Genomic DNA, 68,791 nt, shown 5'->3' with positions numbered 1-68,791 from the left:
ACAATGAGCATGCCCAATCCCACTACTCTTGTAGTCGGAGTTGACGACCAACTCCTTCACTCTTTATCTCGAGGAGTTTTAGAGCCACCGACTCCATCACACCAGCAGAAATGTCTCGCACTCGAGATAGCAGTTATCGTCCCTCATATTCGTCGACGACATCGAGATACTCATACTCTGCTCGTTCAAAGGATCTGAGAGATGTTTTAGAGGAGCAAGCGCGTCGGTGGGAAGTGCCAGCACTACAATAGCTGGTCCCCAGAGGGCATCCTAGTGAGGAGGTCATAATGCCGCCACCACTCTTGGTGACATATATGTCACTAGACAAAGACTTGGCAAGGCTGTGCGCCACTCTTTTTTACCTTGAGATCGAGAATACGTCGCTCTCCACTAGCTTCCACGAGCCAAAATTCACACTTTATGATGGAAAAATTGATTCGTACATACACGTGAACCACTTCCGGCAAGTCATAGCTAGCCATCGGCAGAACGATGCCTTAATGTGCCTTATTTTTCCATTGAGTTTAGGTGAATTGTGCCTGAAATGGTTTAAGAGGTTATTGGAGGAAAGTATCGATAGGTGGCAACAACTGGCGGAGGCATTCGTCACTAGATTCAAAACAAACACTAAAACGCCTAAGGAAGTTGGCCATCTTTTAGGAGTCAAGATGGAACTGGGTGACTCTTTGAAGGCGTACAACGCCAAGCATTAGGAAACTTTCAACGAGATCCTTGACTGCTTGGCCAACCTAGCAATCACCGAATATAAGTAGGGTCTTCTAGTCGAACATAGACTGTGAGACTCGCTTATAATGAATCAACCGTCAACCATGGAGTTGTTTATACAACGCATCAATAAGCACATTTGAGTTTAAGATGATGCAGCTACAACTACTGTGAAAGCAAATCCAATAGTGGTGGACAAGAAAGTAGCAGGCAAGGTTCACGCGGTTGGCGAAGGAAAAAATCATCTAAACAACCACAGAAAAGAGCAGAACCATGGGAATGACCGCAATAACAAGAGTCGCAAGGGCAAACTACCCTCGTGATGCCGCAGATGACACCAAGAGAAAGTTAAATGCCCGAACTAGCATCACCATGGTATTCAAAATCCTAATTTATTGCATCCTTAGTAAGATTCGTGATGGGGCATATGTCTGGTGGTCGGCTAAGTTGGGTGACACCCAGAGAGGTTTTAATTCAAGGTACCGCTGCACTTGTCACGATGAGTGAGGGCATTACACAGAAGATTTCGTCCATCTGAAATAACACCTAGAAGAGCTGGTGGCAATTGGACATTTAGACTGCTACATTGACGGAGGCGTCAAAACCATATCCCAAGGTCAAGCTGAGCCTAACGGCCTAGCCTCCTTAGATGCCACTCCCCAAGGTATCATTAATGTAATCCATGGGATCATCGAGCTAGCACGAGCATGCGAGCTCAGAGGGATAATCAAGAAAGTTGAACATATGAGGGAGGTTCTATCCATTCAACCTGCCATGAAAAAGATAAAGACCGAGGTGAAAGATGTCCCCACTTTCTCAAGTAAAGACTTGGAGCGAATCCAAACCCCACACAATGGCGCACTAGTCGTCACACTGTGTGTTAAGAACTTCGATATAATATGCATTCTGATCAACCAAGGTAGCTCGGTTGAGATAATATATTATGACGCTTTCAAGCGGCTCAAGTTGGAAGACAAAGATTTACCCCAGTGACCTCGCCTTTGGTTAGCTTCAACTCACAACCAGAATGGCTGATTGGAAAAATCATCCTATCGGTTAAAGCGGGGTCTGTCGTCAAGCAAGTGGAGTTTTGGATATTGAATGTACCCTCAACTTATTACCTGATCCTAGGCAGAGGATCGCTTCACACCATACAAGCGGTGACGTCAACTTACCACCAAGTAATGAAATTTCCCTCTGTGACTGGGACGATAGAGGAATTATGGGGTCACCAAGTGATGGCCAAGTAATGTTTTGTGGTCGTAAACGGAAGCAGAGCAGCCAAAAGCTTCGTGCAAATGATCAAAGGACCAGAAGATCAAAAGGTCCTAGATGATGTTGGTAAGAAAGCTGAAGATAAGGCCGTTGAAGACTTGGTAAAAATAAGAATCAACGAAAATAATCCGAGAAAGTTCTTTTTGCTCAGGTTATTTTTGTCCGCCCAAGAGCAATTAGAGATTGTGAATTTCTTAGTGGCTAACATTGAAGTGTTTGCATGGACACCTTACGATATGCTTGGCGTCGATCCAAGCTTCATTCGCTACCAACTCAATGTTTTCCCAAATACTTAATTAGTCATACAAAGAACACGGTGATTAGCACTTCATCATGCCAAAGTGGTGGCGGAAGAAGTTAAAAATTTACTGGAAGCAAGGGCAATCCAAGAAGTGCATTACCCTCAATGGATTTCCAACACGATGGTGGTACCCAAGAAGAATGGAAAATGGTGAGTCTACATCAACTACAAGACCGTCAATAGGGCTTGTCCCAAAGATAGCTTCACATTACCACAAATCGATCAATTGATGGACCTTACAGCCGGGAACAAGAGACTTAGTGTCTTAAAAGCTTATTGCAGCTATCACCAGTTTGCCATGTATCAGCCGGACCAAGAGATTATTTCTTTCACAACCCCAAGGGGGTTATTCTGCTATAAGGTAATGCCCTTCGGGCTGAAGAATGTTAGGGCCACATTCCAGAGAATGGTCACCAAGATGTTCACTCCTTTACTTGGCCGAACTATGGAGGCATACATAGACAACATGGTGGTCAAGAGCAAATGCGAGGCCAATCATTTGAGTAACCTAGCTGAGATGTTCAACATTCTTAAGGGGCATAAGTTACGCCTCAATGCGTCTAAGTGCTCTTTCAGCATGGGATCTAGAAAGATTTTGGGTTTCTTAGTGACCAACCGGGGAATTGAGGCAGACCCTTCCCAAACCAAGGCCATACAAGAGCTGGAAAGGCCAAACTCAGCAAAATAAGTGCAACATCTCACTGGAATGGCAGTCGCACTTAATAGATTCATAAGTTGGTCATCAGATCATTGCTGTTGTTTCTTTCAAGCTCTGAAGTCAAAGTTCTCATAGGACGAAGAATGCAACCAAGCATTGGTAGATCTGAAGACGTACTTGTCATCCTCCCTACTTCTCATAATGCCGAAACCAAGTGAAAAAATCTTCTTTATTCGGCCGTCTCTCAACACGCGATTAGTGCGGTGCTCGTTAGAGCCGAAGGCATATAGCACCTCCCAATCTTCTATGTGACCAAAACCTTGCTACTAGCAGATTCAAGATACTTGCCGCTGGAGAACGCTTTAGCACTCATGATGACTTCTAGGAAATTAGCGCACTATTTTCATGCCCACACAATCATTGTGCTAACGGAATTCCCATTGAAGGCCTTGTTCGAAAGGGCAGACTTCTCCGATCGGATTCTAAAGTGGGCAGTCAAATTGGGGTGGTTTGACATCAAGTTCCAGCCTAGAACCGCTCGTAAAGCCCAAGTGTTGGCCGACTTTGTTATAGAGTTCTCACCTGGGACTTACCTAGTTTGCCTGGTGGATCTTACCGACGCAATCGAACAAAGCGGAGTGGGCACCATGAAAATTAAAAAGCCTACTATCCCTTCAACCAATCCCACCAAATCAACCGAACAAAGTGGAGAAGGCACTGCGAAAATCACAAGGCCTACAACCTTTCTAATTGAACCCAACCTACCAGACGAACAAAGCAGGAGAGGCGTTGTGGAAGTTGCACGCCCAATCATAGAAAGACCGCAACTAGAACCCAACAATGCATTGATGAGTTTGGAAATATAAAGACAACCTGCTGGACCCAATGACACGTCGCCATTGGGAAATGTGGCTATATGAGTTGCAGTCTACGACATCACGCTCGAAATGGAAATAATTGAGCTGCTAAGCAAAGATCTAGCCGTGCAATCAGCTATGTCGAACAATACAAACAAAGAAAACTTGGATCTTAAAAATCTCAAGATCTCTCAAAATGCTAGAAGCTATTTGTTAGGGAAATGTGAAAACTTTTTGTCGATGCCGCTTCGAATAGACATGGTGCCGGACTGGGTATCGTTTTGATCTCGCTAGATGGCCTAACCATAGAACATGCAATCACACTTGGGTTTCCAACATCGAACAATGAGGTCGAGTATGAAGCACTGCTAGTTGGGCTAAAAAGTGCGGTTTAACTAAGAGCAATCAAGTTAATGGTCTACAGTGATTCAAAACTTGTTGTCAACCAGGTGTCTAGAGAATACGAGGCCAAGGAAGATAGAATGGCCAAATACTAGACCCTAGTAAGGAAAAAACTCAAGAAGTTTCAAGCAATTAGAGTCAAATAAATTGGTCATGAAGGAAACAGCTGAGCAGCCGAGCAGAGGAGCTAGCTGGTTTGGCTTATATAGCCGGCAAATCAATGCCTGGCCTTCTACTGATTGAATTCCTTCCAAGGCCTAGCATTGAAGAACCGAAAGTACCAGAAGTACTTTGTATCGAGTTAGGGCCCTCTTAGATAGACCCTATCATAATCTTTCTGAAGGACAGAGTTTACCCACTAACAAAAAAGAAGCAAACAAAATTTGGGCTAAGTCAGACCGGATTTGGCTTTCCCCGTCTGATGTTTTGTATAAGAAATCTTTCACTAGGCTATACCTTAAAGGCGTCCATCCAAACAAAGTCAAAGCCTTTCTCTTTGAGATCCATGAAGGCATATATAGAAGCCATATTGGGGGAAGGTCTCTAGCTTATCGCACTATTTCATAAGGGTATTGGTGGTCGTGCGTGCAGGCCAACGCACCAAAATATGTGAGAAAATATGAAAAGTGCTAGAAGTTTATACACCAGATTCATCAACCAGACAGAGAACTCCTTCCCCTAACGAGTCCTTGGCCATTCACAATGTGGGGGCTAAATATATTGGGACCACTATTAACTGCACCAGGCAACGACAAGTTCTTCATCGCTATGACAGATTACTTCACCAAGTGGGTGGAAACCGAACCTTTGGTGACCATCAAAGAAAAAGATGTAAAGAAGTTTGTCTGGAAAAATGTGATCACTCGATTCGGGGTTCCAAAGGCTTTAATCTCAGATATTGGCACTCAGTTTGATGAAAAACTCTTCAAGGGATTCTACGAAGAATGAAGATCGAATTTTATAATTCCATGTCGGCATACCCCCAGTCAAATGGCCAAGCTGAAAGGTCGAAGACCATTTTTGATGGATTAAAGAAAATGTTGTAGAAAGCAAAAGAGAAAATGGACCCAGGAACTTCCTAATGTCCTCTGGGCTTACCAAACAACGCCAAGATTTTCGACTGGGGATACACCTTTGCCTTGGCTTATGGCATAGAGGTAGCCATCCTACTTGCGATCGGTATGCCTACTATCCAGAGTGAAAATTTTGAACCAGACCTGAATGCAGAAGTTATTGCTCTAGAGTTGGACCTCGTGGAAGAGCAGAGAGAAAAGGCACTAATCTACATCGCGGCATATCAACAGGAGTTATCCAAGAATTATAACAAGACAGTTCATCCCAGATAATTCAAGATTGGGGATTGGGTCTTGCGCAAGATAATTGGTAATACCCTCGTACTGGGCGAAAGAAAATTAGGAGTAAACTACGAAGGACCTTACAAGATCACTGGTTTGGTACGAAAATGAGCATACTACTTGGAAGATTTGAATGGCCAAGCAATACCCTGGCCATGGAACATGGCCAACCTGAAGTTATTTTACTTCTAGTTCAAATCTTAATGTAATTTCTCATTTTTTGATGTAACTTCGACTTTCAACAATTGTTCGAAATAGTAGTTCGCTTTGTGTGCAAACTGTTGTATTTTCGTATCTTTTCATTTGATATAATACTGCGGTTGAGGGAGAATAAGTTGCCGAACCACTTCTTGCTAAGCTAATTTTGCTCAACTCTAAGTTTTTTGCCAAGCTAATTTTGCTTAGCAAGTTGTGTTGATGTTTTATTCAACTCAAAGCATTATACCGAGCTGATTTTTGCTCAGCAAGTCGAGCTAATATTTTGTTCAACTCAAAGCATTTTGCCGAGCTGATTTTGCTCAGCTAGTGGAGCTGATGTTTTGTTCAACTCAAAGCATTTTGCCGAACTGATTTTGCTCGGAAGTCGAGTTGATGTTTTGTTCAACTCAAAGCTTCTTGCCGAGCTAATTTTGTTCGGAAAGTTGAGTTGATGTTTTGTTCAACTCCAAGCTTCTTGCCGAGTTTATTTTTCTTAGCAAGTTGAGTTGATGCTTTGTTCAACTCTAAGCTTCTTGCTGAGCTGATTTTGCTCGGCAAGTTGAGTTGATGTTTTGTTCAACTCAAAGCATTGTGCCGAGCTGATTTTTCTCAGTAAGTCAAGTTGATTTTTTTTCAACTCCAAGCTTCTTGCTGAGATGATTTTGTTCGGCACGTTGAGTTGATGTTTTGTTCAACTCAAAGCATTTTGCCGACCTGATTTTTGCTCAACAAACTGAGTTGGTGTTTTGTTCAACTCAAAACTCCTGGGCGAGCTGATTTTTCTCAGCAAGATGAGTTGGAATTTTTTTCCTCAAACCCTTTTGTTGAGTTGATTTTGCTCGACGAGAACTAAAGTTGTTTTGTTCAAAGTTCCCTGTCAAGGTGTCACTGCTTGGCTCAAAGTAAAAGCATGTATCAAGTTGGAATCATAGATGGCAAAAGTTTACGAAATTTTCATTAATAGAAAAGTTAAGTACAAAAGTAGGGGCATTGAGCCCAGTTACATCCATTACCAAACACAAAACAAAAGGAAAAAAGGTGGAAACAAATAAGTCAAACTAAATGAGAAAGATCATCAGCAAAATCATCTCCAGCTGCAGCATTCTCCTGTTCAGCTGCAGAGGCCTCTTTGCCCTCACCAAGCTCCTTCTACGCGACATCATCCTTTTCTATGGTTTTCTCATCTTATAGTTCCTTGAAAACATCCTCGATATAGGAGGTCATGTAGTTTTGAAAGAAGTAAGGGGAGAAGTGGTAAACATTTTGGTCGTGGGCCCTTGTCTGAGCTTCTCACAAGTTGTCTTCTAACCAGACTTAAAGAAGATGTCCTTGGTGGTGTTGACCTACTTGATATAGCTCTCCTTGACCTTGAAGCCCTTATCTTCGGCTTTCCTTCTCGGCATCAGACTTCTCTTTTCTCAACTTCTCCAGCTTGGCCTTTGCTACATCTCTATCTTGCTTGGCGCTAGCAACTTGGCTGAAGAGCTTGGCATTATCAGCGTTAGCCATCTTCTAGGAGGCCTTGGATTGCCCTAGCTCGATCTCCAAATACTTTCCTTGCGTGGTCCTGTCAACCACCTTCTGCTAAATATTGACAACTCGCTCCATCACTAGATGAGTCCTCTGAATTGCCTCTAAGACAAAAGTGTAAGAAAGCAAAATAAAGCAAAAAGTTAGACAATTTTCGCAAAGCACTTATGTTGGCCATGGATTTCAACGCAGATTTGACCATCCGGGTGTCTGGAACGTGGTCGCTTTGTGTCATGTCAATTGGTAACAGCAATGCCTTTGACAGGTCAAAGGCAATTAGATGCTTTTTATCCCCACTAATGGAAACATTTGCAAGGATAGCCTTTCCCCAGTGCTTCAGCTCAGGCTACCAAGGGGGTGTAGGTTTAACTTCTTCAGCCACCTGTTTAGTACTCAACTTAACCACTAGTTCGGCCAGGGGATCAGTTGTGCGGGCCTTTTTACCAGCTTTGTGCGACTCTAAAATGATGGATTGGACGGCGGTAAAAGCCAAGGCCAGCACGGTTCTTGAACTTTGACCGGCAGCTAGTGCGAGCGGCGATGAACTGGTCAGTGGGTCGAAAGAGGTAGCAGTAATGAGGTTTTTGATCCTATTTCTTTTTGTCATTTCCTCTTCTTCGGTTAAGCATATTAGTGGCACGTCATGGAGATTTGGATCTGGCGGAGGAGAAGGTTCAATAAGGATATCAGTCACTTTACTTTTGCACTTTGTTTAATACTAATAGGTCGACAAGTAACCAAGGAGATTGTGGCTGCTACACTTTTTGTACCTTAGCGCGGCCCTCACCGCATCTTCGTTTGGATAAGGATACAAGGCTCGTAGCTCAAAAATACTTGTGAAAGAAGATTAGTTAGCTCGGAATAACAAATACTAGTTGAAACCATCATTTGTGTGGCCGAGCGTATATTGGCGTAATATCTCGACCAAACTTAGATTCAAGTCTAACCGGCGGTTTAGCTCAGCAACTCCATTTATTATTCAAAAAGTGTTGGTGGATCCTTGTGTGGGGCACAACCTGGCCCGTCTTAAGAACTCACAGATCAAGGGTTGTATCGGAAAGTAGAGTCGTCCTTCTGCTATGGACAACACGGTGAAGAGGCAAGCATTCTCTCTGCCCCAAGGAAGTGTCCCTTCCTTGCTGAGCTTAAGATGTATGTCGGTTGGAATGTTGTAGTCCTTGCAAAACTCGGCCAGTCCACCCGGCATGTTTACCAAGAAGCAATAGTGCTCCATGGAGCCCGGTTTTGAGAGTGCTTGTGCCTAGTCTCCTAGGACTCTGTATGGTAAAAAACCAAAGTTAAGTGCAAGTGGCAGCACGGTCGCGCAGGTGATCTTGGTTCTACCTCGATCGCGTAGATAAGTTGGGTATTAGCTTGGTCGTGCGTAACAGCTAGATGTTACCTTGATTGTGCAAAAGGCTGTAATCCAGCCTGGTCACCCAGCTACCTTTGAGAGCTACCTTTGCTTTTGTCTTTCTTCTCTCTAAAAGGGTGCTAACTTGATCATTGGATAGGTTTTTCGGCTACACACCCACCAGGCAGCTCACCGTCTTTGTTCTTTTAGGCTGAGCGACGTCATTCGGAGTAACTTGGAGTTTGGACGCAAGGAATGCGGAAGTAAAGAATATTTACCCCCCGTACATAATTTATAGAGATAATAAATTTAAGATAAATTCTCTTTCAAAAATATATTAGAGGAAATAAAATTAAAGGAAACTTGAACTAAGAATTGAATATTTGAGAGATTTAAGATAAAGATTTCAAAAAATGTATGAGAGATAATTAATGACAATCTATCTATCTATGGAAATGCAATTTACATTTTCAAGGGGTTGTTTGGGATGGTACTAAAATAGTAATTTTTTTTTTTGTATTTTTGTCTTTTTTGGATCATATTACCTTTTCACTTTTTTACATTTGTTTCCGTAAAAAATCAAAAAATTACTAAAATAGGTTATTCCCAAACAACCCCTACGATTGTTTCTTCTGTATTTGGAAAATTTATCTAGAAGTCACATTCTAAAAAAATATGTACTGAAAAATTTCATGAATTGTCTTGTAGTCTATTTAGTCCCATTGAATTTAAAAGAGGTACACCGTAAGGTTGTTTTACAATATTTCTTAGAGATTTCAAATGTGAGTATATTTCATTTCTATATTACTGTCGTATTAAGCTTTTATCTAAAGTTGTATTCACATAATTTGTTCAACTTCCCAATCATGAATTTGAGTCGCCACCCCACCAAGTGTTAGGGCATTTAATTCACACGCTAACTACTAGATTGTAATTTATAGAGATAACATATTTAATATAAATTCTCTTTAAAAAATATATTAAAAGGAAATAAAATTAAAGGAAAGTTGACTAAGAATTGAGTATTGGAGAGATTTAAGGTAAAGATTTCAAAAAATGTATGAGTGATAATTAATGACAATCTATCTATCTATGAAAATGCAATTTATATTTTCATAACACGATATATAGGTTTAAGATTGCTCTTCTTCTTTTTGTTTTTTGTTTTTTGTTTTTTGTTTTTTGTATTTGGGAAATTTACCTAGAAGTCCCCTCCTAAAAAAATATGTATCGGAAAGTCTCATAAATTTTCTTATAGTCTTTTTTTCTTTTTCTTTTTTTTTTTTTTTGATCAGATTTCTTGTAGTTTACATGTGCTAAAATAGCACATGTTATTTAACAAATTATGTAAAATAGGAAGGTATTACCGGCCCCGCTCTACATACAGAGAGAAAAAATTAAAATTTATGTAAAATAGGAAGGTATTAGCGGTTGAAGGGCAAAAGACGATGGGCCAAGAGGGGATGACATGGTTACCAATGGTAACGGCAACGAAGACCACGGATAGTGGCTAGGGTTAAAGTTAAATGTTTAAAATTGATGAAGCTAGACAATATTATTTAAAAATGAGTTATGTTAGGAAACTCAAATATTTTATTAAATATTATAACAAATCTCTTACATGGGTGTGTGGGACCTACACACATATGGATTTGTGTGAGTCCCATCTTATGTCATAGATTTGGTAGAATATTTAAGATACATAGCAATATTATTTAAAAATTATTAATATGAATTGAGAAAAAATAAAAAAAAAATTCAATTTGTATTTTGTGTGAACTTAGTAGTAGTAAGTGTGTACTAAGATATTCCAAGTGTTATATAAATCAAAGTTGCCCACACGATCGCTAAATCAAATTTTATTGGCAAATCTATCTCATAACTTTATTGTTCTTCCATTTTGTCATATCGGTGGGACAAAAAAAAAAAAAAAAAAAAAAACGGGCTTTGAACAATTGGCTTAGGATTCAAGAGGAACAAGAAAATTCGTTCTGTTTTCGAGTAAGTATTTAGTTTTTTCTATCATTTTATAGATTGAGACCCTTTACCTCATGTGTTGAGTTCGTGAATAAACATCTGTGTATTTTTTATTTTTTATTTTTAAATTGATCTGGTTATTTTATTAATCATTTTTTTTTTGATCTTGCTATTTTACATTTTTTTTAATCCGTGTATTTTTTTTTTAATTGATCTGGTTATTTTCCAATGGTTTTCATGGATATTTTTTCAAATTGATTGGTAGGTTTTTGGAACTGTTATAAACCCATTCTTCATCCCATCGGTTTCATCGTTTTAGGGGGTTGGGACTGAAAAGTAGTGAGAGACATGCCTCCTCAGTCTTCAGGTAATTTTTCTAAGATCCTGATTTCACTATTTTGGATTTGCTATTGTTTTATTTTCTAAATAGGGCAAATTACGATCCCTCTATTTTGATCCTTATAATTTCAATTGGCTTAATTTTTATCATTATTTTATGACTTTATCTCAATTTTATCCAATTATTACAATTCTTGACGTGTGTTATATTTTTAATGACAAAATTATAAATTTATTTAACTGAGTGAGTTAACATCAACCAATAATTCAGTATTAATTTTTTGTAAAATTGAACCAAATTGATAAAAAAAAAAATCTAAAATTATGGGTAAAAAGTGAGTCAATTAAAAGTGTAAGGATCAAAATGATAACAAAATGTAGAGACCATCGGTGTAATTTGCCCTTCTAAATGTTTTCTAATGCTTGGAAACAAGAGCAAATGCTTATATATCATCTTCCTCTTTTTTTTTTTTTTTTTGGTAATAAAATAGGTTTACTTCGAACTTTGGAAATTTTGATGGCATGAGTGTAGTCGGAAAAAAATAAATAAATAAAGGTATGATTTACTTGTCAATATTCTGTGTGAATTTTACTTATTCAATTAGATTTAATTTTTTATTTTTCATATTTTATATTTATGTTGTATTTAGCTAATCTTGATAGAAATTTGGATAGGCAAAGGAAAAGGGAAACGGAAAATTTTTTTAACTCATATTGTATTCACAAAAAATTCCAAAAGATTTAGTACTTGACACAAAGGGTCATGATAACAAATAAAAATATATTTTATACGTATGCATGAAAATAAAAACTGTTTCTTTATTTTTTTAGATTGGGAATACTTCACATTTTATCATATAAAAATGATAAGTAATTTTCCCCATTTTAAATATTGGGAAAGAAGTATGAACCCAAAAAAACATAATATCTATTTTAGAAAGTTATCCGAAGTCACAAATTTAAAATATGATGGGATAAGCTAGTCATAGGTTGTCCCCTTATCTCCGAATCAAATGTGACCCTACTCTATATCACTAGGCTACTTCTCATCTTTGATTTCGAAAAATTACCTTAACTCAAAAATTGTCATCTCACGATAAATGATGTCATAACACCATGGAGTAGTATAACATTGACTAAATTTTAAGGACATTTAGGTTTTGCAATATATTAATCATGGCCTTAAGTTGTTTCTTTTAAAGGTACTAAAGCACTAATTTGAATCACATTCTATCCTTAAATGCATTCTCTGACGGTGATAGGGCACCATGTGAATTAGACCAATTCTGGTCTTACTTGGATATGGTACTAATTTGCTTTTCTTTTTCTCACCTTAATTGATTCAAATTTGTTCAAGTATTATGTTATTGAATTGTTCTGTATGGAACTCATGCATTTAAGTCAGTCTATATATATGTACACACACATTGTTTTGTTTTATGAGTTTTGAACAGTCTGATTTGTGCAATGGAATCCATGTATTTCATACATAGAGGTCAGGGTTAGTAAAGATTAGCACGCGAAGGTATGTCTTTACGAATCTGGTCGAGATCTGGTTGGAATTTGGTTTGAATCTACTCTCTCTCTCTCTCTCTTTGGGTTTTGTTTGAGATGGAGGTGGCCGATTGTATTTTGAGTAGTGATGATGATGATGATGGTGGTGGTTGGGGATTATGCTTGTGGAGTTGGTTTGGTGGTGTTAGAGGGAAGTAGAGGTAGGGGATTGGGACTGGAGTTATTGAGGTACCTCAAGGGTACGGCAAAAATGTGTTTGTGCTTTAGAGATGCTAAACTAGTCTTAGAAGGCTATACGGATTCAGATATGGCAGGAGATCTTGATGGTAGAAGATCTACATTAGGATTTCTGTTCACTTTTGCAGGGAGACCTACGTCTTGGAAGTCCACACAGCAAAAGTGTGTTGGCACCATGCCCCTAGTTCAGAAGGTCCTTTCCAAGTGATTTCGACAATTACCCTAGCTGAGACTAAGATTCATCATTCCAACCACCAGTGCTGGCATCACTGCTTCATCAAGCTTGAACTCATCAAGATCGAGTAAACTTTCCATCCCTTCAAAGATTTTGTTAATTTTGCTCAGATCAGAATTAGAAGATTCGGGAATGAACACAATAGGTTTAGGCTCATTGGCAGGTACAATGTGTTGGCTAGGGTAATGGATGGTTGTTGGCAAGCTGTGGGTGGGTTTTATGTTATGGAATGACAATCTATTGCTGCCAGGGAGGGGGTTATTAACAGTTTTGGGATTTTAAGGTGAGGTGATGACTTTGTTGTCAATAATATCTTGAATTTCATGGCAAAGGCGAAAGCAACAGTCAGTATGGTGACCGTACTGTTGATGGAATGCGCAATATTGGGTAGGGTCGTGTGTAGGTGGGAGAGGATTAGGGAGAGGTCGAGGATTGAGCAGTTTGAGATACCCTTTCTCCATCAGTACGTTCAATGCACAGGTTAGGCTCATATGGAGTTGGGCGAAGGTTCATTTTTGGGAGGAGGAAGCATTCAGTTTAGAAATATTGGCAAATGAAGTGGCGGGTGTTGGTCGAGTATTCATAGGCTTGGGATTGGAATTAGGATTGGTGTTTCGGGTAAAGCATCCCTTTTTATTGTTTGCTCTCTAATTCAAAATGCTCTCATCCTGAGCGAAAAAAATGTAATCTACAGTTTTTGCAACAACTGTAAGCACTTGTTGTTTGTTCAACCCTTTGACCTTCAAAGTCTTAATAGCCCACCGGAATTGCGCACAAGGATCAATACTTGTCCCGGCTTTATTCATGCCACTTGCTTCTGCTTGGCTAAGGGATTGGGTGGCTATATCGAAGTGAGGCCCGTTTGTTGTTAATCTGTCATTACCTAGACTTGAGATAGTTTCTGGTTGGCCCTTTTCAACTGTAGCTCGCCCCAAGATTGGGAAGCTTTTTGATGGGATCGAAACCCCAAATGTCAAATCTGTCACCGTTCCTTGAAGGTTTTCAATCATTCCCAACATCTCAGCAGTAGTGGGTTCACCCATTTGGCACCCTTGGCATACCTGAACTGGATTAGGTGCATCTATCATGCATAAATCAATACTTTCTGGAATAAACACCTCAAGCTTGGGTAAATGGGCCGGGGTGATGTATATGCTGGGGTTGAAGGCAGATGGGAGGATATGGATGATGTTAAGGTGGCAAGAGATATTCGGTCATGGATGGGAAGTGGGTTGGTGGTAACATTGGGGTCTTGAGGTGGAGCTATTATCTGGTTGTCAATGAGATTCTGAATCTCATGACGAAGGCGGTAGCAACGATCAGTGCCATGACCGTGTCGCTGATGATACACGTAGTATTTGGTGGGGTTATGTCTGGCAGGGAGTGGATCAGGAAGAGGTTGGGGATCAAGGGCCTTGAGATACCCTTTTTCGATCAGGACTTTTAGTGCGTTGGTTAGGCTCATAAAGAGGGGGTGAAAGTTCTGCCTTGAGCTCGGGTTAGGCCGGCTGTTTGTGGGTTGGCATTGGCAAATGGGTCGGCAGTTTTGGGAGTGGCGACGGTGTTGATTTCAGTGGGTTTGGGAATAGCATTGGTACTCCCGGAAAACATCCTCCTTGTTGGTTCACTTGTTTAGGAAATAATCCCTCTGTTAAATGTACTCTCAATCTAAACCCCTAATTCATGCAAAGTTTTGAAAGTGAATAGTGGAGCAACTATTAACTTTTTTAGCATATCAGGCTCAAGATTCGGCACCACTATCCACACTTAGTCCCTCTCAGAAGGTCGATCTGTCATTTGTGCGGCCTTTGCTCTCCACAGTGCAACAAATTCCACAAAAGGTTCTTTAAGATTCTGGTGGGTTGTTTCAAGCTCTTGAATGGTCATTTCAAGTTGGGTATTGTAAGAGTACTGATTGACAAACGCCTTAGCCAACTCTTCCCAATTCTGCTTCACTTTATCCTCCAACTTGGCATACCAAAGTGGCTGCTATGCCTGACAGGGTTCTTCCATACAGAGAGAGTTTTTGAGGTTTAGTCAGACCCATTGGTTTCAGTTCGTCCAAGAAAAGCCAGATATGTACCATAGGATCTCCAGGCCCGTCGAAATGGTCAATGTGTGGGATTTTGAATCTGTCTGGGAGTCTTACGGCAGCCTCGGTGTACCTATCCTCAATGTCGGGAATGGAGGTAATTCCCTGTGCCTTTTTGAATTACTTCTCAAGGTCAGCAATTTTTAACAAGGTCGGATCGAGATCATTAGTATCAATGGGATAAAGCCCCTCATTAGGCTGCAACAGGGGTTTGAAAACTTGAGCTTGAGCCAACCCTTCTCGAGGATCCAGACCTTGCAAATCTTCAGTTGGCAGAGGTGGATCAAAGTTCGGCTGGGGGCCCGAGACTGAAAGTGTAGTAGATGCCCCAGATGGGCGTTGCATTTCAGCATTGGTCTCATCCTGCATGGCAATTCCCTGGTTTAACGTCGTTATCATGGCCACAACTTCTTTTGGACTATGTGTCATCACGGGTCTGCTGGGTTGGCAATCGGGGAAATGGATGGGTGTAAGCTAAGAGCTGACTAACAAGAATTTCGACCCGGTTATACTTGATGGGATCGGATCTTTTCTGAGCTGGCTTTTAGGGATCAGATAGACTAGACCTTTTGCTGAGTGGGTTTTTTTTTCTGGAATTAGATGGACTATTATGGGTGAAGGCTGGTACTGCTCCTTCCCTGGTTCAGACAAACCTAGCATTAAAAACAAATGCTCCATCAGATCGGGATACCGGATATGCTGGTTAAAGCAAAGCAAGATACAATTTTGGACCATGCTTCTGGTTTTGTTGAAAATTCACCCATATTGAACACAAACCCCTAGATTTTGACCCAAATCTGATTCTGATATGATCCTCAAGTTTGAAAGGAATCGCCTCAATATTAAGACTCTCCGAGGATTGCATTATACATTTCCAAAATTTTCACATTTGCACAAAAGCATTCAAAACACCCTTATGAGAGGTTTAGGGTTTCACTGTCCTAGTTTCGTCAGGAGCTAGGGTACACTATTCAAACAATGTGGTTTCACGCAATACCATATTCGGGTGAGCATCTTGTCTTAGTTTGGAACAGTCTCTACGGCTTTTCGATATGCAACTAGGCCAAATGGTCAAAAGGGTATCTCAGCAAGACTACCTAATATACCTCTCGCACCTAACACCGAGAAGTGAAAGGAGGATCAAACAGTACAGCGGTAGTCTAGATCCAAGGGTTGTGTTCCCATTGTGGTAGAGCCCATGACCGGTCAGCCTTTTAGAAAGCTTTTTAGGCAAGCCTCCGACAAACCGTCCAGGAATAGTAGATAGCAAACACAGTGACTTAGGCGCACCAATGCAAATGCAATGCAATGAAACATATAAATGCAGATAAAATTTCACATCATGAAGTTCGAGTCAAGTTCTCTAAATCCCTAGCAGAGTCGCCAGAAATTGTAGCTTGACTTTTTCGCGCCCCTTTTCAGAAGTTCGAAATAAGCCCTACAGTTCGGACTCTCGCAGCTCTGAATCTGATCTCACAAGTGCAATATGAAATAGATAATCACCAAAGAGTCCAAATTCAGAAAATCTTTTGGAAAATCAATTTTGAATCAAAAATGCCAAAAATAGACTGCTTTGCCAGACACAGAGTCGCTACCTAAATATTTTTGAAAAATTTAGGAAACCTATGACTTGTGCCAAAGGCCACGTGTTCATCATTACCAAGATTGTCTTGGCTCGGGAACTTGGGTACGAGAGGGGAAGGTCATGAATGAATTTGAGTACCCATGCTCGCCCGATCAAAGATCGGCCTCTACTAATCATGATATGAATGTTATCAACATTATATGCTTTTGTTCCGGTTTATTAGGCTAGCATTGCTATGTGATGTGCATAAACAAGTATAGACTAACTTTGCAAGAATTGGAATATTTCGAGTCATATTTGTTTGTAAAATTGTTTCGAATATGTACACTACAAGAATTTTCACTTTTGGCGACTAAATTTTTAGTCGCCAAAAGTCAATTTTTAGTCTCCGAAGGGCTTTAGCGACTAAATTTTTGGTCGCAAAATTAGTAGCCGAAGAGTAGTCGGGAAAGCTAATTGGCGACTAAATATTCATTTGCCGACTAAATATTTAGTGGCCAAAAGGTTGGACATTACATTAAATTAGACCATTTTCGGTGACCAAACTTTTAGTCGCCTAAAGTCCCACCTTTTTAGCTACTAAAATTTTAGTCGGCAAAGAGTTCTTTTTTGGCTACTAAAAATTTAGCCGCCGAAAGTCCACATCTTTGGCTACTAAATGTTTAGTCGGCAAAGAGTTTCTCTTTTGGCTACTAAATATTTGGTAGCCTAAAGTTCTACATTTTTGGCTTCTCAAATTTTACTCGCCAAAAGTGTGCTTATAATTTAGTTTTTTGGTGCTGTTTGGTGTAGCTGTTAAAACAGATTATAGATTATAGCTTAACAGATTATAGATTATGACTTTAATCAGAAGCTGTTAATCTGTTTGGTATAACTGTTAGATTATAGATTTAAGTTGCTGAGTAATGTTTATTAAATAAGCTGTGAAGTAACTTTTTCAATTAATTTTTATTTTTTATTATTCACTATTTGTCTACATTTCTCATAACAAATAATAATAATATTTTATAGTCCATTTGGGTCTTTTTCTATTTTTAAAAAAATAAAAAATAAAAAAATTTATGAGTATAACCGTAAATTAATATGTCCAAGCAGAAGCTGATAATCAGAAGCAAGGGGTGAGCAGCTTCTCAGAATCAACTTTTTTGACTTAAAATAGGTTATTAGAATCAGAAGCTGTTTGAAATAAGTTTAACCAAACAGTCCGAAATAACTTTTTAAAAGCCAGAAGCCATAAGTTGGCTCAAAAAAGCCCCACCAAACACCCCCTTTGTTTTTAGCTACGAAATATTTTAGTCGCCAAATGTTTGATTTTCTTTTGGCTACTAAAGTTTTAGTCGCCAAATGTCTATATTTTTTTTTTTTGGCTACAAAACTTTTAGTCGCCAAATATCTTTTTTTTTTTTGGCTACAAAACTTTTAGTCGCCAAATGTCTTTTCCCAATTTCTTTTTAGCTACTAATTGTTTAGTCGCCAAAAACATGATATTATGTTTTATCGTAAAATTATAATTTCTCCACAACCTGTCTATATACAATGTAACCTGTAATACGTATAAAAACAAAATGATACATACTATCAATCATTCCACAATCTGCATCCATTTATACCAAAAATAAATAAAATTAAATATTAAAGTCCATACAAATCAACTATTGTCCAAACTAAAATAATAATTTCACACAAAATATATCATACAAAAATCAAAGCCCTCCATATATAAAAAAATACATTTACTACCAAGAGAAATTACCATTTGGCATGGTACATATTACCATCGTAATCTGTACCACAACAAAAGGTGATATATGTACCATGACAAAAGTTTTCTATGGACCATGACAAAATGTCCTATATGTACGCCGACAAATGCTATATATGTACCACGACAGAAGGTGATCTATGTACCATGACAGTCATTATCTGTTGATTGCCAATCAGTAATAATGAACTACACAAAAGCTGAGGACGACAAAAGTATTATATTAGTTCTATACAAAAGTGAAAATTCTTCTTCATACACCAATATGGATTATTCACAAGTCCACGCAACAATATCTACAAAGAAAAACAAAAAACGAAACATTAGAATTGGTTACAAAATATCAATTTAGTCAGCCATATGGAACATGTTCTAACATGCATTTAAGGTAGAACAATCGAGAAATGTCTTCTTGGAAATAAAAGAAAGTATATATATATATATATATATATGTATCATGCAATATTTATTCTAACCAACTGCACGAACAATGTAATACGTAATTTCTTCGTCCTATAAATACATAAAGGCAATTATTAGAATGTGTAGATATTATTTTAAAAAAGTTGTTGCTTTTTTAACTAAAGTGTTGCACATTTTTCAACTAAGTGTAAGGCGTATTCGGGGGCTGTTTTGAATTTTTGCTTCCGAAACGTCCTTTTTCGACTAAGTTTAGGGCGTTTTCGGCTCTAACTCCCAACCTACGGTTCCGAATTACGTTCTGTCAGTTTTCACAAGTCCTATTTGTCATGGGGGAACTGTTTGTGTGAGCCACATGGTGGTTTGGGGGTTGTTTTGAATTTTCGTCCTCGAAACGCCCTTTTTTGACTAAGTTTAGGGCATTTTCGGCTCTAACTCCCTACTGGTCCGGATTACGTTTTGTCAGTTCTCACAAGTCCTATTTATCATGGGGGAACTGTCCGTGTGAGCCACATGGTGGTTTGGGGGCTGCTTTGAATTTTCGCCTTCAAAACGCCCATTTTCGACTAAGTTTAGGGCATTTTCAGCTCTAACTCCCAACCTACAGGTCCGAATTACATTCCGTTAGTTCTCACAAATCCTATTTGTCATTGTGGAACTGTCTGTGTGAGCCACACAGTGGCTCGGGGGTTGTTTTAAATTTTCACCCCCGAAACGCCATTTTTTGACTGAGTTTAGGGTGTTTTCAGCTCTAACTCCCAACCTATTGGTCCGGATTACATTCCGTTAGTTCTCACAAGTCCTATTTGTCATGGGGGAACTGTCCGTGTGAGCCACACGGTGGTTCGAGAGCTGTTTTGAATTTTCGCCCCCGAAACGCCCTTTTTCGTCTAAGTGTAGGGCGTATTCAGCTCTAACTCCCAACCTACTGGTTCGGATTACGTTCCGTCAGTTCTCACAAGTCCTATTTGTCATGGGGGAATTGTCCGTGTGAGCCACACAGTGGTTCGGGGGCTGTTTTGAATTTTTTCCCTAAAACGCCCTTTTTCGACGAAGTATAGGGTGTATTCGGCTCTAACTCCCAACCTACTGGTCCGAATTACGTTCTGTCAGTTCTCACAAGTACTATTTGTCATTGTGGAACTATCCGTGTGAGCCATACGGTGGTTCGGGGGCTGTTTTGAATTTTCGCCCCCGAAACACCCTTTTTTGACTAAGTTTAGGGCGTTTTCGGCTCTAACTCCCAACCTACGGGTCCGAATTACGTTCCGTCAGTTCTCACAAGTCCTATTTGTCATGGCGAAGCTATCCATGTGAGCCACATGGTTGTTTGGGGGATGTTTTGAATTTTTGCCCCCGGAAATCCCTTTTTCGACTAAGTTTAGGGCTTATTCGACTCTAACTCCCAACCTATAGGTCCAAATTACATTCCGCCAGTTGTCACAAGTCCTATTTGTCATGGAGAAGCTGTCCGTGAGAGCCACACGATGGTTTGGGGGTTGTTTTGAATTTTCTCTCCCGAAAGCCCTATTTCGACCAAGTTTAGGCCGTATTCGGCTATAACTATGGTAAAGCCATAAACATTCCTTGTGGGCTGATTGAGTGCCAAATGAGAAGTTAATGCATGTGAAATCTGATTTAGAATTTCTGAAAGAAAATTTGCATTCTCCAAGTTAAGGGAGCTCCTATTTGGTAGTGAAAGCTATAGAGGAAGAGCACCACATAAACATACAGCCAAATGATTTCGTATCAGAAAGCACACATGTTCTCATAAAAATAAAAAGGTAAAGTAACTTTTACCTCCTTGTAAAGGAATAATTCCAACTGAAACTGCTCTTGTGATCAAGAGTGGTGAGGCATCAGAAACATATCACTACCTAATGAATAGAAAAAAATTCTAATTGGTAGTGATCATACCCAGAAAACTTGTTGAGCTATTAGCAAAGCTGCTTTCTTGCACATATGGATCAGATCCATCTTGTACAAAATCTGAAATTTTAAAATCAGTTAAACATGCATGTTTTAAAAAAAAAATCCCGTAGTTTAGATTTAGTATGTTTTGAGTTGTCCTAATCACTAATCAAGGAGCTTAAAGATCCTAAACTAATGTAAATGACTTCAAGTTTAGATTATGTTTTGAGTTGTTCTATTCACTAATCAAGGAGCTTAAAGAACTTAGACTAATGTTCTTGACAATTTGATGTTAAGTTAGAAATGTTAATTAAGATTAGTGATAACTAAGTAGGATTAATTAGTCCTAATCAAGATTAATTAAACTAATTGGAGTGATTAAGATCTAACCTTGATTAATTAACACTAAGCTTGATTAGCTAAGCTAAGGAGAGAGGATTAGAGATTTGGTGAAGCATGCAAGAAAGGGAACCATCCACAAAGGAGAAGCATACACACACCACACCTAGGTTCCTTACACCTCTACTCAGAAGATTAGGCTAGGTTGCACCCTTGAGAGACAAGTGTCTCTCTTCAATTATATATTAAAAAATTCAGCTTAGAGGAGAGAGAAATTGCTGGAAGTTTGAAAGCAAGAAGAGGTGACAGGAAGAAGAAAAGAGAAAGAAAAGGAAGAACAAGAATTTGAGCTTGAAGATCTTGAACCTTAGCACCCGAACCTTTGAGTTGAGGTAAGTTCTTCACTATATCCTTTGTTTTGATCATCACGACTAGTAAAAGTTGGGGAAAGATTAAGTTATGGTGAAGTTAAAAGAGATTAGGGTGGTGAGAATTCTTGATGAAAAACTTTGTTTTGATCTTGTCACTTTGAAATAAATAATGTTTTCATGTTTTTCTACAAGTTTTGGATGTTTTACAATAAGTTTTCATAGTCCCAAGCCTTAGAAATGAGAAGAGAGGACCTTGCACAAGCTACAAAATTCGAAGTAGAACACAAGATTCAGCATTGCATGAATCTGCATGTGCCCCAATAATCACCGCAAGTGCGACAAGGGTCCCTGCACGAAGAACCCAATAAACTGTTAAATGTGAAACTATTAAATTGTCCCAAACTATCATCTAGAACGACGACATGTGAAAATTAACATAATAGCAAATATTAGGCTTATTAAATGTAAAACTATTGAAACCTGTTTTCTGTGCTTTAAGCCTAAAGTAAGTCTGCTCTGCAAGTCATCCTTGCAACAATCTCTTACTGTGTCAAAAGCACAGCAAATTTCTACAGTAGTCTTCGATGTTGGTCGTAGCATACAATCTCTGGCTCTTGTAGCCAAAAAATTCGCAGCCTGATTTCCCTCTCTAGGGATGTAATCAAACATGTATCTCTTGAACTCTTTAAGAGGCAATGTTCTGTAGGTACAAAAAATGCATTAGTGAAATGAAAAAAATATCATTTGAAAAAATTCTAAATAAAAATAAATAAAGCAATAATTCCATAACTGTAGAGATCGTAATGTTTCACTGGTAATTCGCCGCATTTAATAGCTTTAACAATGAATGAGTTATCCAACCGTATTAATATCTTTGTGAACCCATATTGTTGAGCTAGAATGAGGTTACATTCGATAGCTTTTAACTTAGCTTCGTAGCTGTCGCGTACACCTTTTAGTGGTATAGCATGCATAGCTTTGATCGTACCCAAATGATCTCAGAAAACCACCCCCGCTGCCGCATAAACAATCCCACCTATCTTGATGAATGATGCATCTGAATTGATTTTAATCCAATCCACCGGAGGAGGAATCCAAACAACCCTACCAATTGGTTTTTCCAACAGTGGAGTATTAATCATACTCGACACGTTAATTGTCTTATCTTTAATAAATTTCTCAAAATGACAGTACTCATGCGGACCCAATTTCAAAAATATGTCCATATACTCCTTTACGAAAAGGCGTGTAAATAAAACTAAAAATGGAAGTTGAATAAAAATAAAAATGGAAGTTGAATAAAAACGCAAGTTGATTCAAGAAACCACTGATACCTTAATGCTCTATTTGGAAGTTGAGTTTTTATTCCGACTATTTTTCTATTGTTTTGGGGCTATCAAAACTCTGTGGGTTTGTTTGGTTTGTATTTCAGAAACAATTTTTGAGAGAAAAAAGTACCAAAACACGTTTGGCAAACGTGTTTCTGAAATATTCTTTGAAGACTATCTCAAAACACGTTTTGGAACTTCTCTCTCTCAAAACTTCTCTGAAAACGGTCTTCTCTCTCTCAAAAGAACCTTTCTGACCTATCTCTGTGATACAAAGAAAATCATTAAAGGCAGTTCAACGGCTCTCTATCGGCTGTGTCAAGGAAGACGATCCACACCTGTACACCAAGATCTGCACTCGCCCAAGTGCCTTCGAAGACCCACTTGCCTTCTCTCCATCAATAAGCTATTCAAGATTTGAGAAATCTTCCGCATTAGACGCACCGACACTGTCTATCACCTCCTTCATCTCTGTGTCGCACAGGCTTGAGGCAATAGGGGGCATCTGCTCGTACGGGTCCTCTTTGAACAACCACAACTTCTCTGCCTCACAGATTTCCCCAAATCGTGCCCTGGCTTTGGTCTTAGTCAAACTGAATGAAATCTTCTCACAATCGGGACTTGTAACATCAAAGTCCTTCATTTTTTTCTTCTGGGCTCTATAAAATGCAAACCAACCACCTTCGAACCCCACGAAGACGAAGCATAACTTCATCCTTGGCTGCAAAAACGGAGAGGCCGTGCTCAAAACTTCGTTGTGGACGGTGGGATTTGAGGGCCACCAAAAGCAGGCAAGCAAGAGGTATTTCTAATGCACGACTACTTTTTTTTTTTTTTTTTTTTAAATTTCATTTGGGTTTGTCAATTCTGAACAATGTATTGACTGATTTTAGTTTACAAAGTTCACATGGCTTTTGCCTTTGGGTTGTCAATTTCTGGTGAATTTCGTAATCGGTAAATTTTCGAAATCGTAGTCCATACAGTCACACACCAGAGTCACTACTGATTTTGATAGATAACACATTCTTAATGCTGTGCCTTAATTGTAATATTCTACAATATCACACAATAACCTTAGCCTAATGTATTTGGTGTCTCATAGAACATATGCAGATTACAGATAGTTCTCTTGTTAGGATTAGCAATTCTGATAAGAAAATGGCTGTTTCTCCCCATTTTTTGTGAAAAGATGAATTTACACTGATTTGAGCCACGAATTTCGTTCCACAGCAGTAAACAATGAAGGTGAAAGAATAATTTAAAGGTCCCTCAATTCTGCTGATATCATTTTCAAGCTCTCAAATAAGAAGGATACAATTTTTACCCGAAAATGCATGGATTCTATGGTCATATACTGTAATATATCCTTGCATATCATGCAAAACCTTGATGCAATTTGTTACACTAATCTAGAAAAGGCCAAAAAAAGAAGAAAAGAAAAGAAAAGAGAAGAGAACATGAGATTAAGTTGAATTAAGTCTTTTTGTCGAATAAATGATCTTTAATAGGAGGTGGCACATTGATAATTCCCTAGGTCAAATGCCTGTTTAGTTATTTAGCTCAACATTTCTTCATATTTTATCCCTAAGGATAAACGCACCAATTGTTAATAGGTTGAGATATATATATATGGATACGAATTTCTGAGATTCCCTTCTTGATGTTTGTATTATTCATGGAGTTCATGTTGACGACAGCTTTGTTTTTTGCTCCCTTATTATGTGTTATATTTATTAGAAATTAGAATATTATCATTCTGTCTATCTAGATAGATGTTTTTTAACGGGGATGATGTTCCAAGAAGGCATCTGTTTCACAATGCAGACATTTTCTGGGTTTAGGTTATGGTTTATAAAGATTAAAAGGTTAGTTGTTTCTTTGTTTGTTTTTGGAAAATCTAATAGAAGAAGAAGAAGAAAAAGAGAAGCAAAATGACTTTTCAAAATATTCATTTAATTGATGTCTCAGCTTGCTAGAGTGATGCATTTGATAACCTCTAAAGTTCAAAGCGATATAGTGAAGAGATATCGAAAACAACATTAATGGATAACATAGACGAGAAAACACAACAATTAGTGGTTTCAAAATCTTAGAAGAATGTCATTACTAAATTCAAAGTGACAAAGAAATAAACCAGTGATCTCTCCATGTCTAGGTGCTTGTCATTACTATGTTGATTAATTTCTCATACTATCAGAATTTTCAGAGTGACTAGTGTTGTGAAACAGGTGGGTGATGGGTTGAATGCCATTAACTGAGAGCAGTTATGAATCAAAGCTTCCTAATTTATTTTCTTGAAGGAGTTGGGTGTCTGATCTCTCCTATATGTTTTGTTTTTTGTGTATTTTATTTTTTAATGAAGGCAAAGTACAACAGAAAAACAAAGAAACAAAAACAATACTAGCAAAAGACAGAACACTGATAAGATATGATAAAATGAGATTTTTTTTTTCCTGTGTGTTAACATTTGTTAATTTAGTGAATATCTAGGTACTAGAATGACAATGCTAAATTGGAGTGATACCCACCAAAGTGTATAAATTGTAAAGAATAAAGTATATAAATTAATTAGAGAATAATGTTTTATCCACAAACTGTGGTGCCCGAAGTAAAACAGTTAATTAGATATGTTAAAAAGTACAACAGTGCTCTCCTCCTTTTTAGTTTTCTCTCTCCATTGATTAGTCATTAGATATAAATGTGTCCAATGTGGCCACAAAATACGAGAATTACTCACTACCTGGTAATGTTTGACATTAATGAACTATATAAAGTGTTTAAGGAACCATTTTAAAAGCAGGCGATCTAACATTCATTAGCTAACTTGGGAATGGAAGAATTGAGGCATTGCCTATCTTTCCTTTCCTACTCTTCTTATCAAAGTGGTCACTTTACTAACTGATTATCAACAGGCAGGTAGAAAAGCCATCTTAATTAGGATCAACACAGATTATCATCAGGCAGGTAGAAAAGCCATCTTAATTAGGATCAACACAGATTGGCAACACAGATTGAAAATTCCCATTTGATAATTCTGCTCATGTATGCCATATAAATTCTGCTCATTCTGAAAATTCTGCTTTCGTAATTCTGCTCATGTATGCATACATAAATTCTGTTCATTCTGAAAATTGTGCTTTGATAATTCTGCTCATGTATGCGTACATAAATTCTGCTCATTCTGAAAATTTTGCTGTTCATGATTCTGCTCATTCTTGCAATATAAATTCTGCTCATTTTGAAAACCAGGCCAACTTTGTACTCCTCGGTCATTGTTCAATACACCAAGGGCCAAGAGGAAGAGATCACCTCAACCATCAGTCAATTCCTCCACTGCTGAAAACGATTGTCTGTATCCGGTAAACTTTTGCACGCGGAATCTCATATTATATATTCGTAATGGCTATTATTATGCATATGCTTCATATTACGTACTACCAAACTTTTTCTGGAACTTAAGTTGTTCACATAACTATAAACTGTAATTTGTTTCACTTGTATTAGGGTAGAATGGCTAACGACAATGACGACTTTAAGATGTGGGGGACCGAAATTGTCAAGATATTTTTAGAAATATTGGTGGAGGAAATTAAGAAAGAGGGCCCTTCCATGTCAAAGAAAGATAGGAGTTTTTACCCAAGACAGTGGCAAACAATTGATGATGAGATGACTAAAAAGGTTGGAAAAAATTATGGGCAAAAAAAATTGAAGGGTAAGTTTGCGCGTTTGAAGGCGAACTACAAAGAGTTTGTTGCTCTGAAAAACCACACGGGTTTGGGCTGGGATCCAATCACTAAAACAGTGACAGCCCCAGACGATGTTTGGGAAAATTATGTTCAGGTAATCATTTTGGCGCATACATTTAGCAGAACCATGTGCATAGAGAAATAATTTTCTAAATGATTAATTAATGTTTACAACTTGTAGGCACACCCAAATGCAAAACAATTCCAAACCAAAGGCCTTGAACATTATGAGCTCATGTCAGAAATATTTGCCAAGTCATTTGCCACTGGCGCTTTTGTGCGTTCTTCTCGTCAGGGTGTACCCACATCTGATGATGAGCGAGAAATGGATGAACGCTTTCATGCATATACGTCAGGAAAAGGCGTAGTAGATGAATCTTGCACTTCCGGAAGTAAGCGTAAGTCTAGTGGCCAGGGTCAGTCCAGCAAGAACCCAAAAATGGACGATGCACTGCAATCATGGCAACGTTCATGTGAAGCACGTGAACGGTTTTACCTTCAAGTAGAGGCCAACGCTGGGGCAGCTGATACGTACTCCGTTGCAGCATGTATGACCATCCTAAAATCAATGGCCCTGGATCCGAGCTTGTTTTTGAAGGCCATGAACATGTTCACATCACTAGAATGGCGAACCATGTTTATGACCATGGAACTGGAAATGAGGTACCTTTGGATCCTCAGTTTGTGAGAAGCATGGTCATCCCACTGTTCGGTTTGAGGTGAAGGAAATAAAGATGCTTGCAGAATTGTTTGGGTGTATTTTTCTTTGTTTTTCGCATTTGTTAAACCCAAATTATATTTGTTTTAATTTGTTTGTTTTTCCTTTTCGGTTTGGGTTATGTTGGGTGTTGACCTAACTATCTATAGCATGTTGTCTACGTTCATTTGCTTTAGACTTACCACTATGTTGTCGTAATATATTTTCGCCATGCTTCCTTCGTTGCAATGTTCTCATTAAATTTTTAGTGCTATACTCATGTCATTACTCATAATACCTTGACTGTTTTACACTTTCCGCTTTAGATGTCATCGTCACGACCCAATAGAAGGCAATCGAACAATATGTACGACCTGTGCAGTGACGATGACGATGATCTGATGGACTTACACATGGTTTGTCAACTAACACGTGACATTCCTACGAGACAACCGCAACGTAATTGTCCATACACCGGTGAGCAGTACATAAAATTCTTACTAAGTGGAAATCCTAAATCAATCTGTGAACAATTGCGAATGGAAGTTCTGACATTTGTGGAATTAGTTAAACAGATTGTTCATAGAAATGTTGTAGACTGGTCAAACATGCGATTGTCACTTGAAGAGTCGTTGGCTATGTTTTTATTTATCTGTGGTCAAAGTTCAGGAACAAGAAATGCTGGAGATCGATTTCAGCACTCAAATGAGACAATTCATCGTCATTTCGTACTTATGATGCAGGCGTTAGGAAATCTTGCGCCATTTGTAATCCAACTACCGAACATGGATGTTACCCATCATAAAATTCAGAATGACAGACGATACTGGCCATGGTTTAAGGTAAAAAAAATGGCAGTTCATTTGCATTATTTTATATGGCTTATTGAGACTGAAAATTTGATAAATTAATTCAAAGTTATGTCAACTAGGACTGTGTAGGGGCCATAGATGGCACACATGTTGTTGTTGTGGCACCAGAAGATGACCAAATGCCATATCGAGGTAGAAAAGTGCATACAACTCAAAATGTCATGGCTGCATGTTCATTTGACATGAAGTTTACGTTTGTGTACACTGATTGGGAAGGTAGTGCACACGATTCGAGAATTTTCCTAGAAGCACTTACCACAAATTCTGCTGACTTTCCACACCCACCACCTAGTAAGTGTATTTGTTTTTAATTTAGAGTTTTCCTTTTTTTCACACCCAAATATGCCATGACATGTTCTTACTGAAAGATTTTTACTGTAGACAAGTATTATCTCGTTGACGCCGGGTATACACACATGCCCGGGTACGTAGCCCCATATCGTGGCCAAAAATACCATTTGCAAGAGTTCAATAGGCGGTGTCGCTACCATGGTCCACAGGAGTTGTTCAACCATAGACATTCTTCTTTAAGGAATGTCATAGAAAGAACCTTTGGAGTGTTAAAGCAACGGTTTCCATTATTGAGACACATGCCACAGTATGATATGGTACGACAAGGGCCAATCGTTATGGCATGTTGTGTTCTCCACAATTGGATCCGAACGGTGCAAGAGCATGATGAATTTTTCGATGCGGAAGAATCAAGTGATGAAGATGAAGATGACGTTGAAGACGAAGATGAAGATGAAGATGAAGATGAAGGTGAAGGTGGAGGTGGAGGTGAAGGTGCAAGTCAAGTTCAGGGTGAAGTTGGAGTTCAAAATGTCCACGGAAATCAAGATGGAGTACCAGATATGCAACAACACAACCACGTGAACATGTCACGTGAACAACTAGTGCAGATGGGACAATGGCGAGATGAGGTTGCAGCATCTATGTGGGAGGCATACAACAATAGGTATATGGTAACAAGTAGTATTATGTATTTAAATATTTATTTGCATTATGAGTAGTGTATTATGTACTTACTTAAATACTTAAGAGTAGTGTATGCATACATATTTATTTGCATTATGTACTTACTTAAATACTTATTATTCAATTTTTGGACATGCAAGGGTTTGAAGACAGGGATGTATTATCTAAGGACGCGTGGTGCGGTTGCTACAATCAAATTCACTGTGGTGCTGTTCTGAATCTGTGTCTTCTTTATCTGGGTGATATTCTGTATCCATGTGTTGAAGTCTGTGTTGCTGGCAAATTAGTGAAACAGTGGATAGTTGTGATTAGATTAATTTTTAGAAACAGTGGATAGTTGATTAGATGAAATTTAGATGTTGAATCTGTGTGTTCTAAATCTGTATTTTAAATTTAGATGCTGTAACTGGTGAATCTGTATTTTACATTTAGATGCAATGGTGAATCTGTATTTTATATTTAGATGCTGTAACTGGAACGATCCCATCTCTGTGTGTTCTGAATCTGTAACTGGAACAGATGCTTCTCTGTGTATGTTAAATTTGCATTATGCTGCTTTCTTTTTTCTGGTCATGGAACAGATGCTACTCTGTGTTCTGAATATGCAAGAATCTGCATCACTATGCTGCTGCTGTTCATAATCTGCATCACTATGCTGCTGCTGTTCATAATCTGCATCACTATGCTGTTGCTGGTCATGGAACAGATGCTTCTCTGTTGTTCATAATCTACAAGAATCTGTTCTGAGAAGAATTTTGCATCACTATGCTGCTGATTGGATTGGCGTGTTGATCGTGGATCGCTTGGTTTTAGTGTATACTTTTTTTGATGAAACATGTTGAAGCAGGAGTTCTTTAGTTTGTTGTAGTAGTAGTAGTAGATCCAATTTTACATGTTTTTTTACATGTTTTAATAAATTCTGTTACTCTTCAGCCCTTGAGACAAATAAAGAGTGCTTTAATAGATTTTGTTAATCTGTTAGATTCTGTCATGTCATGTTTCTGTTTCAGATATTTGTATGTTGTCAGTGTGGTAATAGGTACTGTGTTCATTCTAGTCTGGTAACTGGGTTATCCTTCATCACATTATAGAGTTCGGTGGTTTATTTGAAAGGAGCATTTGATAGGAGTAGTAGAACGAATAAGAATTCGACATGGGTTCTACAGTTTCATTATGAACCACATCTTTATTCTTCCAGGTGGTTCAGTTTTAAACTCCCAGGTTTCAAGGAGCTCTTGGAGCTCTAATATTACTAATTTGATATCATTCTGCACGTTCTAATCCATATAAATAGTGGAAGATTTCTGTTAGTATCCCCATCCTGATTTTTCACTAACTCTATAATGGTTGTACATGCAAATTCTTTCTTACACCTGATTTTTGCACTCAAATTCAGTACTCTATAATGGTTGTACATGCACATTCTGAAAATTCAGTACTCTATATCACTAACTCTTTCATTCTGCTCATTGTGAAAATTCTACTCATGTATGATATGTGCTGTCTTGCTTGATCAGCAACATGATGAACACCAACTACAACATGAACACCAACTGTGTTGTCTTGCTTGATCTGTAAAACTTCATGATGAATACATAATATATGCTGTGCTGTTTTGCTTCATTCTCAAAAAAAAAAAAAAAAAAAAGAACATGTTTACATAATTGGGGGTGTTTGTATTTTGTGTTTCTGAAAAAACTAACCAAACGGATTTCTGAGAATTTGTTTTGAAAAGTGATCCTGGAAAAAGACAACCAAACACATTTTTGAGAATTTTTTTGAGAAAATCTGTTTGGTTTGATTACTTCCAGAAATGTGTTTTCAGAGAAGATTTCAGAAATTTGTCTCTGAGATACAAACCAAACAAGGCCTGTATGTTTGGGCTGAAGCTTGGGTTCTAAGGCCATTAAAGGTTGAGGGGTGTTCCACCCTTCTTTGTACCTTGTTTTGGAGGTCTTTCCCCTTGTGTTTCCCACCATTTTACTATCTTTTTCCAAGCTTTTAAACACTGATTTTCAGAGTTATTTCAGTGGCCAAAATCATGTTGTGAAGCCCAAATTTGGAGGGGTTAGCCTCCCTTCCTTGTATCTTGCTTACTAACCTAGTTTGTGCCATGTTTTAGCATATTAATCTAACTATTGTTAGCTCAATTCCAGCATGTTTTAGGACTGTATTAGACTTGTTTGAATACTGTTTTGGGCTGGTAGTTGCATTTGAGTTTGTTTTGCATGCTTATAATGTAATAGTCCTCATGAGCTCGGTGTTCTAGGCCTTAGACACCTTCTCTTTTGAGTTGATAGCGTTTATTTATGCTTTTCACTCATTTTCAGCACTTAATCATCTCTGCAACCTCCTTCCTTTCTTGGTTTTTGTTTTGTTTTGAAAGTGGTTCAAACAACTATTTGTTTAAAGCATGAGATTGAGGTGTCATGCTTAATGGTTTAATCCCTTAGGGGGTTCATTACCAACGGTATGATGTCTTTTTCATGCCTAAAACAACTTTTGATTTGAGCCTTCTTTCCATTAGAGGACTTAAACTCTCCCTTTGGACTCAATTGATTAAAGGATAAAAAGGTAACTAAAATGGAGTAACTAAAACTTGGAATTAAAAATGAGCAAGATAATAATTTGGTTGTGTTCAATCAGACGTTAATTGAACACGTGGAACCTTTAAAAATTTCAAACTCATTAGTGATGAAATGATTCAAGGTTTCAAGGTCACCACTTCCCTTGATCATTCATGAAAGGGAGGAGGTTTGTGTCTTGTTTTGCATTTATTGAACTTGCACACTTGGTTTCATAAGCCATCATGCAATGAAATTGCATCCATTGATGGTTTGTGAACCAAACTTGCTACTCTTTTGATTTGCTCATGAAAATGATGGGTGAGTTCTACAAATAAACCCTTAAAAATACCCTGTATATGCTCTGTTTGTCCTCTATTGCAGCAAGGAGAACTAGGCAGTAGTGGCCGGCAACCTTCATCACTGGCCAGCCGGCCACTGATACAAAATTCAGCAGTGTGTTTCTGAAGCAGAGTAGAGTTATTCTAGAAGTGGGCAGCAGTGTATGCGTTCTATTGTGCAACAGAGGCTCTCCGAAAGCAAAACAGTGGTTCTTTCGGGTGGAAACTGAACATGCGCATGAACATCTCTCGTTTCCCGAGGCGGATTAGTTTCTACCCGAAAGTGATCACATATAAACACTACTAAAATCATTCCAATTCAAGCAACAAGCCTTAGGCATTCAAGCAGTTATAGCACTCAAGCAATTAGCCTCATGGCAAGCATGCCTGACATGGCAACAATCACACGCATGCAATATGCTAAAGTGCGTAAAGACTTACCTAGTACTCCAAGCCAAAAAAGAAATGAGTCAGAAAAATACATGATTCCTAACTATGCAATATGGCTAATACAATACATGTGATATGTAATTACTAGGTTCGGCTACTAATATGGCATATTAAATAATTAAATAGCATGCGGTCTAAGCACGTATTCGAAGAAGTATTGGAAATGACAATGCAGTTAGAATGATGAGGCGAGCCTCGGTGCATGCAATACGAATGGATGCAGACATGAAATATGTTAAACAAAACATGATGTCCCTAAACTAACCATCATAAGCTAGTAAAAAAAAGGGAGAAAGACGTGGGGTTGGAAAACATACACATTATTACATTGCGCTCTCACGAAGGAGAGTCCGAATGAATAAACTAGCTAAGCTACTTAACTAATTAAAGCTAAGCTAATTAAGCTAATTATTACAAACTGAATTAATTAACTATTCTAGCTAAATAATTACAATATCACAACTAGTTAACTGCTTTAACTAATTAAATAATTACAATACAAGTGAAATTAAAAGAATTAAGTAAACTTAAGCAATAAGCTAACTAATCCGACTCGGGAAACGAGAGATGTTCATGCGCATGCTCAGTCTCCACCCGAAAGAACCACCGTTTTGCTTCCGAAGAGCCTCTGTTGCATAATAGAACGCATACACTGCTGCCCACTTCTAGAATAACCCTGCTCTGCTTCAGAAACACACTGCTGAATTTTGCATCAATAGCTGGCCAGCCAGTGACGAAGGTTGCCGACCTCCAGTGATGGCCTACCGGCCACTACTGCCTAGTTCTCCTTGCTGCAATAGAGGACAAACAGAGCATATACAGGGTATTTTTAAGGGTTTGTTTGTAGAACTCACCCATCATTTTCATGAGCAAATCAAAAAAGTAGCAAGTTTGGTTCACAAACCATCAATGGATGCAATTTCATTGCATGATGGCTTATGAAACCAAGTGTGCAAGTTCAATAAATGCAAAACAAGACACAAACCTCCTCCCTTTCATGAATGATCAAGGGAAGTGGTGACCTTGAAACCTTGAATCATTTCATCACTAATGAGTTTGAAATTGTTCAAGCTTCCATGTATTCAATTAACGTCTGATTGAACACAACCAAATTATTATCTTGCCCACTTTTAATTCCAAGTTTTAGTTACTCCATTTTAGTTACCTTTTTATCCTTTAATCAATTGAGTCCAAAGGGAGAGTTTAAGTCCTCTAATGGAAAGACGGCTCAAATCAAAAGTTGTTTTAGGCATGAAAAAGACATCATACTGTTGGTAATGAACCCCCTAAGGGATTAAACCATTAAGCATGACACCTCAATCTCATGCTTTAAACAAATAGTTGTTTGAACCACTTTCAAAGCAAAACAAAAGCCAAGAAAGGAAGTAGGTTGCAGAGATGATTAAGTGCTGAAAATGAGTGAGAAAAACATAAATAAATGCTATCAATTCAAAAGAGAAGGTGTCTAAGGCCTAGAACACCGAGCTCATGAGGACTATTACATTATAAGCACGCAAAACAAAGCTCAAATGCAATTACCAGCCCAAAACAGTACTAAAACAAGTCTAATACAGTCCTAAAACATGCTGGAATTGAGCTAACAATAGTTAGATTAATATGCTAAAACATGGCACAAACTAGGTTAGTAAGCAAGATACAAGGAAGGGAGGCTAACCCCTCCAAATTTGGACTTCACATGATTTTGGCCACTGAAATAACTCTGAAAATCAGTGTTTAAAAGCTTGGAAAAAGATAGTAAAATGGTGGGAAACATAAGGGGAAAGACCTCCAAAACAAGGTACAAAGAAGGGTGGAACACCCCTCAACCTTTAATGGCCTTAGAACCCAAGCTTTAGCCCAAACATACAGAGTTTTGACAGCCCCAAAATAATAGAAAAATAGTCGGAATAAAAACTCAACTTCCAAATAGAGCGTTAAGGTATCAGTGGTTTCTTGAATCAACTTGCGTTTTTATTCAACTTCCATTTTTAGTTTTATTTACACGCATTTTCGTAAAGGAGTATATGGACATATTTTTGAAATTGGGTCCGCATGAGTACTGTCATTTTGAGAAATTTATTAAAGATAAGACAATTAAGGTGTCGAGTATGATTAATACTCCACTATTGGAAAAACCAATTGGTAGGGTTGTTTGGATTCCTCCACCGGTGGATTGGATTAAAATCAATTCAGATGCGTCATTCATCAAGATAGGTGGGATTGTTTATGCGGCAGCGGGGTAGTTTTCCGAGATCATTTGGGTACGATCAAAGCTATGCATGCTATACCACTCAAAGGTGTACGCAACAGCTACGAAGCTGAGTTAAAAGCTGTCGAATGTAACCTCATTCTAGCTCGACAATATGGGTTCACAAAGATATTAATACGGTTGGATAACTCTTTCATTGTTAAAGCTATTAAATGCGGCGAATTACCAGTGAAATATTACGATCTCTACAGGTATGGAATTATTGCTTTATTTATTTTTATTTTGAATTTTTTCAAATGATATTTTTTTCATTGCACTAATGCATTTTTTTGTACCTACAGAACATTGCCTCTTAAAGAGTTCAAAAGATACATGTTTGATTGCATCCCTAGAGAGGGAAATCAGGCTGCAAACTTTTTGGCTACAAGAGCCAGAGATTGGATGCTACGACCAACATCGAAGACTACTGTAGAAATTTGTCGTGCTTTTGACACAGTAAGAGATTGTTGCAAGGATGACTTGGCAGAGCAGACTTACTTTAGGCTTAAAGCGCAGAAAGCAGGTTTCAATAGTTTTATATTTAATAAGTCTAATATTTGCTATTATGTTAATTTTCGCATGTCGTCGTTTTAGGTGATAGTTTGGGACAATTCAATAGTTTCACATTTAACAGTTTATTGGGTTCTTCGTGCGGGGACCCTTGCCGCACTTGCGGTGATTATTGGGGCATGTGCAGATTCATGCAATGCTAAATCTTGTGTTCTACTTCGAATTTCCTAGCTTGTGCAAGGTCTTCTCTTCTCATTTCTAAGGCTTGGGACTATGAAAACTTATTGTAAAACATCCAAAACTTGTAGAAAAACATGAAAACATTATTTATTTCAAAGTGACAAGATCAAAACAACGTTTTTCATCAAGAATTCTCACCACCTTAATCTCTTTTAACTTCACCATAACTTAATCTTTCCCCAACTTTTACTAGTCGTGATGATCAAAACAAAGGATATAGTGAAGAACTTACTTCAACTCAAAGGTTCGGGTGCTAAGGTTCAAGATCTTCAAGCTCAAATTCCTACTCTTCCTTTTCTTTCTCTTTTCTTCTTCCTGTCACCTCTCTTCTTGCTTTCAAACTTCCAGCAATTTCTCTCTCCTCTAAGCTGAATTTTTTAATATATAATTGAAGAGAGACACTTGTCTCTCAAGGGTGCAACCTAGCCTAATCTTCTGAGTAGGAGGTGTAAGGAAACTAGGTGTGGTGTGTGTATGCTTCTCCTTTGTGGATGGTTCCCCTTCTTGCATGCTTCACCAAATCTCTAATCCTCTCTCCTTAGCTTAGCTAATCAAGCTTAGTGTTAATTAATCAAGGTTAGATCTTAATAACTCCAATTAGTTTAATTAATCTTGATTAGGACTAATTAATCCTACTTAGTTATCACTAATCTTAATTAACATTTCTGACTTAACATCAAATTGTCAAGAACATTAGTCTAAGTTCTTTAAGCTCCTTGATTAGTGAATAGGACAACTCAAAACATAATCTCAACATGAAGTCATTTACATTAGTTTAGGATCTTTAAGCTCCTTGGTTAGTGATTAGGACAACTCAAAACATACTATCTAAACTACGGGATTTTTTTTTTCAAAACATGCATGTTTAACTGATTTTAAAATTTCAGATTTTATACAAGATGGATCTGATGCATATGTGCAAGAAAGCATCTTTGCTAATAGCTCAACAAGTTTTCCTGGTATGATTATTGCCAATTAGATTTTTTTCTATTCATTAGGTACTGATATGTTTCTGATGCCTCACCACTCTTGATCACAGGACCAGTTTCAGTTGGAATTATTCCTTTACAAGGAGGTAAAAGTTACTTTACCTTTTTATTTTTATGAAAACATGTGTGCTTAGTTGATATCAACCTTTCAGATTTTGAAAACGAGGAAACTAGTTCATGTATGGAAGAATACAAAATTGACATTACTCGCATAATGCGAGGGGAAGATAACCGTACAACAGTTATGATCCGCAACATTCCCAAAAGGTATGTAAAATTTAACTAAATATATATACTAATTTTTGTGCACATATGTTGCATGTGGCATGTTTTATGAAAGCTTCTTGTGATTATATACGTATTAATGAAAAAGAGTACATCAGACGTCTATTAACATAGTGTACTTAACTAAAGAGCATGATGAAAATAAGAAGTCTCTACAATATAAGACTAATTAGCAATTTACCAATAAACCAACCAGCGTCGTCCATGCTTCCTTTTGTTTGTGTTTTGGAGAATGTTGTAGCACTTGTTCTTAGTAGGTTATTCCTTGAAACCATGTCTTTATTTTTGCTTGCTTGGCCTTCTTTACTGGAGTCCTTAGATGCTATACATTTAATTGCTACTTTTTTGATTTGTTCTTACTACTCTTTTGATTGTTGTTATCATGGAGAAACAATGTAGCATGAGGCTTGGCATACATTTAGAGGAGATTGTCAATATCCAATATGACCCCAAGACAAAAGCCTAGCTGGAACTTGAGTGATTAGATAACCTAAAATGATCCCAAAATATAGAACAATGTCCCACAGCACCTAAACTATGTTAAAAAGACACCATTTATGCTCTACTTCCATACATTGTCCTTTTGTGACAAATTTCTCTCTCTCTAAAGTGCATACTTATTGTTGATAATTGGTTTGAACATAGAAATGCATAACCTCACAATTGCACACTTCTACTAAACAAACAATAAAAGAAGAAAATAATTTTATTATCTCTCTGTTTGTAATTTGTAATAGAGAAGAGACCATTTGATGTCTAGTGAAAAAAGATAGGCAACTTAAAATCTACTACGCTTATGAAAAAGAAAATGAATATAGCATCTAGATGAAAAGAAATGCTCCAAATGTAAACCTCAAAGCACTGTCAAAGTGCAACCCAAATATCTGATGACCTTGATATTCTTATTCTTGTTTACTTAAATTTATTTTTTTACAAGAAGGTCTGGGTGATATACATATGACAATGATCATCACTGGATAATTGAAAATATAGCACAAAAACAGCCTATGCAAAGGTAAGCATTGTTACACTTCAGCTTGTAAGGGTCACCTTTGTTGCACTTGGGCAGGGAGGTGAAATGTGCTCAAAATATATCACATTGATTGATTGACTGATTGTGTGTGTGTGTGTGTGTGTGTGAGAGAGAGAGAGAGAGAGAGAGAGAAAGGAAACAACATAATTAAACTTCTTAAAGATGTAGTTTTGTAACTCATATCATCAATGTTGTTGGTCATATTTGTGCTTGCTGATATTGATTGAAATTGTAGTTAGGTCTCGAATAGCAATTTACAATAACATAACATGAGCGTAAATTTTCACGCTCGCGCGAGACTTTCTACCCACCAATAGGGAACGTGATCTAGGTTTAGACTGTCGTGAGATAGGTTAGTTTTACCCTACTGATGACTGTGTCGCAATAGTAATTCAACCTAGTGCGAGAGGAACCGTTGATTCACACAATTGGTCATCGCGCTTGGTTGAAAAGCTAGTGGCATGAAGCTACCGTGCGCTGGATTATGACTGAATGCCTCTGTAGACGCGCCCGCGTGGGCCTCACGCTATAGTTCGGACTCGCGATTTGTGTCGCGGTTCTTAATCTGAACCAAAGAGTCCAAATCTGGCAAATCGTTTTGAGAAACAGATTTTTGAAAAAGTAGTGCCAAACATGGACTGCTTTGCCAGATACAGAGTCGCCACCTAAATATTTTTTAAAATGGGGAAATTTAGGAAACCCTGACTCGGTGCCGAAGGCCACATGTCCGTCATCACCGGAGTTGTCTCGGCTCGGGAGCTTGGGTACGATCGGGGAAGGTCAGCTATGAGCACCCCCTTTCGCTCGGTTCGAAGACCGGCCTCTACTAACCGTGATATCCGTTTTTGAAAACTTTATATGTTCTTAAACCAATTATTAGCCTAGAATTACTATGTTATGCGCGCAGCAAACAATTATAGACTAGATTGCCTAATTTGGAAATAAGCATTGCATATCCGTTTGTTTTGGAAAATGTTTTGGATTTGCTACTCGCAAGTAGGCTAAAACACGGATTTCAATGAGTTCTTCCAACTCCAACAATCCAACCTTCACCCACAGGCATCCAAGCAGTTTATAACACATAAGCATCTAGCCACATGTTAAGCATGCTGACATGGCAACATTCACACTCATGCGATATGCTAAAGCGGAAATACTTACATCGTACTCCGTGCCAAAACAAAGAACTCGTTAGCAAACATGCATGATCCAAGTCCATGTTAAGTGCCTAATGCATCGCATACAAAGTGTTGCTAGAATAGGCTCGGCTATCCTAAACATGGCATGTGAGAATGCACAACTATCACATATTCAGTTTAGAATTTGAAGTACAAATGCAGTTAGCGTGATGTACCGAGCCTAATACATGTAGCACAAATGCATGAATGCACGCATGCATAGCATAAGGTATGCTAATTTAAACGTGCCCTAATCTACCATCGTAAACAGGTAAATAAAAGGAAAGAAAGAAGTGAGGTTGGAAGACATACACACCACCCACACACACTTATTACAGATTTGCCCTCGCTCGGAGGGACCAAATAAATATTACAGATTAATTAACTACGCAAGCTAATTAATAATTACAAATTGCCTAATCAGCTAAGCAAAATAACTAAAACTAAGAAAAACAGGAAAATCGCCTCGGGAAACGCGCCGCCATGCATAGGCTGCCTCTGTTTTCCTTCCTTCACTCCTCTGGAGGCTGTCAAAACCTCAGGACTGCATCCCTGGACACTGGGGAGTGCCACCGGTTGAGTGGAATTACCACCGGCAGTGGTGTGTGGCCATCAGCACAAAATGAAGCTGTCGGCAGAGAAATTGTTGCCGATCGGCACCTTACACTGCCGGTCGGCAGAGTGTTCCTGCAGAATCTGCAAATGACAGCAACAGAGGGCAAGGCAAAGCATGGCAGCACAATTCAAGGCATATATGCACCAACCATGTCCCTTATCATGATAATGACTCAAAGGGGCATGTGCCTCGATTCTCGGACCACCAATCACGCATTTCTATGCATGATGGCCCAAAGAATCAAGTATGCAACTTTGATTTCAAATGCAATGCAAGCCAATCAAACCAAACAAGGCCCAATTCCTATCACTAAGTCAAGGAACAAGGCATGCATGCAAGATGCAATGCAACCTAAGCATGCAAGCTAAGGATGCAACATGGCATGGCGATACACTTATGCAAGCATGCAAGCAAACATGAGGCAATGCTAGCCAACGAAATGGTGGGTTTAGGCATGGTTTAGGCAGCCCCAATAAGGCCTAAAACAAGGGCCAAAGTACCACAAAGAGGGACCAAATACACATGCACACATACATATGTTGAAAGGCCAACACTTAGGCAAAAATTGAACAAACCTCAAACACATTTGAAAGGGGGAATCATGGACTAGTTAGCATGCAACATAAGCATTGAAATCATGCTAAAACATGGTGCCGAACCAAGCAATAAATCAAGCCAAGCATGCAACAAATGGCCCAAATGCTCAAAGCAAGCCAATGGAGTATTGAACTACACTTAGCAAAACCAAACATGGCATGAACTTATTGACCAAAAACAGAGTTTTGGGACATTAATACAAGGCCTAAGGACCACTTAGATGGCATCCAAATGACTCAAAAACAAAGGCATGCATAAACACCAAAACATGGAACATGAGATGACAACCTTACAAGGCATTAAAGGGACATCAAATGCGAGCTCTCAAGCATACAATAAGGTCTGAAATGGCATGGTGGATGGTCCCAAATCACCAAAACAATGCAAAGATGCCATGCTATACATTCATATGCTCAAGGCCAACAAGCCTAAATACAAAGGAGCTATATGATGCATGCCAAATTCGACCCAAACAACCTAGGACAGACCTAGAACATGGCAAAACATGCACAAAATCTTCACAAGACTAAGCCTAAAACATGCTCCCACAAAGGCTAACAACCTAAGACATGTTAAGGCATAACAAGGCATTACAAGGCAACTATGCTAAGCATGCATGGAGTACCAAAACCAACTTAAAATCATGTTATATTATGGATATATAAGCATGAAAAACAACCTAAGCATGCTCAACACACACTCAAGCATAATGCTCTCTCAAGAGTCCAAAACATGCCCTTTTCAAGGACAACAAGGAGAGGGGGTGGCCCTCTCCTTCTTGGGACTTCAAGGCATCATATTCACCACTGAAATCCCTCAAGATTTCAGTGGTGAAGAGACCCCAACACCAAAATCCCGGAGCTAGCACAAAATGGCTCAAAATGAGGCCTTTCAAGGCCTATGGGGGGGTCAACCACCCTCAAACAACAAAACACTCTTAATAAACAATAAAGAGGGCCTAAAGATAGAACTTTTTTATGTTATACAATAAGCACAAAAACAGCTCTAAGATAGGTAGAAAATCAATGCAAAAATGGGGAATAAAGGTGTAAGTTTCTTACCCTTGATGATCCCTTCACAAATGGTGCTCCAATGGCCTCCTTTAGCTTGGATCCCACACCAAAACTTCAAAACCAGTCCCTTAGAACCTCAAGAGCCAAAGGAAGGTGAAACACTAGGTGTTTGTGTGCAATAGTAAGACACAAAACACCTAGTGCACAAAAGAGAGGGAAAGAGATATAGGGAGTGTATCTAACTCAAACCCTAAAACCAGAGCTTAACAATAGCTGTTTTTGCTCTCAAAATATCTAAACTCTCTAACCTCTTAAGCCAAGAGACCCCTCTCCTCTCTATATGGCACTTCTTGTCTTGTAAAGCTTACAAGACAAGCTTCATAAGAGGGAGATCCCTCCATACACGTGTATGGAGGGGAGCAAAAGCAAGACAACTGTCTTAAAATATCTGCAAAAGCAGATGCACAGTAATCGGCCGGCCAAAAATGCCATCTTGGCCAAAAAGAGTGCCGGCCGGCACTAAAAAGTGCTGACCGGCAACAAATAGTGCCGGCCGGCAATGTATATTGCCGGTGGCAGCAAAAACCAGCCGGTGGCCTCTAGCCATTACCGGTGGTGGGTGGGGATGGTCTACAAGCCCTACCCTGCCTCTCCAAGGCAAAACACAAGTGTTCAGTGTGAAACCAGACACTAAACGGTCGAGTTCGGAGATCCTGAGGCAAGGCACGCGAGCCAAGGCCTCCGGGAACTCCAAACGAACACAAACATGGATGATCATCGAGTGTTCAAATGGTGACGTCCAAGTCTTGAGGACGGTCACAAATGGGGTGTCTACAGCCTCTAAGTCAAAATCCGGGCTAGAAGCGACACACGTGCTCGCCGCCTGCTTGCCAACCCGCAGTAGGGGGCATCCAGCCCCCAAAGGTACGTGTCATTGGTGAAGCCCGCGTGGCAGATGAGTCGTGCGGGCTGCCTTGAAGTACAATTCCTATCTAGAGTGGCGGGTAGAATCCTTTACAGATGACTTAAATACGCGATGGGGTGTTGTAAGTGGTAGAATGGCCTTGTTGCCACGATCCACTGAGATTCAGCACTACGTCGCTCCGATTCGTCCCTCCTTGCCCTTTTCGCGACCAATTGCTCCCGAGGCTGGGAAACAAGTAATATAGCCCAAGTGTGCGCCTTGACACAAAAAAATGATTTACGTGCTTACCGAAACAAAATTCCTATGTCCTAAGCGGAATGCTAACACTTTACGATAAGTTATGCGTCGACAGCACGTGCTGAACGAAGTCTTTCATTTGCACGATGGCTTGGGCTATGACACTTGGCAAGGTTGTGGCCTGGGTATTAAGCGCACGGCCTGCACCGTGGCCAAGGCTGCGATAATTGTCAGCGCTGCAGTCCGGGCTATCACGCACGCGGCACACAACAAGGCCTCGTCCTTGTTTGCATGCGCGCAACAAGGCTATGGCACTTGGCAAGGTTGCGGCCTCACTTGCAAGTGCGTGGCCTAGGCGGTGGCACTTGCCAAGGCCGTGTTCTCACTTGGATGCGCTCGGCCTAGATTGCGGCACTGCCAAGGCCGCAACCTAGCTTGCATGCACAAGGCCAAGGCTCCAACCAAGGTTCCGTCACTTGCCAAGGTCGCGGCCTAACTTGCATGCGCGCGGCCAAGGCTGGGGTACCTAGCAAGGCCACAGCATAGGCCATGGCACAAGCCGCAGCCAAGGCAGTAGCACAGGCCAAAGCCCAGGACGTAACCAAGGCAGCAGCACTAGCCACAGCCAAGGTAGCCAAAGCAGTAGCACAAGCCACAGCCAAGGCAGTAGCCCTGGCCGCAGCCAAGGTAGCAACCCAGGCCGCAGCCAAAGCAGTAGCACAAGCCGCAGCCAAGGCAGCTAAAGTAGTGCCACTGATCGTAGCCAAGGCTGCTTTATCCACAATCGAAGCAGAGTATATTGCCGCAGCGGAAGGTGGGAAAGAGATGTTGTGGTTAAAGCAATTTCTCCAAGAGTTGGGATTAAAGAAAGAAAAGTTCACGGTACATTGTGATAGCCAGAGTGTCATAGACCTGAGCAAGAATTCACTGTACCATTCTTGCACAAAGCACATTGATGTTCGATATCATTGGATATGCGAAGTGATGGAAAAGTAGTTATTGAAACTTATCAAGATCCATACAAATAAGAATCCAATTGACATGCTTTCAAAGGTGGTCTCGAGAGACAAACTCGAAATTTGCAGAGACATTGCCGGGATGGACTTCAAGTGAGAAGTCAGCCATGCATGTGGGTATAGAGGGGGAGAATTGTTAGCTCCCACCCTTATGAATGCAAGCAGAGAGTCATGCAAAGATGGTATACGGGGACTTCCACCTCAAGTGAAGGAGGTCTGAGCTGGACATCTGCAAGACCAGCTCTCCATTCTCTTCACATTGTTGCCTTTGTTGACTCTCACCGTTAAGAAGGTAGAAATTTTGGTGGGTTTTCCTCCCTCTCCCTCCCTCTCTCTCTCTCTCTCTGTGTGTATAAATAGAGATGGGAGGGAGAGGGTGAATGGATCATCAGAAATTTGAGAGGTAGAGAGCTGTGAGTTGAGTGAGAGTCTTTCTCCACCTTGTTTTTGTATTTGCTTTGTTTAGTGAAAATTTTCATTTTTTCTCCGTGGATGTAGGCATTGGGCTAAACCACATAAATATTTGTCTCTCATTTGTATGTGTGATTGCTTGTTATTTTCTGGGTGTCCATGATCCTAACAGTTATTGGGCAAACAAGTGGGAGAGTTTGATGGCGGTTGATGGTAATGGTGGGTGGGTTAGGAAGGGGTTTATTTGAGGGTCAACGGTGGTGATGGTGACAATGGAGATGGCAGGAGAGGATGAGGGAGAGTTAGGGATGGTGGATAGGGTATAATGTGGTAGCAGGTGGTGAGTGGCAAGCCATTGGAGTTGTAGAGAAAAAAGAAAGGATGAAAGGGAAGGGATGAGGAAAAAGGTCATTTTTGTCTTTTTGACTAAAGATTTCATATCTTTGTAATTAGTTTTGAACATTTCATCAATATTGGAATTATTGGAAACATCCCAATAATTTACCATTATTATATGTCCTTTCCCCTTTTTTTTCCATTTTGCCCTTTGTTATATTAAATTTTTATTTTCCCCCCAATATCTTATGAATTTGATGCTTGGATTTTTTTATGAATGTATATTTGTCTCTTTGACCAATTTTTAAGTTTGTCAGAGATAAATTTTCAGGTCATTGGTTATATAATAATTATATGGTATTGTTCTTTATTCTTATAATATATTTATATGTAATATGAAGAAAAAAAATTATATTTTTTAATCCATGTTATTGTATCTTTCGATACACAATACAATACGCTACACAATAATCACGATTCTACAATAATGCTTCCAAATCAAAAGCTTTTTTTAGTGTAACTTCTTTGAGATGTCAAAACATGCTTATTAGTACAAGCTACATTTTTTTAGGGTAAATCATAAATACACCTCATGAGACTTACTTAAAATACGAATTATCCCCTGTGGTTCAAGTTTCGGATCGTATAACAAATGAACCTTTTTATTACTAAATTATCAAGTTAATTAACAATTTTTAATGTTGTCAAAAATATATTTCAATCAATAATTAAGATAATTCTATTGTTGTATAGGAGGGTAGTTAAGAATTTCATTTTTCTATTAATTATGCTAAATAAAAAATTCTAACAATAAGGTATTTGTAATTTCCAAAACCATAGGGGGCAATCTATATTCTATGCAAACCTCAGGGGTGTATTTATAATTTATCCTTTTTTATATTTATCTTCTTTTAGAAAATATTTTACTCACAGTCAGCTAGTCGTGTTGGTAATATGCTTTATTTTTCATGTTAAAAGGCTCAATAAATGCTAGTGTACTTCTAATCATCTATGTCAATTCATATTCCAATATCTACTTGATTTTCTATATATATCACTATAAGAAAAATCATTTTTCACAACGTATAAAATTGTTGATAAAAGTCAAAATTTCATCGCTAAATGTCTTTTTCGACAATTATAAAATCGCCGCCAAGTTGTGGCCAAAGGGTTGTTGCGGAAAGTTTTGGCTACAAATTCTTAAATTTGTTGTCAAAAGTCATACAGATAGTGACATATATATTTGTTGCCAAAAGTTAAAATTTTGTTTTAATTGTAGACCTTTAGCAACACAATAATTTGTTGGCAATTGTCACTTTTAGCGACACCATAACATTTGTTGCGATCAAATAAAACTTGTCATTCACCTATGCAAAATTTAAACACATTCATTCAATCTTTAAATTTAATTAACACATAAGAATCCATCAACTAATCCAAAATATAAATTAAATATATTCAACAAAAACTAGTTTCTAATCCATTCAACAAAGCATATCTAAATGTCCAAAATATTCAACACATTCCAACCCAAATATTCAAACAAAATATAAATACCAAAATACAAGTGTTTGATTACTCATGACCATTCGATGAGTCTATATCAAAATATATCCTGCTCCATGAGTCCATCTCCATTATATATTTCTAAAAAGTAAATAAATAAATAAAAGAATCAATCATAAAATGTGTATCAACAAATCCTGATACCAATATGATCCAATCTCACACTGCTACACTAAAACTGCCCTTGAAAACCGTGCATATAAAAGCTAGGTAAAACTTACAAACAAGCCAAAAATTTGAATTGAGACAACTGAGTTATTTCAAAAAGATAACTATGACAATAAAGGCAAAAATTAAATCAAATATAAAAGAAACAAACTTGCAGGCAAACATTACAAACAAAAGTCTTCAACCTAGCTTGAGCCAATCTGTCATAATTTGTGGTTACTGTTGCAAATGTGAAATGAAATTTCAGTATCAGGGTCGAATAGTTTTCTCTCTCCACTGTGAATGCCCTCACATTCATTGGGGCAAACCACCAGCCTATCGAAGGGCGAGTTTTTTTTTTCCTTCTCCTTTGCACAAACTCTCTTAACAAGGTTATAGTGATGGATTAATCCACTAAGAAAGCCCCTTCCTAGTAAATAATAAAATAAGTATAGGTTTTTTTTTTCTTTTTTTTTCCCTCTCCATATGGATATTGACATAGTCGAGGCTATAACCATAGAGCTCTTTCACTTGGGTTCTTTATTTGGGTTTAACTGCCAAGAGGCTACTAAAAAGTGAAAGGAACTCCTACTTATTTCTCTATCTTGAAAAGGAAATCAGGAAATTCAGTATTTCATTTTTCCTCTATCTGCATGGGGTTCATATAATTAAGTTTTTGTATAAGAAGATTTCAATATAACTACATTCACCTAAACAATTGAAGATATCAAGTTTTTGTATATATCAATGTTAATGTAAAAGTTTTGACAAACTAACCATGAACCAAGTTTAACCTCTACAAATGGTTGAACAAAAAAACTACTACTATTTTCTATCGTACAAGTTAGAAGCATGAATACTACTAGCGATCCAAGACATCTATACCATGATGATATATATGCATGCTCTTTCGATTTAATGGTCCGAACCAATTAGGCCAAAATGGTTTAGTTTTCCTTTAGCTATTGTTAAAACCTATTAATACACTTCTTTTGACCTAGATACTTATATTCAATTATCAGTGTTTGTATGAAAACATAACACTTGTTTATGAGTTCAACAATATCGTTGATTATGAGATTGAATGCAACTGATATTTCTCGAGCAGGTTATTGTGGAAAACAAGACAACGACAAGAAGTTTCCCAAGATAGAAAATCTACGATCAGAAGTTTTCCCTAACAAAATTACTATCGACATGCTAGAGGTGCCTAGTTTATTTTTAGGTTGTTACCTGTTCACCATGTATTTTTCAAAGTATCTAACGATAAGCTTGCAAAATGATGCAGGATGAGACACATAGGTTGTAATATTTCGTCTTTATGATACTGGCATATGTGTAACATATCTCACAAATAAAATGTGGCCTTTTGGTCCGCTTTTTCTTGAATTTATATCTTGTTTTCTGCTTCAGTACTAATTAAATTTCATTTTTGTCAATTTTATTGATGATCAGTTGTAGTCATACGACAAGAGTTATTACTTGTCTTTTCTGAAATTGTTTCTTTGGTTCATGATTTGCAACTAAAGATAATTCTTTAATACTTGTTTGGATATGAGTGGTAGCAAACATACTTGTTTTGTGGTTTATTGTCATTGTCGAAATAAGTCTTTTTGGCCCAAATCTCTAGTCCAATCTCAAATCCTATAGTTTGTGTGTAAACACTTTGTTTGTAGAAACATCTCTCATGATTCAAGTCACCAACAATATGACTAAAGATCAAATCACTCAGGTCCGATTGGAATTTTTTTATTCTTATTTTTTATGTTTGCAATGAAATGCCATTTATCTTTTGTTTTATGAAATTTCAATTATCCCTAATATATTATGAGTTGGATGCTTGGATTTTTTATGAATAATTTGTCTCTTTGGCCGATTTGTAATTTTGTTAGAGATAAATTTTTATGTCATTGGTTCTATATTTATATATAATATGAAGAAAAAAAAATTAAAATCCATATTCATATATGTTAATGGTAAGATACACTGCACAATACATGAAAGTAATACAATCATACACAATACATCGACAACAATGCTTTCGAATTAGAAGCTTGTTTTAGTGCAACTTTTGAAGACATGTTTGCATTGTTGAGATGACAAAACATGCTTACTAATATTTTATTTTTGTTTTCTTTTAAAAAGAATGTTTATTACACTTTTCACCCTTATAATTTAACTCAAATTTCACTTTGGTCTTTATTGTTTCAATTTAAATAATTTGGTCCTACATTTTATGTTCAGTTTCAAAAATCATAAATTGACAGGTATCCCAAAACCATAAACTTTAGCCTCTAATTCGGATGAAAGGACCAAATTCAAGCTGAAATTAAAGTGTAAGGACTAAATTGTTCAATTTGAAATAATAGGGACCAAAATGAATTTCGATTTAAACTGTATGGGTGAAAAGTGTAATCAACGCTAAAAGACTTTCTCACAAACTAGTTAAAATCAAATTTTGATGTTAATAATTTGCTTTATTCTTCATGTCAAAAGCCTCAATAAATGTTAGTGCACTTCTAATCATTTGTGTCAATTCATATTTCAATATCTACTTGATTTTCTATATAAAATTTCGTTAATAAGAACATAAATTATAGGGGGCTTTTATTGGCCAAGTTGGTTTTGCTACCTTAAATTTTCTTTGCTTACTATTGTCACTAACACTTGGGCATTAGCTAGTAAATTTATTAGCTATTTCTTATCAAGACCACTCCAACCCAAAGTTGTTAATCTTTTCCACTTTAGTTAGGAACATACCAGTGTGACCAAAAAATTATATCTTATCTTTTTTCCATCTTGTGTTTCATTGTTTGGGGTTCCTTATTGTTTGAGGTTGTATTATTTGCTTGAGGAGTACATTTCCATGCTTAGAAAAAATTTTGTTTTTGTTTTGTAATATAAATCAAGAGTAAGGTTATTAATGACAAATCACACAAAAAGGCTATTTCGGGCAAAAGAAATAATTGGTAATGTTAGAATAGATGTTGTTTATATATAGAGTGTCTTTTGTTGTTATTGGTAAGGATATTATTGTCGTTATGTTATTTAATCAATATAAATATGGACTGAGGTGGAGGGTATGAAGCACAGCCCTAATACCTATTCGTATAATTTTTGTTTACTTTCCGTCTTCTCTATTCTTTTTCTCTCTATCCCTAACATTAATCTCACATATTATATAATTCAACTGGTAAGATGATCAAACACATCCTATCTTTTGTATGATCTCACTTTCCATTTTTTTACTTGCTTCTCCCCAAATTCTTGAGCCTCAGTCCTCGTAAAGATCTAGGGATTCGAGTTCAATTTGATTACAAGTGAAACAAGGAAGGAGGTTTTTGGTTGGATAGCAAAGCACTGACATTTGAAGTTTGATATAACTAAGCCCTAGATCTAAAAGAAGATAAGAGTGATTCAAGTTGTTCCTTCTTACAAACATTTAATTTATTTTATTCCAACATAAAAACACACAAGCACTTAGTACTTTTGATTCTGATTCTGATTATTCCTGTCATTTATTTTTTCCCCTTTTGCTAATTTTCTTGTTGAATGACGTGCTTGAATTTTATTACTTTCAGAAGGTGAAATTTTTTATTAGTTTGTAGGAAGTTTTATATTGTTTCTTTTATTTCGTTTTCGTTGCAATTTGATGCAATTAAATTGTCAAATTAGAGCTCTAGAAAATAAACTAATGATTCCATAGATATATGAACAATGTATTTCTTCCTTTTGTGTTTCATTTTGTGCCAAAGGCATTTTCATATGTCCAAACCTATAGCTTTTGATTCCATAGATATATGAACAATGTTGTTGTTTGTCTTATTTTTGCTCATCTGTCAAATTCTTACATGTTCTCTACATTATTGTAGGATTATTTCTTCCTCTCAAATGAAAGAATAGAAGAATGACATTTCATTTGTTCTTGAGGACAATTTTTTTTCACATTCTTATTTGCCATCCTGTTGAGTTTCTGCGTTATTGTGGGAGGCATGTGTGCAAGGCTTGGGCTAAAATTATATCCGACCATTCTTTTATCAAGGCATGCCTCATTCAATCAAAGGGTGGCTTGTTCTTCTAGAAGTTTTGTAGGCCATTTCATTCATGATTCCTTGAGTTTAATGATGGAGAATGCAAAATGACATACACATATTGTCCTGGACAAATGATCTCTAGTTCTAGGGGTTTATCGTTGTTTTTCAACTTATTTGTGGATAGATTTCTTTTTGTTGGGAGCCATGTGACAATGCAATACAAGTACTTACCTCTTCCTATTGTGAATGGTGAGTGTTTGTTCTCTTCTCATATTGCTTTCATTTCTCGCACTCAGGAGTACAAGCTAGTATGCCATTGTAAAATCTTCAGTGGAGAACATAGATGGTTTGTATTGTTTGTGGGTAATAACATGTCATGGAGAAGAATGGAACTAAAATGAAACGATCTTTAGTATGGGGATAGAACTTCAGTGTCTGTTGGAGGGGCTATTTATTACTCTCAAAGGAGCAGCCATATTTTTGCTATTGACGTTTTTGACGAAGCTTCTCACTTCATCCAAGTTCCAAATGAATTTGTTAGGAATTTTTATAGGTTTCTTGATCTAAAGATTTGCGTTGTGAAACATCAACCAAAGGTTCATGTATGCATACTGAAAGACTTGTATCGTGGTGAATGGGCTAAACTTTACAAGATTAAAGAAGCAATAGATGGATTAAAAAATTTATGTCTGACTTTCATTCCTGTTGGTTGGCTACATGATGGCCAAATCTTGGTCTGGTCTTCACAGTGGAACGTTGGTTGTGGCTTACAATATGAAAACGGGAGAGATCATACCCTTTCATGATTTCAGCTTTGATTTAATACTGAAACACACCAACAACCTTTCTTCATGGTAATATACGCTCAAAATTATTAAGTATCTCTTTTGATTATTGGCTATGAAATCATTTTTGCTTGTACTTGCTAATTTTATGAGTCGAGAACTCAGTAGGATTTGTTGCCTAATAGAAACACATAGGTGGAGCCACCATTGTCTCAATTTTAATTTTTTGACAATTGAGAACAAATCCTAGCTAAGGGCCTTTGGCCCAACCAACACAAATTCAAGATACATGCGACCAACCCCTAGCCCCACATATTGACCACTCGCTAGTCTTGCGTAATGATTGGTGTCAGCACTCAATTTTGCACATTTTAAAAAAAAATTAAATGTAGAAATTTATCCAAAATGTTTTGAGTTTTACAAATTGAACCCAATGGAGTTAGAGAACAAGAGATAGTTGTTATTCTTATTCCCACTTTATCATAAATACAATCTCAAATTTGTCTTTAGTGTTTAGAAATTATGTATAACGCTATACTCATTGCATATTAGAATATAAATTTTGGAGTGTATTTATAAATAAATAAAATGCGATGAAAAACAATTGCAAAATATTGTCATTGATTCTACAAGTGAAGTGTAGATCTTTGCTTATTTTTGTTGAACTAAGAGTGAAAACTTGTTTTGAAAACAAAAGAAAACACTTCCATTTTCTTTTTCTTTTTTTTGAAAATTTTAGAATTGATTTTACTTTTATGAAAACAAAAATAATATGTTAAACTATTTTTCGTTTTAAGTTTCCCAAAAACTGAGAACGAAAGCAACAATGAAAGCATTGGCAAACGACTTGTTCCCAACTCTTGTTTTCATATGTAATTTGAAAAGTTCGAACTATTTTTGTCGATGTGATTAAAAATATATATAATTATAATTTAAGTATAGATGATGTAGTTAATATAGTTTCCTCTCTCACACACACAAACAAAAATATTCTCACGATTTACAGTATTTTTGCTTTTATTTGGATTCTTAAATCTATGTATGCTCTATTTGTGTAGGCAGAGAGCATTTGGAAGGGAAGGACAAGAAACAGGGGATAGCCTCATCAACATAAAAGGTTAGTAGATGCTGAGCAACATCATTTGGAGTTTATACTAGCTTGGGGGTTAACTTGCTTTCAACAATTATCAACGTCTAAGTTGTTCGTATAATTTTCTTGCAATGTGTTTTTTCTTTTTGTTTTTTGTTTTTTTTTTTTTTTTTTTCAACAATTTGTTTTCAGTAAGGTTTGGATGAGGTTGAGCACAGTATTGGCCCTAACTATTAAAGACTTGTTGCTAACTTTGGTTTGTTTTTGCTTTTGTATGTGATGGTTTGCTTTTGTTTATGTTGTGATAGTTCATAAAACAAGTCAGTAGATTTGTGAAGTTACCTTTTGCGGTTTGTGTGTGCTTTCTTATGAATGTGTTTTAGATTTGTATGGTATTTTGCGGTTTGTGCGTGCTTTCTTATGAATGTGTTTTAGATTTGTATGGTATGCTTAGCTTTCTCTAGTCAAACATTTTCAAATTGAAAATAGTTTTGACTATCCAGGAGACAACATATTGTTTTATCTCTTTTTGTTTGGATTGCGCCATTATTTATAATAACGGTTTGCAATTGTATGGGAGTTTCCATGAATGTTTTTGTTTGTTCCTAGGGTTTCTTAAGGTGTCGGTATAACTTAAGTGAGGAATAAAAAATCTATTTTGTTTTTGGAGAGGCTGTTTTCAAGTTAGAAATTGGGAAAAGATTGTTTGCATTTTGCCTTTCCTAGACATTGTTTTAGAGGGGAGTTTGGTTGTTCGATTTAACAACATGACTATTTGGCAAAAAAATAATTGTGGAACTTGAGAAGCAATTCATGGGGTCATATAGGCAGCAGATAGGTTTATAGACAATATAGGACTGTGAAGGAGTTGGACAATGCTTCATTCTCCATTCAATTGCCAAGGTGTACCATGAATATGCACTCCAACTCAACCAGGGCTCCAATATTACAATTCTTTGTCTTGTCTTCTTGGCCATCAAAGACATTATTGAATATCTAGTTGGGTCTCTAGACCTGTTGGCTCTCGAGGATGATCCAAATCTTTCATTATAGGGCTCTCCAGCAAATCATCCATGCAAAACGGAAAATTTCATTCTTACATAAAATTTATACAAAAAAACTTGACAGGTTTGATGTGGCAATGCCATTGTTGTAAATAAATCTATTTTCAATTGTTTTGTTTTGAAGTGAAAGGTCCACAATGAGCCACATTATTATATATGAAAATATGTATAAATTTTTGGGGAAATTGCCAATCAGTGGAGGCTTCTCAAAATAATTTCAAATTCATGAATAAGTTTATGACTTTAATTATTAAAGTTGATAAAGTATTCCACTAATTTGCAATTTTTTTGAGAAGACTCCACTGATTTGTAATTTTTCCTAAATTTTTTGTGTATATCGTGTTTTACGTAAATTGTTTATTTTTAAAATCATATTTGCTTTCATTTTTTGGAGAGAAATATGATTTGACCATGAGCTATAGTCATCTGATCAATTTTACTCTTTTCACGCATGATTTATTTGGAAAGTCTTACAAGATGAACAATTTGAATTATTGAGATGAATCTCGTGGTGGGCTACTAATTTGAAACACCTAATTGAGAAACACCCAGCTATGCGAGGCTATAAATTAAGTATGATTAATGCTATAAAAAAAATTCATACATAATTTCCATAAATAATGAGTAAATCATGGAAAGTCTTACAAGATGAACAATTTGAATTATTGAGATGAATCTCGTGGTGGGCTACTAATTTGAAACACCTAATTGAGAAACACCCAGCTATGCGAGGCTATAAATTAAGTATGATTAATGCTATAAAAAAAAATTCATACATAATTTCCATAAATAATGATGTAACTCATTGTGAACCTTTCACTTTAAAATAAAACACATTGAAGATTAATTTATTTATAATAATGATATCGCTACATCATTCTTATCAATTTTTTTGTATAAATAGAATTTTTCATTAAGTATATCATTATTACTACCCTTGAACCTAAATAGCCCACAAAAATTATTCAAAAAATTCTTATGAAATATTAACAAAAGAAAGGAAGGAGTGCCTTGCAAGCACATCAGAGTTGAGGATTCTCTATTTTTAACTTGTAATTTCCTTACCGTCATTGAACTACGTAAAAATTTTAACATGAAAAACCTCAAAACACAATCTAATAGTCGTAAGAATTTTAACATACGAAAATCTCAAAACATAATCTAATAGATGTCGATGTTTTAAGCCAACAAATTACTTAGTTCAGTCTTGACTCGAGCTTTACTCAGCACCGACATCTAATGACTCCACAACTGAGTTATCAACATCAAGGCATCACACAAAGGGCAGGCAAATACTCAACACACACACACAGAATTCTAGAACAAAAACATTTCATCCTTTCATTTCTGATTAATATCTAATTGAACTTGGGGGAAAAAAATGTGAAATTGAACAAAATTTGATTATATCAATACAAGAGTAGAGAACACTGTTCTGAAAATGTGAACTAGTGATTTTTCTCTTCAAAAGGTATAGCTCTCTTTCAGATTTTCTTCAATCGTAAAGCAATCTGTCTTCAATATCAACATTGCCTGTACAAACAATTTAAGAATGCCAACAATTGTCTTCTTTCAGACAACAACTGGCTTGCCAAATATGAAATCTTGGTTGGATGGTATGTATCTCTCTAACTACTCAAGCTCTTCGTCAAATATCAAAAACCCCAACGCCCACTTGCATCATCGCTCATTCTTGATTTCAGGCAAATGGTCAAAAAAGCGCCCACGCCAAGATGCTGTACGCCTAGAATGAGGGGGAAGGGAGCTTCTACTGTTTGCGATCGCTCCACTTCTCTTGCTTACAATGTTATCCATGCTAGGAATCCGTTGCATTGTTGGCATTGACGATGTTGATGCTGATGTTAGTGGAGATGGGAATGAATTGTTCTCAACAGATGAAGAGGGACTTTCATTGGTAAAAACAGCTTCTTGCAAGTTTTCTCCTGTTGTTTGTACTGTCTCATCTCCCGAGGCCACCAGAGCGGGGATGAAAAACTTGGCATTGGGGCCCATTGAACCAGCCCCAGATTTTGCAGCTAGAAGAGAAGGTGACTGAAATAAGTTTGCTGGAGTCCCACAACCCTTGTTGAAAGTGTCTACATACCTGAATATTTTCAATAAAAGAGAGATTATTTTTACATGTGGTCTCAACCAAGAAGGATTACAAAGCATTCCCTTGACTTTTTGGGCTATCTTTCAACTGTGCAACTAAACCCTTCAATGGTATAGAGTCAAATGCTAGAAAATTCATTTCTAATAGGTAATGCTATTAAGAAGTGTGATACCATAGTTCCAATTATTCCTATGATTGGATCATTGTCTTAAGTGAAATTTTATAACGTGTTATGACATCCCATTAGTAAGCCAGTTTGGGCCGATTGAGTGAAGAAAAATAAAAATAAATAGGAACCCATCCAACCAAACATGAAATCAAACAAAATAAGGGGGGGAACCCAGAGAAGCTATATGATGTGCATACCTTGCGTGAACACCCATACGTCCATGGGCAGACAAGTGGTTTGAACTGGGCGGAGTGGGCAGGATCCCGGAATTCCATTCAGAACTAGGGCTTTTATATTCTAGTTCACTGTTAGAATGTACATTATCAATTTTAGGTCCGGTGTAGTATGCTATTCTGTTTTGCAAAGATGCACTTTGTGGTGGAGGTGGCAAGGCTGGTTCATCACCAGGAGGTTCAGCCCCTTCTTCTAACCATCTCTTAAGATTTTCATCATAATAAAATTTGTTTTTCTCACCCAGCGTAGCCTTCATAGAAAAACAGGAAAGTATTTAAATGACCAGAGTAGCCACCAAAAAAAAAAAAATCCATACATATGAATTCAAAAGAAGGTTAGATTTGGGTAGGAACTAAAAATTACCTGTCGATCTGAGCGGGATCTTAATACCAACCCAACTGTCTTTTGGAATATCTATGAGCCAATACGACCTAAACGAGAAGACCCAGCTGCACCTGATGCTTGTTCTTGCATATCAGGAGAACTTCCCTCCTTCGATGAACCAATCAGAGAAAAAGAAAAGTTAGAATACCCCAAAGTTTGGATATAGATCAAATGTTATGTAAGCTTCTCTCTCTCTCTCTCTCTATCCTCTCTCTCTCTTTATCAAACTATTGTTTCATACATCCCATATGAAACAATAGTTTGATAGAGAGAGAGAGGATAAAGAGAGAGAGAGAGAGAGAGACTGAATTGTCTGTAATTGTGTATATAAGTTTACAAAGAGAATGCACTCTCTTTATAGAGAGGATATGATGCGTTGAATGCCCACTGAAAGCATAAAGCATTTACAATGTAAAAGATAAAGTTATGCTAAAGCTATAATGCTAAGCTATGATGCTATAACAGCTATTAACAATTATACACTAACATCCCCCCGCAAACTCAAGAAGGGAAAGCATCAACCAAGTTGAGTTTGGAAACAAGATCATTGAAGCGTCCAGGAGGATGAGCCTTAGTGAAGAGATCAGCTGGTTGATCGACTGAAGCAATAGGGAGAAGATGAACAGTACCACCGGTAACATGCTAGCGAATGAAATGACAATCAATCTCAATATGTTTGGTGCGATCATGAAAAACATCATTGTGAGCAATCTGAATGGCACTCTGATTGTCACAATAGAGAAGGGTAGGACCAGAAAAAGAAACACCCATATCAGCAAAGAGCCAGCGAAGCCAGAGAAGTTCCTGAGTAGTATCAGCAAGAGCTCGGTATTCAGCTTCGGTGCTAGAGCGGGCAGTGAGGGATTGTTTTTTGCTACACCAAGCAAGAAGAGAATCCCCTAAGAAGAAGCAGAATCCCGTGGTAGAGCGTCAATCTGTAGGATCCCCAGCCCAATCAGCATCGAAAAAGGCACGCAGTTCAAGAGAGAAGGAAGCAGAGAAGTGAAGGCCATGGAACAGAGTGCCTTTGAGGTAGCAAAGGATGCGGAGTAGAGCAGTATAGTAGGGAGTGCGAGGAGCTGACATGTACTGTCTGACAATGTGAACAGCATAGACAATGTCAGGACGAGTCACTATGAGATAGACAAGACTGCCGACGAGCTGGCGATAAAGAGTAGCATCGGAGAGAAGAGTCCCATCGAGAGGAGTGAGACGAATCTGAGGATCAACTGGAGTAGAGGTAGTTTTGCAATCAGTAAGACCAGCACGAGCCAGAAGATCGGATGCATATTTGGCCTGGGACAAATAGGAACCAGTAGAATCATGAGAGACTTTAAGGCTTAAGAAGTAGTTAAGAGTACCAAGGTCCTTCATCTCAAACTGACGGTGGAGAAACTGTTTGAGGTGGAGAATACCAGCTTCATCATTACCAGTGATAATCATATCATCCACATACAGAAGAAGAAGAGTGGTACCATGAGGAGTAGTCCGTATAAAAAGAGCAGAGTCATAGGAGCTAGAGATGAACCCGAAGTCATGAATGGTAGAACTGAACTTAGCAAACCAAGCACGAGGCGCTTGCTTGAGGCCATAGAGAGCACACTGTAGTTTGCAAACCTGATGAGGTGGAAAAGTGGACCTAGGTGGAGGTTGCATGTAGACCTCTTCAAGAAGATGACCATTGAGGAAAGCATTTTTGACATCCATCTGAAAGAGCCCCCAGTGGCGAGCAGTAGCAATAGCAAGTAAACTGCGGACAGAGGTAAGCCGAGCAACAAGAGAGAATGTCTCCTCATAATCAATACCATATTCTTGGTTGAAACCCTTGGCAACAAGACGAGCTTTGTAGCATTCAACAGAGCCAGCAGAATGTGTTTTGATTTTGTAAACCCATTTGCAACCAATCGCAGTCTTGCCAGGAGGAAGATCAACAAGATCCCAAGCATGAGTTTTGTCCAAGGCCTGGAGTTCATCAGTCATAACTTGCTGCCAAAGAGGATTAGTACAAGCCTCACGATAGGAGGTAGGTTCATAAGTAGAGAAGGCAGCAGATCCAACAATATAATCACGAAGATGGATAAGAGGTTGAGTTACCCGGCGTGGTCGACCCGTAGGAGGATCGGTGGAAGGAAGAACCGGTGGAGAAGGAGGTGTGGCAATGAGAGGTGGACCTTCAGGGAGAGCAGGCTGGACGGGATCAGGAGTGAGCAAGGGCGTCTCGATGAAGGAGGAACCTGTATCAAAATCATCAGAGAAAAGATCTATGAAAGGATTAGTAAATAGTACATTAGTGGAAAGTCCGGGTAAGTGAAAGGAGGATAGTGAGGAAAACATTTGGTGCTCCCAGAAAATGACATGTCGGGAGATACGAAGACATTTAGAGAGAGGATCCCAACAGCGAAAGCCTTATGTTCAATTCCATACCCAAGAAAGCAACAAAGACGAGAACGAGGTTCAAGCTTGGTGTGTTCATGGGATTGAAGTAGAACAAAGCAGGCAGAGCCAAAAACCCGAAGATTGGCGTAAGGAGGGGGAGTGCCATGCAGACGTTCAAAGAGAGTTTGATTATGGATGACAGGGGTAGGAGCACAATTGATAGTGTAAACAGTAGTGAGGGCAGTTTCCCCCCAAAAGTTTTCAGGGCAGGAAGAAGATAGAAGGAGAGCGCGAGTAGTGTCAAGAATATGCCTATGTTTCCGTTCAGCGCGCCCATTTTGCTGGGACGTGCCAGCACAGGAACGATGAGGCAGTGTACCATGATGCTAAAGAAAGGAAAGGAAATCTGAATCTCGATATTCCATAGCATTGTCAGAGCAAAAAATTTTGATGGCTTTGGAGAATTGGGTGTGGACCATTGAGCAAATCTATAATAAATGTGTTTAAGTTCAGACCCATTTTTCATGAGAAAAAGCCAAGTAAACCGGGAAAAATCATCAATAAAAACAACAAAATAGCGAGATCCCCCCATTGTAGTAGTAAGGGAAGGGCCCCAAATATCCGAATGTATAAGATCAAAAGGTGCAAGGGAAACATAAGTACTTTTATTAAATGATAAAGCAGGTTGTTTGGCAAGTTGACAGGGTATACAATCGAAATTATCTGGAATTACATGACCCAACTGTCCACTAGAAACTAAAGACTTTAAGCGATTAACAGAAATATGCCCTAAGCGACAATGCCAAAGATGAAAGAGAGATAATAAGGAAGTAGATGCAGTAGCAGCGATCTGAGGAGAGGCAGGAACATGAAGGTGAATGAGTTCATAGAGACGTCCATGCTTACGGCCGATCCCAATAGTCTGCCCCGTCTGAGGGTCCTGTACCAAACAATCAGTAGCAGAAAATGTGACAGTTAGACCAAGTTCACATAATTGACCAATGGAAATAAGGTTTAAGGTGAGAGCAGGGATATGATAAACTTGAGGTATAGATAAAGAAGATGTGGAAATAGTACCAACATGACGGACAGACATGAGGGAACCATGAGCAGTATGAATTAAGGGAATATGAGGAGATGAAGAGATGAAAGAAAATATAGTAGAACTGGAGGTCATATGATTACAACAGGCAGAGTCAAAATACCGAGAAGAGTTACCTGGGATCACAGACAAAGCAGTAGGAGGAGGTGTACCAGAAAGGAAGAGAAGATGTTTGAGCATGGCCTCTACATCCGTTTGAGAAAAGCGAGGGGTAGACGGAGCAGGTGACTCAGAGAACCCCTCAAAGGCAGCAGCAGCAGTGTGATGAGACTGATTCCCGGAATGATAAAAGCTCCCTCGGGAAGAGCCACCGCGAGATGAGTGGCTATTGGAGGATGATCGGGATGGATTGCGAAAACAATCCTGTTGCAGATGACCAGGACCAAGTTTGTTGCAGTAGCGGCAGGATCTGACGGGGCAATTGACCAGGAGATGTGTTGAAGGAAGGCCCCGATTCTGACAATAGAGGCAGGTAGTGGTCTGCTGGGTAAATGATGGCCGGTACGGAGGAGTGGCAAGAACAAAGTCCACATGATGAGTTTGAAGAGTATCGAGATGAGTCTCCTCTGATAGCAACTCAGAAATTGCTTATTCAAGAGTGGGCAATGGATGGCGATGAAGCAGAGAGGCACATACGGGCTCAAAAGAGGAAGTAAGAGCCATGGGAAAGTGCACCAACCTTTGCTGATTGCGATAGATAGTAAATAAAATAGCATCTTCTCGGTAATGCCAAGTTGGTTCTGAAAGAGCAAGCTGATCCCAAACAGAGTACATTTGAGAAAGGAAGTCATTAATGGACTGAATGGATTCTTGGCGCATACGGTGAAGTTGGTTCTAAAGTTGATATTGATGGGCAAGACCAGTGGTCTGGTATCGTTCTTTCAAAAAATCCCAGATGTCTTTTGCAGGAGTAGTTACAGAGTCAAGCTGAAAGCGACCAAACTGAAGACTGATAGAGGTAACAGAGGTATTTCGAAACTAGGTAATGATTTAGTAATTCTTACTATCCCATTCCTCAAGTCGGTCTTCATATGTAGCAGCAGTAGTTTCATTAGTGTCACTGTCTTTCACCGGTTTGGCCACATCCCCAGTGATAATTCGCCAGAGCTTCTTTCCTTTGAGGAAGGAAGACATGGCTTGGGCCCACAGAACATAGTTTGAACCATTCAAAATAACGGAAATGGGATGGGAGGCATCATGACGATCCATAATAATAGTTGAGTCGGGCTAAATTAATAGGAATAGACCTGTAAGAGCAAAATTAGGTAAAACAGAGTGTACCAATGAGTCCAGAAGGTTGAAAATAGCTAGGAAAGGTGTGCTGTGTAGAGATGATGTCAGCAGAATATAAGATGATGTCAGCGGCGCACGTTAGCAAAACTGGCGCACGCGCGGCTCACAATAGTAGGATGGCGCAGGCGGGTGCACGATAGTGGAACGGCTCAGGCGTGGCTCACGGTAGAGGGATGGCGCACGCGGGTGCGCGGTAGCAGGCGCGGTGCATGAAGGAGCAGACCTAAAGGCGCATGAAGGCACCTGTGAGAGTAGCGACGGAAGAAGAGACGCGCCGATCACAAAGGAGGTGCGTGAGAGCGCGTGAAGGAGTTTCTGATGACGTGCGTGGTGCCGTTGGAATCGTAAGGAGATTCCGAGCTATTTGGTATAGTTTCACTGTGTACGGGACTAAACACCAAAATTGAAAAATGCCAGAATTGTATACCTGGGCTCTGATACCATGAAACAATAGTTTGATAGAGAGAGAGAGAGGATAGAGAGAGAGAGAGAGAGAGACTGAATTGTCTGTAATTGTGTATATAAGTTTACAAAGAGAATGCACTCTCTTTATAGAGAGGATATGATGCATTGGATGCCCACCGAAAGCATAAAGCATTTACAATATAAAAGATAAAGCTATGCTAAAGCTATAATGCTAAGCTATGATGCCATAACAGCTATTAACAATTATACACTAACACCATACATTAAAAAATTCGAAGATATACCAAAAAGGGCAGGCTAACACATTGTGCAATTGTCTTCAAAGTGTTTTTTTTTCCCCTCTCTGCCTTAAGTAGCATCAAAGGTAAAATCATTTACAGCCGCAACATCCAAATGTGAGTTACTAGAGCCTAGAGAGGAAATTTCTACATTCCAGGGATCCAATTCCCCTAGCTGGTTTTGTTGTGCTTGAGGGCTTCTAATTTTGATAATTGTTTCCCTCTTTGTAATTTAGGCTCTTCATGACGAGTTTTTACTTTTATATTTGGGTTATTGTTCCCACAACCGATTTGGGTGGGGATGTGGCTAGGTCTACACATTCACAGTTCTTAATTTAAGATGATGATGTGACAAAGTTTGACAGGTGATAAAAATTTATGAATTTAGTAATACTTAATTAGTATAAAATATATTTGATTCATTTTACACCAAAGTTATAGGACAGGGTCAAGATTAGTAATACTATTTTTTTTTTTGCCCATCTTACTAACAAACCATTAATGGTAGAGAAGTTTCTACTAAGATAAAAAAGGGGTGTCCATGTAATTTCATAAACCACAAGGGAGGTCCATGTAATTATTAGACACCTCAGAGGGTGTTAATCGAATTTACCCTTCAATTTTCAAAAAAAAAAGATTGAAAACTTGCATACTTTTAACCTATATGGCTATACCACTATGCTTAAGCTTGACCTCACAAATGGAAGAAAAGCTTCGCCTCAACCCATGCAACTATAATGCTTGTAACATACTCTATTCTACAATTGTATATGTTGCTTCAATGCTAGGCTTAAGTAATTATATTCACATAAGCAAAAGGTTGTTTACGAGAAGCAGAAAACAACAACAATAGTTGCAATTCTATTCATCTAAAAACAATCAAGTAGCTTTTTTAGGTAAGCAAGAGAAATTATGTTGGCAAAAACAAGAAAAAGAATATTTACCTTTCTTGGTGTTTTACCAAAATCTGGCTCGGAAATGCTTCTATTGTGCATTGACTGGGTGTTCCTACCTTTCCATTCGCTTTCTGTTGATGCTGAAGGCATCAAAGAAGACATGGCCATTGTTGATTGATATTTAGACACCCTTGGGCCCACTTTTTGGCGATCATGTTCATTGCACAGACGGTGGAAGCCCACCCACAACACTGTTGGAAAAAAAATGGTTTTTTGGTGACTTTAATTAAATATTAAAGTGGGTCCCAACCATCTATTGTGTTAGGTCCAAGTGGGTCTAGATACTTTGCATTGAGATCTTTACACCACAGATAGAATGGCCAAAAACCATTGAGATTTGAATGAGAAATTACCTCATGAAGTTAGCTTCATGGAAAAAAGGTAATGAAGTTTGTAACTCCTACATTAATGGGGTTTGTAACTCCTGCCTTTATTGCAGAGGTTAATGGTGCATTATGAACAGCCATAAAGGCTGGAGGCTCTTCCTCTCTCCCCTATACATGTATAAATTGAGACCCTCCTGTCAAGTCTCAAACATTGAAATTTTTACTTCCATTTCACAAGTCAGTTTGCCTAAAAGTTCCTACAGTGAGAGAGTGCTGCCACTGTTTTATTCGCTAAGCTAGACAGAGAGTGCTTCTGTCGTAGCTGGTTTTGACCGTCGTATCCTGGGAGACAGACGCTGGGATTCCTCAAGCACTCGACCAGTGAGGCGGCGAAATCTGTTTTAAGGAAACTGCTTCCGTGCAGGCTTCGGTTTCGTCTCTTTACCCTTTTATTGTTCTGTGTATTTTTGTTAAAATTTAGTTGTAATTATTAGCATGTGTTCTTAGTATATATATAATTTGATTTCTTCATAAATCTATTTATTTAATTTCAAAATTTGAACAACAAGCTTAAAACAGATTTCTCATATATGTTTTCCTATGAAATTGATCGAATAGATTTATATATTTGTATAATGTTACTAGGAACTGTTGCGGAATTGCTCCCTATTTCAATGATTGTAAATTATGCAATGTGATTCTCTAATTGTTTAGTTTAATTAGAATGCTCTATCATAATTTGTATACTTAATTGTATTACTCTGATCTTATTTTATGAGTATGGTTCATCATTCCCCTTCTATGATTTCCATGAATAGTGTGTGATTTAATTGGATGAATTAAAGTTTGAATTAAATGTAGTTCTTTGGAGTTATAAAATTTGTGTAACTTGCTTATATTTATTTACATGGTTATTGTGAATTAAATTCTTATATAATTTATGGCAATTAATTTTTTAATTTAATGTAGAAGTTATAAGGTTTTATAACTTGTATAGTATCTTAATTCCTTAGTTATTTTGCTATTCTATGATTTGCTAGAAGGTTAAATAATATTTGATTGTATGTACAATTGCTTTATATTATGTTGTCGTTTTCTACTAACTCTCTTTGTAGGCATACTTAAGCGAAGAAATGAATTGTATGGACTACTTATAATCCTCAATTGGATTGGTTATTTTTCTTTATGTTTGAAGAAATTTTTTACTTGAGATTTAGTTGGTTTGTTTACCAATTTGTAGTAGCAAGTTTTATTTGCTTAGTAGACGCATTTTACATGCATGTATTTGGTTGTAGCAATTTTAAATTGTTTGCAAGTTTAAATTGCTTGTAAGTTTGGATTTTGGTTTGGTTTTCTAGAATAGAAACCAAAGTGTTTAGCCTTGGCTAAAAAGGAGGTTTTATTTGTTCGAAATGGCAACTATCACTGATGCTGCTGCTACTGCTAATGTTGGTGGGGATCTGAACCCCGGGGCAACTGGGTTGCCAACCCCTACTGTTGTGACCTCTGTGGTCAACCATGGCGTTACTCCGGCTGTTCCGGGAGGACCGCTCAGTCATCATGAGCGCCTAGAGAAATTTGTTGGGGTGAACTTCAAGAGATAGCAGCAAAAGATGCTGTTCTACTTGACCACGCTAAACCTTGCAAAGGTTCTGAGCGAGGATCCTCCAGCCGTGGCAGAGAATGAGCCTAATAGACAGAAAGTCATGGCGCTTGACACATGGAAGCAGACAGACTATCTTTGCCGGAACTATGTGTTCAACAGCTTGGCAGACTCACTCTATAGTGTGTTTTGTTCCAAGAGCTCAGCAAAAGAGTTATGGGAATCTATGGACAAAAAGTATAAGACTGAGGATGCCGGGCAAAGAAATTTGTGGTTGGCCGGTTCCTTGATTTTAAAATGGTAGACTCTCAAACTGTGACAAGCCAAGTCTAGGAGTTTCAAGTGATCTTGCATGAAATTCATGCTGAAGGAATGCCTTTGAACGAGTCATTCCAAGTTGCTGTGATCATTGAGAAACTTCCCAATGGTTGGAAGGATTTCAAGAACTACTTGAAGCACAAGCGCAAGGAAATGTCAGTTGAAGAGCTGGTTGTCCGACTCCGGATTGAGGAGGATAATAGAAAGAAAGGAGGGAGTACCTCCTCAGTAAAAGCCAATGTCATTGAACATGGCAAATCTTCTGGAATAAGAAAGAAGCCCTCTAAGTTGGGGCCTAGAGCTGGTGTTGCAAAGAAGCCGGCTTACAAGCCACCGGAACCAAGTAATCGGTTCTTTGGGAAGTGCTATAACTGTGGTAGCAATGGGCATCGGGCTAGTGACTGCTACAAGCAGAAGAAGTCATACAAGACTAAACCCCGTGCTCATATGGCAGATTTACAAGAGCACTCCCAGGAGGAGGATGATATGCACTTGTCTGCCGTTGTCTCTGAGCTGAATCTGGTAGGTTCAAACCCAAGAGAATGGTGGATTGATAATGGGGCTACACGCCACATCTGCTCCGAGAAAAAGCTGTTTACAACTTTCGAACCGGTTACAAACGGTGAGAAGTTGTTTATGGGAAACTCTACTACCTCGATTGTTGAGAGGAAATGAAAGGTGGTCCTGAAGTTGACGTCAGGAAAAGAGCTGACATTGAACGAAGTCCTGTATATTCCGGACATTCGTAAAAATCTTGTCTCAGGGTCTCTTCTTAGTAAACATGGTTTTCGTATTGTTTTTGAGTCCGACAAGGTCGTTTTGACCAAGAGCGGAATGTATGTGGGTAAGGGTTATATGTTGGGGGGTATGTTTAAACTCAATGTAATGACTATTATCCCAAAGATGAATAAAGATGCATCTTCTTCTGTTTACATGCTTGAGTCTTCCAATTTGTGGCATGGTAGACTAGGACATGTGAACTTTGAATCTTTACGTAGATTAATCAAGTTAGATCACATACCATCTTTTAAGATGAATCTGAAACACAAGTGTGAAACTTGTGTTGAAGCGAAGTTGACAAGATCTTCGTTTCATTCTATTGAAAGAAGTTCAGAACCGTTGGATTTAGTGCATAGTGATGTGTGTGACTTAAAATTTATACAATCACGTGGTGGCAATAAGTACTTCATCACTTTTGTTGATGATTGCACTAAGTATTGTTATGTCTATTTGCTCAAAAGCAAAGATGAGGCGATTGACAAGTTTGTTCTTTATAAGAATGAAGTTGAGAATCAAGTAGGCCGCAAGATTAAGGCTTTAAGAAGTGATCGTGGTGGTGAGTATGAATCACCTTTTATTGAGATTTGTGCTCAATCCGGGATTATCCACCAAACCACGGTGCCTTATTCTCCTCAATCAAATGGGGTTGCTGAACGGAAGAATAGGACGCTAAAGGAAATGATGAATGCAATGTTGATAGGTTCTGGATTGCCACAGAACTTGTGGGGGGAAGCAATTCTCTCTGCAAATTACATTATGAATAAAGTACCCCGGAAGAAGGTGGACAAGACGCCATATGAGTTATGGAAAGGCGTTAAGCCTTCGTATAAATTCTTACGAATGTGGGGGTGTCTTGCAAAAGTGGCAATTCCTACACCCAAACGGGTTGGGATAGGCCCGAAATCCGTGGATTGTATATTCATTGGTTATGCACATAATAGTAGTGCATATCGGTTTCTTGTACATAAGTCTGAAATTCCAGACATACACAGGAATACCATTATGGAGTCAAGGAATGTATGTTTCTTTGAAGACATTTTTCCTTGCCAAACCCATGAAAGGGTTCCAAGGTCTTTGGAGAAATTTGATGAGCTTGCTAGTGAGGATGATCATATTGATGATTCAGGTGATGATCAAATTGAGGTTTTAGATGAGCCCAGAAGGAGTAAAAGGGTTAGGATATCCAAATCTTTTGGTCCAGACTTCTTAACTTATATGGTTGAGAACGAACCTCAAACTTTCCACGAAGCTGTGACTTCTCCTGAGAGTCCATTATGGAAAGAAGCGATCAAAAGTGAGATTGACTCCATCTTACAGAACCACACCTGGGAGTTGGTAGATTTACCTCCAGGTTGTAAGCCTTTAGGCTGCAAATGGATTTTTAAAAGAAAGATGAAGGCCGATGGGTCTATTGACAAGTATAAGGCGAGACTTGTTATCAAAGGGTACAGACAACGAGAAGGCCTGGATTACTTTGATACGTACTCACCTGTTACTAGGATAACATCCATTCGGATGGTGATTGCGATTGCTGCTTTGCGCAATCTAGAAATTCACCAGATGGATGTAAAGACAGCTTTCTTAAATGGAGATTTGAATGAAGAAATCTACATAGAGCAACCTGAAGGATTTTCAGCTCCAGGGCAAAGCAGGAAAGTTTGTAAACTTGTCAAATCTTTGTATGGTTTGAAGCAAGCGCCTAAACAATGGCATGAGAAGTTTGACAACGCAATGTTGTCAAATGGGTTTAGAATCAACGAATGTGACAAGTGTGTTTATGTCAAAGACACTGACAGAGGTTATGTCATTTTGTGTCTATATGTTGATGATATGCTCATTATAGGTAGTAACGATGAAATGATCAAAACTACCAAGAAGTTGTTAAACTCTAAGTTTGACATGAAGGATATGGGCATTGCAGATGTTATTCTGGGAATTAAGATTACCAGAATCTTTGACGGAATTGTACTATCTCAGTCTCATTATGTTGATAAGATACTTGAGAAGTTTAGTGGATCAGATACGAGTGTGTCATCGACACCTGTAGACTTAAGTCTACATTTTACCAAGAATAATAATGAAAGTGTCTCGCAGTTAGAATATTCTCGGGTAATTGGAAGTTTAATGTATCTGATGAGTTGTACTAGGCCGGATATAGCTTACTCGGTTAGCAGGCTTAGTAGATACACAAGTAATCCTGATGCTTCTCATTGGAAGGGTATTGTACGGGTGTTAAGGTATTTACGCTACACTCGGGATTATGGGCTGCATTATACTCGATATCCAGCGGTGCTTGAAGGCTATAGTGACGCAAATTGGATATCAGATATAAAGGACTCAAAGTCCACTAGTGGATATGTGTTCACTCTTGGTGGAGCAGCGGTGTCTTGGAAATCTTCCAAACAAACGTGTATATCTAGATCAACGATGGAATCAGAGTTTATTGCTTTAAGCAATGGAAGAAGCTGAATGGCTTTCCCATTTCCTTGAAGATATTCCAAGTTGGTCCAAACCTGTGCCTGGTATTTGTATTCATTGTGATAGTCAATCTGCAATTGGTAGGGCACAGAGTAATATGTATAATGGAAAGTCTAGACATATCCGTCATAGACATAATTCCATACGACAACTACTCTCAAATGGAGTTGTCTCTATAGACTATGTAAAGTCTAAGGACAACATTGTGGATCCGCTAACCAAAGGGTTAAATCGAGTGTTAGTCGAAACGTCGTCAAAAGGAATGGGGTTGAGGCCTTTGGAAGTTACCGGAATGGAAACCCAACCTAGTTGACTGGAGATCCCAAGATCTAGGTTCAATGGGACAACCTAATTGCGTGTAACGGTGGTATGTCACTGAGGAGGTTAAACCTCCAGCCATTCCTTCTATCAGTGATACCTGCAAGTGTAGAGGTTAAGCTGAGCTTTTAATGACTCTAGTGTGTTAAGCTATTGAGCTGCGTATAGCAGGATACTCAAGTAGAGTCACCTATGTGAGTATGAAGTGGGGCCGCTTCTAGAAGAATTGGGAGGCCAAGATTCTTTGAAACCACTCGTTGAACCAGGCTAGTGTCCAGGGCCACACAGGGCACACCAGTGAGAACAGAATGGTGGTAGGAGTAATTCCCGTGTGAGATCTATTGTCTCAGTTTACATAAACGGCAGAGCAGTTCAAGATGTCATATTCACTGATCAGCCAGTAAACTCGATAGGTTTTCACCGGGAGAGGTTCAAAGCCAAAAGCTACCTTCTCTGATGTCAGGGTTAGTCCGTTGTACTCTCTCTCAGAGTCTTTATTGTTGAACAGTGTTCGTTTGTTGAGTCATTCGGTCAATTTTTATTCATGTGTGGGATTGTTGGAAAAAAAATGATTTTTTGGTGACTTTAATTAAATATTAAAGTGGGTCCCAACCATCTATTGTGTTGGGTCCAAGTGGGTCTAGATACTTTGCATTGAGATTTTTACACCACAGATAGAATGGCCAAAAACCATTGAGATTTGAATGAGAAATTACCTCATGAAGTTAGTTTCATGGAAAAAAGGTAATGAAGTTTGTAACTCCTGCATTAATGGGGTTTGTAACTCCTGCATTAATGGGGTTTGTAACTCCTGCCTTTATTGCAGAGGTTAATGGTGCATTATGAACAGCCATAAAGGCTGGAGGCTCTTCCTCTCTCTCCTATACATGTATAAATTGAGA

The 68,791-nt window shown here is 38.2% G+C and overlaps 1 protein-coding gene, 1 long non-coding RNA gene and 1 other non-coding gene across 3 annotated transcripts; 2 read left to right on the top strand and 1 right to left on the bottom strand.

Moving 5' to 3' along the window:
- Nucleotides 1-10,443: 10,443 nt before the first annotated feature.
- LOC114284806 (uncharacterized) lies at nt 10,444-50,495 on the top strand. The gene is made up of 4 exons (XR_014329968.1): nt 10,444-10,657; nt 10,899-11,000; nt 11,464-11,528; nt 49,635-50,495. It is a non-coding gene; the product is annotated as an uncharacterized LOC114284806 (long non-coding RNA).
- Nucleotides 35,005-37,772, top strand: LOC114310763 (uncharacterized). The gene is made up of 3 exons (XR_014329969.1): nt 35,005-36,372; nt 36,453-36,488; nt 36,555-37,772. It is a non-coding gene; the product is annotated as an uncharacterized LOC114310763 (transcript).
- Nucleotides 50,496-54,050: 3,555 nt separating the features above from the next.
- On the bottom strand, nt 54,051-62,174 carry LOC145788916 (protein transport protein SEC16A homolog). The gene is made up of 3 exons (XM_082871983.1): nt 62,055-62,174; nt 55,215-55,501; nt 54,051-54,839 (listed from the first exon to the last, which is right to left on the bottom strand). The coding sequence occupies exons 1-3, from the start codon at nt 62,172-62,174 to the stop codon at nt 54,416-54,418; spliced, it is 831 nt and encodes a 276-aa protein (XP_082728109.1). The 3' UTR covers nt 54,051-54,415.
- Between the last annotated feature and the right edge of the window lie 6,617 nt (nt 62,175-68,791).

The sequence above is a fragment of the Camellia sinensis genome, chromosome 5, assembly GCF_055761805.1.
Source record: "Camellia sinensis isolate YWXY chromosome 5, ASM5576180v1, whole genome shotgun sequence".
Classification (NCBI taxonomy): Eukaryota; Viridiplantae; Streptophyta; class Magnoliopsida; order Ericales; family Theaceae; genus Camellia; species Camellia sinensis.
This window is presented reverse-complemented; position numbering and strand designations above follow the sequence as displayed.

What these genes read in the sequence shown, in the direction of transcription:
- LOC145788916 (XM_082871983.1), bottom strand. Translation starts at nt 62,174, where the DNA reads ATGGCCATGTCTTCTTTGATGCCTTCAGCATCAACAGAAAGCGAATGG. An exon ending in TTGGTAAAACACCAAGAAAG is followed by an intron (nt 55,502 to 62,054) that starts GTAAATATTCTT and finishes TTTTCTATGAAG; the next exon opens with GCTACGCTGGGTGAGAAAAA. An exon ending in CGTATGGGTGTTCACGCAAG is followed by an intron (nt 54,840 to 55,214) that starts GTATGCACATCA and finishes GAAAATATTCAG; the next exon opens with GTATGTAGACACTTTCAACA.